This window comes from Macaca fascicularis, chromosome 12, assembly GCF_037993035.2.
Source record: "Macaca fascicularis isolate 582-1 chromosome 12, T2T-MFA8v1.1".
Lineage (NCBI taxonomy): Eukaryota > Metazoa > Chordata > Mammalia > Primates > Cercopithecidae > Macaca > Macaca fascicularis.
The window spans coordinates 82,410,246-82,482,334 of NC_088386.1; the positions used below are offsets into that span (position 1 = coordinate 82,410,246).

General features: G+C 35.4%; 1 protein-coding gene across 1 annotated transcript; it reads right to left on the reverse strand.

Annotated features, from left to right (window-relative positions):
• Nucleotides 1-8,369: 8,369 nt before the first annotated feature.
• ZSWIM2 (zinc finger SWIM-type containing 2) lies at nt 8,370-30,803 on the reverse strand. Its single transcript, XM_005573678.3, has 9 exons — nt 30,597-30,803; nt 29,344-29,420; nt 26,338-26,378; nt 19,257-19,467; nt 17,822-18,070; nt 14,493-14,577; nt 13,350-13,462; nt 10,490-10,643; nt 8,370-9,564 (listed from the first exon to the last, which is right to left on the reverse strand). Exons 1-9 carry the CDS (start codon nt 30,759-30,761, stop codon nt 8,758-8,760), a joined length of 1,902 nt encoding a protein of 633 aa, XP_005573735.3. The 5' UTR covers nt 30,762-30,803; the 3' UTR covers nt 8,370-8,757.
• Between the last annotated feature and the right edge of the window lie 41,286 nt (nt 30,804-72,089).

Consider the following 72,089-nt stretch of genomic DNA (forward strand, 5'->3'; position numbering starts at 1 on the left):
TTAAGAAAGACACCAATAATGACATTTTAATTTTAGAGAAATTGGTCAACTTCTTCAAAGAACACATAAAAGTAGAACTTGTTTCACAGTAGTCACTTTTTTTAAAAAAAAAAAGGAAATTGCATCAGCTTTAAATCCTCTGATTGCTTTTGAAAATGTTCCTGCAAATATGTACCTCCAAATATTTCATTTAATGGTTTCTTTGAATAAAATTTATCATATGTGTATGCAACAAACATTATGTTGTAATTAATCGCATTAGTCATGGAGTATTTGCTAAGTATATTATTAATTAGAAGTTGACTATACCTTATACTAAGGACAGTGTTTTGCTTTTATGAACTTCAGAAAACATTCTCTAGCAAAATTATCAAAAAAGATTAGTTTAAAATGGGGTAGTACAATATTCCGTCAATTAAAAAGCTGAAATTCAGATTAGGAGCAATGAAATATGAATTTTTCTGTAGTTTTGACTCCTCACTTTTTGTGTGACCATAGATGAGACACTAAAACACTTTAAACCTCATTTTCATCATAAAGATAACAGAATTATTTCCAAAATTGCTTTCAGCTGTTAAACCCCGTGATTCTGAAGAAGGGCTAAGAGAAATTCAGGGAACACCAGAAACGTATCTTAGTACCCCTGCCTAGATTCTTCCCCTCTCAGGAATGTTACCATATCAGTCATCACACACATCAGCTGTGTCTTAATGACATTTATAAAGTCTCTAAAAGAGACATTCCCACTTCCAGCTATTGTTTTCTCTCTCCTGTCATTCATAATCCCCCTTCTAGGTACATGTATACACCCTGCCTCACCTGCCATTCTCTCTTCAACCCAATCCAATCTGGCCTTTGCCACTTAAACTCTCCTTGTTACAATCACTAATGCCTTCCTATTACTAAAGTGAAGTTGCATTCTTCACTCCCAAATTAGAGCATTTCTCTTTCTCCTTTGCTAGCGTCTTCTCCTAAGTTTTAAATGTTGGAGTCTTCAGAGCTCTGTCTAATGTCCTGTATTTACTCAGTATGCACTCCTTGGTAGGTATCAGCAATTAACATAGCTTTTGTCTACATGCTTGTGACCCATAAATTTATATTTGCACCTAAATCTCTCTTCTGGAGTCCCAACTTATAATTGCTTACCTCAAGGATACAGGCTCCATTATTTTTTTGATGTTCCATCTGTGATATGTAGCTCCCCAGTTACGGTGGCTGGGGAAGAGTGGCTGGATTGTGCAGCAGCTTCTCACCATCTCTGACGGGAAGTAACGTGGTCAGAGCGAGTCCCAGGGCTCTGTGTAACTCCAATAGTGCTGGGAAGTATAGTTTCCCAGACACCCAGAAAGGAACCAGATAGTATTGGTGAGCACAAGTAGTATCTACCACAAAAATTATTGCATATGACTTCTTTCTCTCCCTTTTCCTGTAACCATCACTTCCTAAATGTTTCTTTAGTATGTCTAATTTTCTCTGTCTCTACCTGTGGCAGATGAGAGATGCACTGCCCAGATCTTCAGAAAGCCTTCAAGAAAGGGCTTTTTGCCTCAGCTGCTGAGAATGCTTTCAGCAGACAGCCTGCAGCTGTCTGCTTTTTTGAGGGTCTGCCTCAGCTGCATGGCCTCAGCTTGGGCACTAGCTAGCTGAAGTGCACAACCTTCTTGAGATGGCCTACACCCCACGATTTATTTGTGGCAGAGTATGACTGGTGCTTTCCAACCCTCCCCCCTCTGTCAAATCTTGTTTTCTTTCTTCAGGGAAGGCATTAGGGTGAGGAGAAATGAAAAAAAACCCCACATTTTAAATACAGATAAGATCAGGCCCCTTTGCACATGTGTTAATGTTTAATACAGAGCCTGCATAACAAATTCTATTTAAGCATCTGTTTTTGGAAGAAACAACCTATGCAAGTTGATAACAAGAAGGGTCTGAGAAAGTGGCTGATAAGATAGGGTTTAGGAGCCAGACCACTTTCAGCACACTGAGATGGGGACCCTGTCTCTGGTAAGTGGAATATAGACATCTCTGGGCATAAGGTGGGTGGATGCTCTGTTATTAAAACTCTCTAGATTACTGAGTCATGAAGGTATGCTATTGGGGGTGGGGAGGGTACACACTACCTGGTGTGAAGTATCAGATCTTCAAGAAGCAACGGGGAAATAGTTACCAAAATGATAACAAGAACAGATGGCTATTGCTAAGCTCATTACAACCTAAGAAAAAAATAATGAAAAATGATGAGCAATTGAACAGCAAGCATGAAATCCAATGCACCTTTATGATAGCTTACAAAAACCTCTTGTGCTGCAAGAAGGCAGAGAAGCTGAGGACCAGGAGTGAATGGTGTCGTAGAGCTCCAGATAAGGTTAAATGCCCCACTGAGGCAGGTCAGTTATGACAATATCAAGGCATGGCTGGGAAAAATGGGATCCTGACACTTGAGAAGAGAACATCTAGTTGTGAATGTCCCTAGAAATTTTGAACCCCAGAGTCTTCTGAACTTCAAAAATGCAGAAGTGGGCCATCCCTTCTTCATAAGGGCTGCTCACCCACCTTACTTGAAGGTAATGAAGAGCCCTCGCCCTCACAAAACAACAGGTGCCTCCTGTTATGGCCACTAGGCATTAACACTAGGGTTAACTCATAGCATAACCCAGCCAAAAAATGTGCTAGTTCTAATAGGGCTTAGTACCTTAAAGAAGCTGCAAGACCTTGCCATTGTGTATTGCCAGGTACTGGAGGAGAACCTGTGGGTTTGACTCCTGAGAGTACTTAATCAAGCAGAACCGAAAATAAAATTGGGCAGGGAAGAGTTTATTGATATGGGAGCATTCTTGTGAAGCAGGATTTAATGGTTTGGTAAGGACTTCAGGTGATGGTACATACAAGATGGCTTCTGGAAGCACGAAAAAAGCAACGACCAATGCTATGTGAAGTTCAAATATAGACAATATTTGCAGACAGTAGATAAAAGGATTAAAAAGCACATGGAAGTGGGCATGCCGGAGTAAACACACTTTATAAAGCCAGGAGCCCCACCTGATGGTAATGTTCTATGGGAAGGCCTATAAAAGACACCAATTACCAAGGTCATAAACAATGTGCTGGTATGGGGCTTTGACATCAGTAAAAGTTCGGCGGTGGCTCTCTCCTATAACCCAGGTTTGATGGTAGGAGAGGCTCTTACTACTAAGTCCACTGATAGCAGTGGGTCGAACACCTAATAAAGGCCAGGTGGTACCACTTAACTGCAAATCTAAGTGAATGCAAGTATTGTAATAAGTGGCAGGGTCAGAGTAGCAGCCAGGAGGCCTGACCCACAGAGATGGAAATAGTTTATTAAACAAATTGTCACTAGGGGCAAAACAGATGGGACTACAACAAAGGTACTCTAGCTTGTGCTGTCAGAAGAAATCAAGGATGAATGACCAGGAGACCAAAGGCAGCTGCACTGGTTAAGAGTCATAATCTAGTGCCAAGTTGTTGGACCTGAGGTAATTTTCAGACCCAGAACCCACTGGCTGAGGAGGCTAAGACTCCAGCAGGAAGGAAATTGAAATACTATAGCAATATACTTAAAAATGCATTTCCCACTTCTTCCACAAAAGTCATTTACTTGGATAATTTTTTGAATAATTGGCCATCCAGATTTGCCTAGAACTGAGGGGTATCTCGGAACGTGAGACTCTTGTTTTAAAATTAGAAATCTCCCAAGCAAACTGAGTTGAGTTAGTCACCCTACTGCCATGCATTAAAAGGGGGACAGCCAAACATTTAAGGTTTGTTGGACAGTCAGAAATGACAGTCATACTCAAGACTTGAAGCATCATTATGCCCCCCCATATAGAGACCAGATAGTAAATGGAGTCCTGGGAAACATCTGGCTTTTTTGGGCCCACTGTTTCTTCAGATCTCTTAAGTGGTTATTTCCCTGGTGCCTGAAAGTATAATTGAGAATAACATACTAAATAATTGCTACAAGCCTCACATTGGGTTCTTGGCCTGCGGCATAAAGATAATCATAGAAGAGGGGGAAGTATAAGTCTTTAAAATTGTTACACAAATTCAGCAAATATAATAAATCAAAACCAGTATCACATCCCTAAGTGGATGGTGAAAATTAGTGCCACTCTCTTAAGAATCTAGAAGATGCAGAGTTGTTGGTCCGTATTAAATCTCCATCAATTCACCCATATGGCCCTTGCAAAAACTGGAAGGATTCTGGAAAGTGAAAGCAGACTACTGCAAACTCAATGAAATTGTAATCCCAATTGCAGCAGCCATGCTGGATGTGATATTTTGCTACAGGAGATCATTATGTTCTCAGGTACATGATGTAAATCCATTAATATGGTGAATATATTCTATTCTGCTAAGGTCAGAAAGGGCTCCTGTTCACATAGAATAGGCAATATTACATATTTGCAGTTTTGACCTAGGACTATGTCAACTCTCCTGTCCTCCAAATTATTTGAACATCTTGCAGAAGAGTACATTGATTTACTGCATCAATGCTGTTATGTTAATTGGGCCAGATGGGCAAGCAGTTGTTATCATAATCCTCCTTAAGACACAAGTGCTCTACAGAATGGAAGATAAACCCTACAAAGATTCAGGGGCCTTCACATTATTAAAATTATAGGGTTCCTATGAACGGGGACATGCCAGGATGTTCATTCTCAAATAAAAGACAACTGATCACATCTTTTAGTTCTCACCACAAAAAAAAAAAAAAGTTCAACATCTCCGAGTTATATGGGTGGCATATTGCATTATTCTACACATGGGATTACTGCTGTGGCCCATATGCTGGATAATACCAATGGCTGTCAGATTTGGGGGGACCCAGAACAGGAAAACCTTGGCTGGGCTGCAAGTCTAGACAGTGGTATAAGCAGTTCTACTGTCTGGGCCATGCAACCTGGTAGACTCTATGGTATTAGAGGTATTGGTGGTAGGTAAAGATGACCTTTGGAGCTTCTGGAAAGCCCAATATGGGGAATCACATGTATGTACCTGAAGTTTTGGAACAAGGCCATGCAATATACCTTTGAAAAACAACTCATGGCATGCCCTGGTGGAGATGGGGCACCTGACCGTGGGATACCAATTGATTGATGTTCTACAAATGCCCGTCAGCAACTGGGGTCTGTCATAGATCCATTGCCTCACAGAGCTGGCAGCAATCCATCATAACACAGAATTGGTAAGTCCAGATGTGAGCATGAACAATATCAGAAGTTAAGATGCTTGAGCAGAGAGCCCAGACTCCCATGTAATCCACCAGTGTTGGACACTGCCCCTTCTTTGGCTCATATCTACAACAAGCTTACACAGAAGGAAAAGACTTGGGCTTGGTTCCTGGATGGGTCATCTGGGTATGTGGGTGCAATCTGAAAATGGATGGCAACTGCCATTGGTCAGATTTAGTCCCCAAATCTGCCTAACTCCAATGATGCTGGAAAGTGTAGTTTCTCAAATGCCTGGAAAGGAGCCAGACATTTTTGGTGAGCACAAGTAACACCTAACACAAAAAGCATTTTTAGACTTGCTTTTCTTCTTTTCCTTACCGATCACCTTCTAAATGTTTCTTTAATTTGTCGAATATTCTCTATCTCTCCTTATGGTAGATGGGAGACGCATTGCCCAGACTGACCTTAAAAGACAGTGGCAGGAAAAAATTTTTCCAATGGACAGCTTTTGGCAGTGCCTTCTCCCATATGTTCATCCACACGGCTTTACCCTAGACTTACTTGCCTACAATATTTCAATTTCTCCTCTTCTAGGCTCTAAACCAGCCTGTCATATTATTCACAACTGCCCAGAAGTAGGTTTTATGCTGATCTCAGTCCATTTCCTCTTCCTCACAAATAAGATAAATTTTATTCTTAGAAATCAGACAGATTTTGTGCAATTTATTTTGCCTAATTAAAAAACTGAAAAATTATTTAACTTCTCCTTGTTGAGTCACCTAATTTACAACCCCAACTCTGAGCAAAGCTTGCTTATGTGGTCAAGGAATCATTACTGTATTAGCTAATTTCTACTCTCCTTTTATAATCATGAATATTTGGTATATTGTATATTACTGCAACAATAAAATTAAAATTAAAATTGCTAAATATTCATTAACCACTTTGACTAGTGCAAGAATAGTATCCATATTATATCTTTCTCATAACTAAAACATGAATTTTATGGCATTATCTCAACTAGCATTCCAACTTTTTTACTGTTGATAGTCCTATATCTATTTTTTTTCTAAAAGATTGTCTATCTTTTTTGAAGGGTTCTTTTAAAAAGAAGAGTGAAAAATAAGCAATGGGGAAAGGATTCCCTATCTAATAAGTGGGGCTGGGAGAACTAGAGAGCAATATGCAAAAATTGAAGGTGGACCCTTTCCTTACACCTTCTACAAAAGTTAACTCAAGATGGATTAAATACTTAAACATAAAACCTAAAACCATAAAAACCCTAGAAGAAACCCTAGGCAATACCATTCAGGACATAGGCATGGGCAGCGATTTAATAATGAAAACACTGAAAGCAACTGCAACAAAAGCAAAAATTGACAAATGGGATGTAATTAAACTAAAGAGCTTCTGCACAGCAAAAGCGACTATCATCAGAGTGAACAGACAACCTATAGAATGGGAGAAAATTTTTGCAATCTATCTATCTAATAAACGTCTAATATCTAGAGTCTACAAGGAACTTAAACAAATTTACAAGAAAAAAACAATCCCATTAAAAAGTCGGCAAAGGACACAGACACTTCTCAAAAGAAGACATTCATGTGGCTGACACATATGAAAGAAAGCTCAACATCACTGATCATTAGAGAAATGCAAATCATAACTACGATGAGACACCATCTCATGCCAGTCAGAATGATGATTATTAAAAGGTCAGGAAACAACAGATGCTGGCGAGGTTGTGGAGAAAAGGAAATGCTTTTACACTGTTGGTAAGAGTGTAAATTAGTTCAACCATTGTGGAAGATATTGTGGCGATTCCTCAAAGATCTAGAAGCAAAAATACCATTTGACTCAGCAATTCCATTACTGGGTATATATGCAAAGGAATATAAATAATTCTATTTTAAAGATACATGCACATGAATGTTCACTGTGCACTATTCACAACCGCAATTGGTTGATTTCAGAATCAACTCAAATGCCCATCAATGATAGACTGGATAAAGAAAATGTGGTACATATACATCATAGAATACTATGCAGCCATAAAAAGGAATGAGATCATGTCCTTTGCAGGGACACGAATGAAGCCAGAAGCCATTATCCTCAGGAAATTAACACAGGAACAGAAAACCAAACACTGCATGTTCTCATTCATAAGTGAGAGCTGAATGATGAGAACACATGGACACCTGGTGGGGAACAACACACAGTGGGGCCTGTCTTGGGGGCAGAGGGAAGAAGAGCATCAGAAAGAATAGCTAATGGATGCTGGGCTTAATACCTAGGTGATGGGTTGATCTGTGCAGCAAACCACCACAGCACGTATTTACCTATGTAACAAACCTGCACATCCTGCACATGTACCCTGGTACTTAAAATATAAGTTCATGAAAAAAAATTATAAAATAAATAAGAAAGGTGAAATATCTATGGGAACATAAATAATATTTTATTAACTGGAAAATTATTTTGCAGTTTCCTTAGCTCTCTCTTTCAAGACAAATAGGCTGATAAAATTCTGAATTGCTGACAAATATATTTGGCCATCCATTTGTATGTCAGAAGCAAGACAAACTTTCATTCAATTTTCAAATGCAGCTCATATTATAATTATCTCTCAGTTACTGTTTCTGAACTACATTTTATTAACTACTTTGTTTATGATTAACCTCAATTTAATCACTTCTTTAAATGCAAACACTCTTTTCAGAGAATTTTGCTTGATATCTTCAAGATTTGTTTCATAGACCTATGTATTCCATTATTACCATGATAAAAATTATCATGTGATATTTTTTCCTTGTGACAGATAATACAAATCAATATAGCATCAATAATTTTAAAAACATTTGAAAAGAAACTGAGCCATATAATTTAAAATAAAAATCTAAGGGTTATATTTTTTCAAATAAACATTTTGAAACAATGGTTACTTTGAAAATAGAGCAGATTTAAAATTACAGATCCTTCAATAATAGTGATTGTATTAAGAAATTTGGAAGTACTTATATAAGTTTCTTGAAAATAAAACAGTAAGACCATTATAAATGTGACATAGCTGATAGTATTTCATTTTATTTTCATTTCATGTATAAGAAAACTCCTTTATGGAGTTTTTTAAGTATTTTTTTTTTATCAGTTTGTGGTAATTACTAGTGCAAGAAAAATGCAAAAAATACAGAAGTACCAGGAAGTAATCCCTGCATGTTATGTGCTACCATAAAAATATTTGAAAACAGTGACTCAAAGTAGGAAAAATCTATTTCCTTAATTTAAGTAAAACATTTCTAACATTAGAATAAAATAAAGGCTCTAAAAATTATTCATTATTTATAACATCCTGAATATGCTCATGAAGATACCTAATGCTATAAGTCGTATAAGTAATAGAATCATTTCCTTTAAGTGTAGTGAGCTGTTTATAGGTAAGTAGGCAAATTCCAAGAGATAATTTTATATACATTTGTCAAGACTATATGTGCTTTTTATGTTCTATATAAAACAGCTTTTATGCTCAACATTCAAATATTTTCTAATAGTAAATAAAAATACTTTTTCACAATTGAACTCCTTCTATTATTAAAGATAGCTCAGTACCTTTTGTATTTACAGAGTGAGACACAGGCTGTCTTGACAGATGACTACATTTTCGTGTAATTTCTCCCATACAGTTATTATACCTTTTAGACAAACTAAGTTTAGCTGTGCTCCAATTGACAATAAGATTGAAATCCTCTGAAAGTAAAGTTGATCTCTTATTGTCCTCTCTTATTTTAGTGCCAGGAGTCTTCTTTAGGTTGTGGTTATTACATGTACAGCCTTTGGTCATCCGGCTTTGACTAGTGTGGTATTTTCCACTGATGCATGGACTTTCCATTGCAGTGGGACATACGATATTCTTATGAACAATAGGGGGAAGAAATGTTTGAGATGGTATTTTCCCAAATGATAACATGGGTAAATCTTGAAGGTATCTGGGAAAATGTTGGCTAATTTTATATTCATAGGTTACTTTTCTTGAATTTGAATTATCTAATTGGATAGAGCATAGATTGTCTATTGGTATATTCTCACAGGCATCTTTTGGGCTTTGAGGTGTATTCAATTTATCAAAATTACACTGAGGTATTCTAGGTAAAATTCCAAGTCTATTTTGTTTTAAGACTAATCCAGTACCAGGAATAAAAAGATCTGGTTCTTTCTGCTTTGATAGATGAATGATGTCTCTGTTTGAAACAGATTGATGTGCTCGTCCATTCACTGCCGAATTTTTCCAAGTTAAAGGGTTATATATAACTTGTCCATCAATAGGGCACGAATTGCACTTGTGGAATAACCAATTGTCAATACATTTCCTGTGAAACTTTAAAAAAAGATAAGCTAATCAGAACTATACTAATCTTGTTTATAATATTATTCAAGTAAATTTCCCCCAGTTTCAGAATTGTATGATTAAAAATATTTAGCAAAATTGAAAAATAATTATTTATCAAGTTTCATGAAAATATTTTGAAGAAGTTCACTTTTATATATAACTGATGTAGGGACTGATTTCCATTTTCTATATTAAAATGCAAAGACTTTTATCAATAGCACTCATAATTTTGTTAAAAATTCTCTAAAGCTATTAATTTCACTGCTAATTATTTCTAATGAAAATTATTTTAAAAGTCATAACCAACTGGGGTTGAAAATGGATCTGATAACAGTAAAATATAAAATAAATTAAATTTTTGGAAAAAAACAATTAGCCATTTTAAGTGAGGATGACTCTAAAGCTTTATTACTGAAGCTTTGTTTATTTACTGAAGCAACTTTATTTCAGAAAAACAGTTGGTTATCAACCACTATATAGTTGCTTATCAATTATATAGTGATCAAGTAGTAGTATGCTGATTCCAGTGAGTTCATATGAAATAATAATTGTCAACTTAGGCATTTCTGTTTCATCTTAAGACTCATAAAAATACATAGCAAAATATTAGTATTCTATAACCTTTTTCTTTCTACAGATAACTAAAGTAGATAAAGGAATCTAACTTAAAGTACCATTTTATCTTTCCTAGATAGTATATACAGAAATGAGTACTAATCAGTATAAACACATCCTCAGGGAGAAAGCTGCCTTCGCAATAGTCTCTGTGGCAGTTCTTTCTATATGTGCTGTGCAATGTGAACACCTCTGTACAGAGTACAACTCAAAAGTAAAAGGACAGACTTAAATTGTCACTTCATTTGTGAAAATTGACCCTACAGGGAAAGTAAAACTAAAATGATGTGACTTTTACCTTGTGAGTACATGGTAGCAATCTTGTATGTTGACCAAGATGAAATGCCTTCAAACAAAGTAGACACTGGTAGCCTGGAGCAAGAAGCTTACTATTCTTAGTAATCAGTTGGAGAGGCAGTGATCTTACAACGTGTTTTGGTGTGTAAACTTGGCTGCATGAGAAGAAGAAGAGACATGAGTGTTTACATGTTATGATAGATCAGGAAGCAATCAATAGCACAGGTAAGTAGTCTCTATATAAATAATGCAATGAACCCTAGGTTTTCTTGAACTAAAGATAATCAATCTCATATATTATAAAGTTAAAAAATCTATTTTATTGATCCTGAACAATATGGATCCAACTTCATAAAGAACAAAGATTTTGGCCAGGCGCAGTGGCTCACACCTGTAATCCCAGCACTTTGGGAGACTGAGGTGGGTGCATTACCTGAGGTCAGGAGTTTGAGACCAGCCTGGCCAACATGGTGAAACCCCATCTCTAATAAAAATACAGAAAAATTAGCTAGGCATGGTGGTGGGTGCCTGTAATCCCAGCTACTCAAGAGGCTGTGGCAGGAGTATCCCTTAGACCCAGGAGGTGGAGGTTGCAGTGAGCCGAGATCACACCACTGTACTCCAGCCTGGATGACATAGTGAGACTTCACCTCAAAAAAAAAAAAAAAAAAAAAGTTTTAAGTAGTCATATCAAATAAAAATGCTAACCCAAAATTTTTGAGTTTGAGTTGCACTTTAAGGTCAATAAAATCAGACCATATACTCAAATTATAATATTTTAGTCTGAGTCAACACTTAGGCAACTGTTTAGAAAAATACAACCCAATTCACTCTGTCTTCTGGTAGGAAGTGAAGTGTATAGTAAGCCACATTAAATATTCCAGGCTACTATAATAAATTGGTAGATCATAAGAGATAAGGAAATTTGTTTTCGTTTGGGGTATATTCTTATCACTTCAATATTGTTAGACTATGTTAATTTAACTCTAAAAGTACCAACTCCATTTTTTGTACCAAAAATACTGACTGACATAACTAAGATGATATACTATGAATTAACTGCTATTTGATGCCATTGCAACTGGTAAAACAGATACAACAAATCTTTAAGAGAAAAAAAAGTTTGGTTAAAAGGTCAGATATGTTCCTATCATTCAAAAGTCGTTCAGAACAAAGTTCAAATATACTCTTCAGAAAAGTTTGTACTTCTCATTACTCTGCAGATATATCCCCATCATATTACAGAACTTGCTCTTACCAGGGTCATCTAATTTCAATGAAAATGTATATTTTTAGTACTCTTTTAAGCTTGTTACCTACTGTTTCTTATCCTGAAATTCTCTTTATTTATTCCATTTTCTCTGCCTAAAATGTCCTTCTTCCCCTAATGTTCTCCTTCTGAACTCCCTGTCCCCCAATATCTCCTAAGTCCAACCATTAGTTATACAACTTAGCATTCTAACAGGATGAAGTATGATACCTGTGCAGGGAAAATGGAGTTGCAAAGCCTTTGTGTAGGCTCATTTGATGCCCCACAAGAGCTCTAGTCTCCAATGTGTGTGCAGTACCCATGGGCATGGGCTATATATCAATTGAAGTTTGGATAGAAACTTACATATACGTGTGTATGTGCACGTGTGTGGGGGTATGGGTGTATTATATGTATGTGTGTGTGTGTATATATACATACATATATATATATATATTTAGTGAGCACAAGCACATTTTTTGTTTAGTTGATTCACTGAAAGTATTTTTAGTTTCTATTTAATCCCATTCTTTAAAAGTTGTCTCTTTTCTATGTGTTTCATAATGTACACAATCTCTTAATATTATGACAGGCTACATTTTCTTTTTTTCTTTTTTTCTTTCTTTTTTTGAGATACAGTCTCACTCTGTTGCCTAGGTTGGAGTACAGTGTTGCCATTTCGTCTCACTGCAACCTCTGGCTCCCAGGTTCAAGCAATTCTCCTGCCTCAGCCTCCCGAGTAGCTGGGATTACAGGTATGTGCTACAACTCCCCACTAATTTTTTTTTTTTGTATTTTTTTAGTAGAGACATGGTTTCACCATGTTGTCCAGGGTGGTCTTGAACTCCTGACCTCAGGTGATCCATCTGCTTTGGTCTACCAAAGTGCTAGGATTACAGGCTTGAGCCACGGTGCCCAGCCTAAATTTTCTGTAATTGAACAGGACTACTGCAAAAGGTCTGGAGACCTCTCCACTAATAATGTTCTGAATCAATGTTCTGAAATAAAACCAATCTGCTCAGCACTCTTCTTCCAACAAGGTGAAGTAGAGGGTAGAAAGAGGGAGAATGAAGCAAAAAAATTGGCCTCTTCCCCCAGAGGCCAATTATTTCAAAGGAAAATTTCAAATATATTTGAATCTGCTTTTATTTAAACATAACTGACATCAGTTTCAATTTTACATTTACATCGATCATTATTTGATTACTGAGGAAACCACTGTATCCCTAGTATCTAGTATAGTTTCTGGTCAAATTAAAAATAATAGATAACATTATTTGAATATTTATTGTATGTATTAACTCATTTCATACTCACAAAATTCCTACAAGGTTGGTTTTAACAATTACTCCCATTTTAAAGATGAGGAAAATGTGGCAGATAGAAGTGAAGTAACTAGTCACATAGACAATGTGTGGTTGAACTATGATTGGATTCAGGCAGTCTGACTCTACAGCCTTGCTCTTCAACTGGATGGTACAATGCCACCTAGTATCTAAATGCTTAATAATAATTAAATAATAAATAAGAGAATAAATACAACTTATTCAAATTGAAAAGTTATTCAAAGATTCGGTCATACAAGAAATATAAATTTTACTGGGAACCTCACTCTTGCTTTTCTTGAAAATGTGACATCTTTTCTTCTATCTCATTTTTAGTATCTATGTATTTTACAGCTTCATCTGTTCTTTTTTCTAGTGATCTCCATTTTTGGTTTCTTTTCTGTAATAGGTGAAAAGTAGATGTTACTTTGCAAAGTCATGGATATTTTCATTTTGTGGATAAAAATTAGTAGGTTGCATATCAATAATGTGAATAATACACAATTTTTTTTGTTTGTTTTTGAGACGGAGTCTTACTCTGTCGCCCAGGCTGGAGTGCAGTGGCACATTCTCGGCTCACTGCAAGCTCTAACCCTGGGTTCATGCCATTCTCCTGCCTCAGCCTCCCGAGTAGCTGGGACTACAGGCGCCCACCACCACGCCTGGCTAATTTTTTGTATTTTTAGTAGAGAACGGGGTTTCACTGTGTTAGCCAGGATGGTCTCTATCTCCTGACCTCATGATCCGCCCACCTTGGCCTCCCAAAGTGCTGGGATTACAGGTGTGAGCCACCGCGCCCGGCCAATACACAATATTTTAAAGCATATATATTATTTTTCAACATGTTAAAGTATTTACAAATTGTTAGTGAGTCTCATATGCTATTATTGCACAGCTACTATAATGGCATTACTTTTTAAGGTAAAAAATAACAATAATTGTGCATGTTTTATTTTATCTTGTCTGGTAAGCAGAAAGTAGTAGTATTATTCAACATCAGGAGATACTTTTAAAGTGTATGATTTAAATTATCCTGGTAAAATTCCATGTTTCATTATTGTTTATGTAAGAAAATTTAAGAGAAAATCATAAATGTTTTGACTTTTCATTATAAGACATTTGTAATGTTGACAGCTTTTTAAAAACTAATATTCAGGTTTGATGGCTATATTTTCTGTTCCGAAAATTTATTCATAATGTCATCAGATGTTTCTTATCATGTTAGATTTTATAAATTACCAGTGTAAGAACTGGTTGCTTTGTGTAGCCTTATGAAAAAGAGCTCTCCTAAAAATATAGCTTTAGGTTTGTATTAAAAACCAATCAGCTCTGTTCCACAGTGTTATGTTATTCTTCTTATTCTTAGACTGACTTAGCTCTACAACAGGACAAATAGAAACACCATATTAGATTCAAGATGGATACTGTACCTCACGAAATGTAAACGTGTGGGAAAGATGGCAGCAGCTATCAAAACATTCCTGGCATAAGTGATATTCTATGCACTCGGTACACCTAAAAATACAAAACATCAAAACATGCAAGAAAAAACATCCTATTATTGTGATGGTTTTGGGTGAAAAATTCAGACCAAAACTTCCTGGGAACAATTCAAACACGACAAGGATCATCTCAAGTCACAATGTGTATTAGTTTCCTGTTGCTGCTGTAAAAATTTGCTACGAACTTAGCTTAAACTGCACAAATGTATTATCTTATTCTTCCATAGGATAGAAGTCTGAGATGAGTTTCAGTGTGCTAAAACCAACGGGTTGGCAGGGCTGTGTTACTTTTAGGGGGCTCTAGGGGAGAATCTATTTCCTTGCTCTTTCCATCTTCTAGAGCAGGGGTCCCCAACCCCAGGCGCTGACGTGGTCTGTGGCCTGTTTGGAACCGGGACATACAGCAGGAGGTGAACTGTGGGAGAGCAAATCTCCACCTTCTGTCAGATCAGCGGTGGCATCAGATTCTCATAGGAGTGTGAAGCCTATTGTGAACTGCGCACATGAGAGATCTAGGTTGTGTGCTCCTTATGAAAATCTAGTACCTGATGGTCTGAGGTGGAACAGTCTCATCCTGAAACCAACCCCCAATAACCCCTGTGGAAAAATTGTCTTCCACAAAACTGGTCGCTGGTGCCAAAATGTTTGAGGACTGCTGTTCTAGAGGCTGCCTACATTTATTAGCTTGTGATCATTTCAAAACAAAGTAGCATCTCTCTGCCTTTCTTCCACAATCACATTTCCCTCTGACTTTCTTGCCTCCCTCTTCTACTTTTAAGAACCTATATGATTACACAAGGCTTATTCAAGCAATCCAGGATAACCTCTTTATTTCAAGGTCAGTGATTAGAAACCTTAATTTCCTCTGCAACCTTAATTCTTCTATGACATACAAGTTCTGGGCATAAGGATGTGGACGTTTTAGGAAGTCTATTATTTTGTACACCACATGCCCCTTCCATGATGCCTTCTCAGACTACCTTAGCTTTCATTTACCTCTTTCTCTACATTCTTATAGGATCTACAGTCTATTAGATATTCTGTCATTTGATTATCCAGTGCTGCTTTCCAGTTGTTTTGTGAGTGCCAGAGTTAGAGTTGGCAGCATACTTCTTGAAAATAAAAATTATATTCTTTTTTTCCCACAAAATGGAAAAAGGTAAACATAAAAGATCTCAGTAAAAACTATTGACAAGTCAAAAAAAACCACTTTCCATAAAAGCCCAATCTAAAAGTTATATTGTTTATAAAATTGTGTCACAAGCAGAGGATTTTAAATTACTTGCAACAAACTGAAAATATTCTGAGCAGTAATCAAGTAAACTTATTATTCAAGTTATCAAATATTTAGAAGATTATTGCCATGAAAAATTTAAGAAAATATGTCCCTCAGACATCTTAAAAGAAGCAAATGCTAATTTATTCATTATTACTCTTTGTACATACAGGGAAGATTTTAATAATTAACAGCAATGGGTTGAAGAAATGGTGCCATTTATTCAATGCATCAAAGTATGCTGGGCTTAAAAAAAAGTTAAGCATCTCTGTATTTTAACATATATCTAGTAATTTTGGAATTAACCTCTTAAAAGATGAAGTAGTTAAATTCTGAAATTCTAATGAAAAAGGAATGAAGAAACTTTCTAGTTAATCTTGTCTCCTACTCAATGTGTTCCTAAAAGAAATGGAAATAGTTTTTCAGACTGATGACTGAAATGTCAGTACTTGAGGGAATGGAAGATGGATGGAGTCACAAACATTGAAAATGTATTCTTTAATTTGTAAAAGAGAATGGAGACAGAGATGAGTAATTGTTAGCAAGATCCCTAGAGGAGAAGCTATGAGACAAGAAAAGACTCTCAAAGGAGAGTGTAGGGTCACTAGTGGGCAGGCGGCAGGATAGTGGGTCATGTGTTTACTTAGTAGGAAGAATAATGCCCAAGGACAGAAAAAGCAGTCAGAAAGCTCTGAGTGACAGGAGTGTACTGTCATCAACAACATACCTAAAAGCAAGATTTATACTAAAGTTGTATGTAAACCATTTGGGGAACATTGTAAGCACTGAGAATTTTATACTGTGGCCCTCACATGTCCTTGTTCCCCCACATATCCCAGCCCCCTCTTTCACATGTGACCTTAGCCCCTCCCTCACTGGTGCTATCCACCCCTCTTGAGAAAATTTAAATTGCCCATATGACAGCTGCTAATACCAAAGATCAAGTCCTTCCTTTTCCTGGAATCCTCTTTAAACAACATTCCTGAACCTAGCTAAATACCTCTTGCTAAAAGTTTGTAAACATTCTGTACTTCCTCCCCAAGTCTCAGAAGTCCTCCCTAGGAGCCTTCTGAGGCCATCCATTTTCCAGCAAACACTTTTGTGAATAATTAACTTTCTTCTGTGTAACACATACAGAAAACAAAACTAAATTCAAAGCAAATAGGTATAATTTGCTGTTGGATGTGATAATGTTTTATGGCTTTATGAATTTTAATATATATATAATTTAAATTGGGCTCATAATGTAATTCAAGAAGGCTGAAAAATAAACTGATACATTTCAAAAAAATGTAACAAAGATTGAAATAATGTTTTCTTATTAATGTACTGTTAACTTAAAATTTTAATTAAGAAAATACAATTTCCTAGGCATAGCAATTAATTTATGTTTTATCATGAGAATTGTGGGAAAGTTTGGGGGTTACTCATAGTGAAAATTGTTTGCTCTAATAATTACTATGTTTTTGTAGTTGTTGTTGAAGTATAAGATATGAAAGAAAGCAAAATCTGTACTCATTGCAATTTGGAGTAGGGAGGACTGGATTAAATATTCAGTCAATCTAGTCAATGTCCCTCTGGCCCAATCTTTGGAATTTTTGGAACTGACCTCAAAGGTAGTTCAAATAAAGTTATAGAGGGTGAGAGATCCAGCAAGGCTCTGAGCTTGGAAACTCATCTAAGCTAAAGCCACCTATCCTGTGTCCAGAGCTTCTAGAATGGGGTGCTACTTCAGACCCAATCTAGACCAGAGCTCAAAACAATACCCTTGCACAGGAGAAGAAAATAAAATGATTGGAGTTCCTGAGATACTGGACCGAGACAGAGGTCAGTCTGTAAGTCCTAAATAAGCAGTTGTCACACAAGTCAAACAGTATATGCAGGAAGAGGGAGGCTGTAGAATGGGTGCTCTAATGCTCAAAGTTTCCTGATGTAAAAAAATAAAAAGAACACATGCTTATAGTTTACAGAGAACACTTACTTATAACACTTCCCCTCAATTGGAAATTGTTTGCAGTTATTACAGGGAATTCCAAGGTGTTTGTCCAGTCTCTCTTTCTCTGCTGTAGTTACAAGTTTGCTAGAGTTTTTGAACTCCTCCAAAATAAGTTTTAATGGTGCAAACTCTTTCCTGCACAGAGGACATTTCAACATGGAAGTGTTTGACGTACTCTGATAATTAGCTAAGATTTTCATGCATTTTATATGAATACTATTGCCACAGCCAAACCTATGAGAGATAAAAATTCAAGTTTATCATTTGTATAGAGCAGTTTTACATATCCGTTGTATATATATATTACATATATATTTATATAAGTAAAATTTCCTGTGCTACCATCTTTATTCCACATAAAAATAGATTCTGAACTGATTTTCAGCTATAGCTTGATTACATACACACACACACTCACTCACTCTAGTAATCTATCATCTTTAATACATCAGAATTCCAAACTTAAATTTTCCTTCTTTGCAATGAAATGGTGAAAGATTTTGCAACATTAAAATATTTTCATTTGTAAAGTGAGAATGAATATAGGCTTAACACAAAGGAAAATAATAATAATTATTTTAATAAAATGCTTCACTGAGAGCAGGGGTGCCACCATACTTTTCCAGAAGTCACATAATACATGGTAGTACCAAAGAAATAGCTGCTGAGAGAAATACTATTTTGGAAAGTAGTTAATTTTACAATATGCAATGGAAGCAGACATATGAACAACTACAGTGTGTACAAAAGTTTTGTTAAATTATCAGAAGAAAAAAGAATGATCAGGAGAAAAAGATAGCAATGGCAAATGGCTGTCCAAAGTTTTCAAGTTCAACCTTATAGTGCTGTGAAGAAAAGTATGAACATTAGACTCTCAGTAAACATTTGTACATATGTGAAAATTGAATTATTTAGGTTTAAAGATAGAATTTTGAAAAACTGAAAATAATTTTTGTAATTTCAAAGTAAAATAATCTTTACTTCCAGAGAAGTCTTTATAACTATAATAAGCCATAACATTTATTCATATGTATAAAATAAAAACACAAAAATTACTCTACTCCTATTACTTAAGGTGGGAGGAGGAATAATTGTGGAATTATGCTTCAATTTTTACCCTTACAGTGTAGTTCAGAAAGATTTAGAGTAAGAGCATATATTTAGCTCACAACATATATGCACACACATATATATGTTGTTTCCTAACATATATAATATATATTATATATAAATGTACTATATATATGAATATATAATATGTGTGTGTGTGTGTTAGGAAACAAAGGAATTTAATTAAGTATAAATTAGCGGTAGGTAAAGTTGTCTATTTTTTCCCTATCATGTCTCCTAAGGTAATAAATCACAAATATGTTTTAGAATTTTTAATTAGTTTTAAGAATCCAAAGAAAAAATACATCACCTGCAAAAGGTGACAGGAAGCTTTTTCTCTAAAAGTAGCTCTTGACAAATAGAGCAGATATCCTCGGAATCAATTTCCTTCTGTTTAATGTACCCATCTTCTTCAACATGTTCATTGTGGTCATTTGTTCCTGGTTGGGGAGTTTGAACTCGATGTATCCCCCGAAGCAAGTCACTTATCTCTCTTTCTCCAAGACCCAATTGTAAAGCAGCTAGTGAAAAATTCCAAAGTATTAAAATTCAGTCACAAAATTGGAGCTACAGAGAGGTAACAACTTATGCTGAAAGTTAGAATTTTCTTTCAAATATCAGAGTTTTGACTGAATTATCACACTGACATTGACCACTGCTTTACATTTTTTTCAGAGCCAAAATGTCAGAAGAGAGTCATATGAAAAAATATAAATTTTTTTTTTCTTGTTACTAAAAAAGAGTCAATGCAAACAGTGCACTTGAATATGATAGTGTTCATCCTTGGATTGGTGTTACAATCATGTCTTATACTTTGAGCTGTTCACTTGTCCATAACAAATATTTTATGAACATATAAGAATATTAAAATAAATGGGACATGAATACATAAGGAGGAAACTGATATCTGAGTAGCTACTGTAATTATTTGTTAGATGAATAAGTGAATTAAAAAATAATGGAAGAGCAAGACTTAACTAATTGTGCCTATTTTCTGTTTCTGTTTTGTGTACCTACAAAAGAGTGTCTCATTAGCCTCGTCCTCAACAGATTGATCAGCGGTTCTCAGGACAATCTATTAGTTCCTATATTGCCTGCACCATTAGCAGGTGCATTTTTTGAATTCTGAATTTTCTCCATTCTGTAATCTTTAAGGGAATGATGTTCTAAGTGCCTATAGTTTTGATCAGGGAATCCTAGATTCTTTATTCCTTGGCCCATCTCTTTGCTGCTTCCCCCTTCCCTCTCCTACTCCTGAACATGTCATAATTTAAATGCTAGTTGTTATCGGTCCCCTGCCTTCTATTCATTTTATATATCTTTTTACTATATATGAATTAAAAATTATTTCCAAGATAACAAAATGCTCTGCTTTTCTGGAAAGACCCCCCAACTAAACACTAAAAACACTGAAAACATCACAGTTACATTTCAATACAGAAATCGCGGCCCCCTGTCTGAGGTGGAATGGCAAGTGGAATGTGGGAGGGCATCATACATTAGTTAACCATTACTTTGGGGAAGAAGGACTATTTGTCACAGAGACACAGCAACATCTGCTCTCTAAAAAAGGAGAGAAAAATAAATAACAAAATATTGTGCTTTGGGGAATAAAGATGCATTGGGTCAGCAGAAATACTGAAGAATAAAATTTCATAAAAGAAGCTGGCAACAAATTGTTCTGTGTGGTAAAATGTGAACTGGAAAATAAAAGGAAGAAACAAACTCTTTAAAGTGAATTTGGAAAAATTAATGCATAAGATTATACATGAATATTTTGAAAGAGAAGAGCAAGGCAGCTAATCTGAACTGACATCACAATGTGTTGTATAAGTAATAAATGTAATAATATATGAGATGCTCTAAATAATAGACATTGTTAAACAAAGAGCAAAAGAAGTATTATCTAATAACTGAGATAACTGGGTGGCAATATGAAGAAAATTAACTCAAACCAAATACCAACCTCCAACTTATACCAAAACAACTACACACTGATGCTATTATATAATGAAGAACAAAAATAATAAAAAGAGCAGAAAAAAAACCCCAAAGAACTATTGATACTATGGAAGAAAGACAATTTTTAAAGGGTCGAAACAATAAACATGAAAAGAACAGATGATCCGATTTAATAACACAAAAATTCATATGTATAACAAAATTGAATAAAGTCATAGAGAAAAATGTATAGATTAGAAAAGCATTTGAAAAAAGTAATGCTTATAATAATTATGTTTGCAGTTTTATCCTAATAAATAGCCAAAATACAATTCACATAAAACACAAATAGTAAACAAGGCAGTGGAAGATGTTCAATTTTATTTGCATCAAAGGCAAATGAGTTGAAATAAGAATAAAGCACAGACACTAAATAAAACTGACTGAATAAACACTATAATAAATGTTATGATTTGTTTGCTTTATGTTATTTCTTACCCTAGAACTTAAAGTATAATAAAAAAGGTATTTGAAGACATTTTAGATCTTTCAAAAGGAATGTTAAATAAATATACCAGAGAATAGAAACTCTTTTCTTATTTAATTTGTCAGACATGGATAGATAACTATGAACCTTGTATCTGGTCTTTTTCCTCCTTTGTGTGGCTGTCTTTCTTTCCAAAATTATAGAAATATTACTAACATGGAAAAATATTTCTATGTGTCTTTATTTTCATATTTCTTAAATATGCTGTTAATATCTTTCTTTGTATGCTTAAGTACTACAGTTAAAATGTGCCAATACAGGAATCCAAAAAACAAAACTTAAAGAAATTGACATATTGCTGAAATCATGTAAATCAGCAAAAGTATTCTGACAACATATTTGGCAGTACATATGGGGAAGACATAAAAATAGTAACACTTCTACTCCAAAACACAATAAGACTTTAGGCTAAGGAAATAGTTGAAAATAACAAAAAGCTTCATATACAAAGAATATAACAAGTAGTTAGAAATAAATGCCTAATAGTGGAAGAATGTTAAATTGATTATAATATACCATATTTAGTGAAATATTAGCTAGCCTTTGATGACTTTTAATGAAAGTCATTATATAGCAGAGATTATATAGCATTGAAAATATAAAGTAGCCGGGCGCAGTGGCTCACGCCTGTAACTCTAGCACTTTGGGAGGCCGAGGAGGGCGGATCACGAGGTCAGGAGATCGAGACCATCCTGGCTAACACGGTGAAACCCCGTTTCTACTAAGAAAAAAAAATACAAAAAAATTAGCCAGGTGTGGTGGCGGGCGCCTGTAGTACCAGCTACTCAGAAGGCTGAGGCAGGAGAATGGCATGAACCCGGGAGGTGGAGCTTGAAGTGAGCCGAGATCTTGCCACTGCACTCCAGCCTGGGCGACAGAGCGAGACTCCATCTCAAAAAAAAAAAAGAAAATATAAAGTAACAATGTCTGATAAAAGCAGAACACATAATTCTGACAGAATATTAGGCTGTTTTATGATATATATAAAATCATAAACGGAAAATAGAAAATAAAAAGTTTACATCTTTCTGGTGAGAATTTAGAAAAATGTCCTTTAATGAGATTTTAATTTTATTCATAAATATTTAATTCCAAAAAGAACAGATAGTATTCACTAGTTATTGTATTTAAAAGGAACTATCAGGTGGTAAATCTAGCTTTTGTTGGGAAAATGTTTGTGAAAAAAAGTTCAGTGTTCAAAAATTAACATTTTTCATAATAAAATTCCCATATAATCATTTTTTGTCGGTCTTTGAAAAGAAAAGAGAGTCTCAGGTTTCTTATATGCAACACTGGAATGTAGATAATTGCTTCCAGATTCCTTTTGGAAAAGAATCTCTGAATGATGTTCAAAACATTCCTCTTCCATTACAAGTAACATTCCCTCTACACTTACTTAAATACTACACATAATCCTAAGGAGTAGTTATTTATAGTTTTGTTTATTTTTCATATATGTTTATTCTAGCTTTAATTTAAATGATAAATTCTAAGATCACTAAGACTTACTTTGAATATTATTACACTCTCTAGTATTATTTTGTACACATGGGATTTTCTCAATGTTTACTAATTAAAATTTCTTTTAAATATAAAAGATATAAAAATATTTATTTCAGAAGGAAATATAAATTCTCAAATTATATAGGATTAATTTTAAACATTAAAAAATTCCCTACTGTAGACTGAATGGTTGCTGTCTTCAATAAGTGCAAAGAATAATAATACGATGTAAAATATTAAATTGATCAATACAAAATTGCTGTGTTTGCAGATGAAAGACATTCATATACTAGCAATACATATTTTTCAATTTAGAAAAAGCACCCAGCAGAGCTCCTGGCTAATATGTGGTACAATAAATATTTGTTGAATTTAATTGGGTAGAACTACACTGTTGAATATTGTAGCCATTAGCCATAGGTAGCTCTTGTGTACTTGAAATTTGACGAGTGTGACTGACAAAACAAATTTTACATTTTGTTAAATTAAAAATTTAGTTTTTAACTTAAAGCTGATAATCTATAGTTACAGAAAAATGTATAAGTATGTAACAATTTGGATATGTGAATCTATTTTTCATCTGAAAAGTTTGACAAAGTCTATATACAGATCAAATATTTCCATTGAAAATATAGTGTCAGCATTGAGATTTACTGTAAGTATAACAAATATGCTAGATTTTGAAGACTTAGTATAAAAAAAGTAAAATAGCTGATAACTTTTATATTGATTACATGTTGACACAATAGTATTTTGATGTACTGGGTTAAGTTAAAATACATATTAAAATTACTTCCCTGTTTCTTTTTACTTCTTATAATATGGCTACTAGAAAATTACATATGTTCTAGATCCTTGAGGAATCGCCATACTGTTTTCCATAATGGTTGAACTAATTTACAATCCCACCAACAGTGTAAAAGTGTTCCTATTTCTCCACATCCTCTCCAGCACCTGTTGTTTCCTGACTTTTTAATGATCGCCATTCGAACTGGTGTGAGATGGTATCTCATTGTGGTTTTGATTTGCATTTCTCTGATGGCCAGTGATGATGAGCATTTTTTCATGTGTCTGTTGGCTGTATGAATGTCTTCTTTTGAGAAATGTCTGTTCATATCCTTTGCCCACTTTTTGATGGGGTTGTTTGTTTTTTTCTTGTAAATTTGTTTGAGTTCTTTGTAGGTTCTGGATATTAGCCCTTTGTCAGATGAGTAGATTGCAAGATCTAGAACTAGATGTACCATATGACCCAGCCATCCCATTACTGGGTATATACCCAAAGGATTATAAATCATGCTGCTATAAAGACACATGCACTCGTATGTTTATTGCAGCACTATTCACAATAGCAAAGACTTGGAATCAACCCAAATGTCCATCAGTGACAGATTGGATTAAGAAAATGTGGCACATATACACCATGGAATACTATGCAGCCATCAAAAAGGATGAGTTTGCGTCCTTTGTAGGGACATGGATGCAGCTGGAAACCATCATTCTTAGCAATCTATCACAAGAACAGAAAACCAAACACCGCATGTTCTCACTCATAGGTGGGAACTGAACAATGAGATCACTTGGACTCAGGAAGGGGAACATCTCACACAGGGGCCTGTCCTGGGGAGGGGGGAGGGGGGAGGGATTGCATTGGGAGTTATACCTGATGTAAATGACAAGTTGATGGGTGCAGCACACCAACATGGCACAAGTATACATATGTAACAAACCTGCATGTTATGCACATGTACCCTACAACTTAAAGTATAATAATAAATAAATTTAAAAAATAAAAAAAAAGAAAATACAAAAAAAAAAAAAAAAAAAAAGAAAATTACATATGTATGTTACATCTCTATTGGACAGCCTCAGTATCGAAGCTTGTGAAAATGATATGGAAGAATAGTGTAGAGAATAAGACTTTGGAGAAAGAGTCAACATTTAACTTCAGTGAATACAATGGAGAAGTCAAAAAGAAAACAATATATATAAAATCATACAACCTAGTCATCATGCATGAAGGGACTGTGAGAGAGGATTAAGAAGAGGCTGACATTTTAGAAAGAATCTGTCTATCTGGCGGGTGAAAGACAAAGTGCAAAGTGCAGGCACTGGAAACAAGGAGGCTACTTAGAACGGTACTAAGGGCTGAGGAAAGTGGAACAAATGTAAGAATGAGTATGGAGAAATAGAAACACTTGAGAAATATGTAGGATGTAAAACAAGCAGGATTTGTGGTATGGGTAGATATATGGCAGAAGAGAATGAGAGAGAAAAAATCAGAGAGAATATCAAGGTTTATAGCTTTGAAGAGAAAATAAAAAGGAAAGCCACTATGTGAGGTAGGGAATCTAAGAGCGGAGCACAGATGGAGAAGTCAGTATTTAAGATGCCCATGGGACCTCCAAATTGAGCTGCCCCAGAAGGCAACTGGAAATATTGGTCTGCTGGTAAGATTGGGAATCACCGTACAGAGTTAACAGTTGGAGGCATGGAAAATGGGGGACATTTCTAAAAAAATATGTAGAGTGAAAAAAGAGAAAAATCCCTGTAAAACACTAATGGTAATTTATTATCTGGGATAATTTTAAAAATATGTCTACTGTGATTGTAATTCTATAATAGCTAGGGGGAAATAAACTTGCCTAAATAAAACAAATTCTTTTTGAATAGAAAAAAAAATAAAAAACTAATTATCACTTTATGCATTAATATCAGAAACATTTATTAATACTTTTAAAAATGCAGTTCTTAGATGGGTCTAGTATAGATCAAACAATTCCTTAACTGCAATTAACCCTTTCACAATGACAGTATCTTTATTATAAAATGTACAAATTTAGGTGACCTGTATTGCAATTATTTTTCTTTCTCTCTTATTTTTGAGAACTCTGGAATTTAAACTTACATAAATATATAACTGACTCTAAACTCAATTTAAGAACTCACTTAAAAACTACATTTTACTCTGCTTTTGTTTTGCAAAAAAATTTCATTCAGCAAACATTTTTGAGTAAAACAATGTGCCATACCAACAGTCTATTTCTGGGATCTAAAAAAATCACATTTGCTGTTTTTCTCACAATTTAAAAATTTTAGACACAGAAACCACTGTAACCTTTTCTTAGAATACATAAATGTTTTTCTACTTAATAACTGGCCATTGTTTCATACCTGTTTTTATTAAGTGCCTACGAGTTTGAAAATGACATATAAAGTTACATTTTTTTAAGATGAAAAATGTTCCAAGTGTCTTAAGTTTAAGAAGCTGAGCTACTGATAGTTACCAGATTCCCTAGAAAAATAACCATCTAAATTTAGAAAATGTTAAATAAAAAAATTCTTATTTTTTTAACTTTAAATTAGTAAAATAAAAACAAAAAACCCAAACCCCAAAACTTACATTCATGGTTCCTTGGAAGCTTGAATTTTTTCAACAAGACCCTAACATTCACAAGTAGAAAAAAAATCGAGACATTTATTTTTGACATAAACTCAAAAGACATTTAAAAATATTTAGAATAGAAATTAAATTATGAGATTTATATTATGGGAAGTGTTATGAATAAACTTAAAACTCATCAATTTTCTCTTATAATAGTTGCTAAGCTTATGTTTTAAAATAAGCATATGTGAAAAAAGTATGATTAATGAAAACAAATGACAGCTGGTGTCAAGAGATTTGTCAGACAGACTCCACGTATTTCTTATGACATACAATTATTCACAGGGAGAGGATAAAGAGGGGATTTAGGTATTTATGGTACTGCCTTTAAATTTCTCTGGAAATGGAATAATTTTCTGGATAGTGTACCAAATGGCTGTTTTCCTACATACACCTCTTTAACACATGATAGAAAAAAATACTTAAAAATTTTACCAATTAAAATGGAATGCAACTTTTTTTAAAAAGTGGGAAATACCTATTAAATTATTATTCAATGATACTAAATATACTTTAGTATATGAAACACTGATTATATTTCCATTTACTTAATGGTTACAATATTGTACAACATGAATTATATAATAAAAGAGAATACCCTTCCCCTGACATAAAATGAAAATAGAAAAAAACCCTATTTTAAATATAATCATAATACCAAATTGTAAGTTGTGAAAGGACCATATTTTATCTTTATGTCAACTAGAGTAAATAACTTGTGTTACTAGATGCTTAATAAAAACTGATCAAAATAAAAGAGCAAAAAAATAAGTAAAAACATTAGAAATAATTATATAATGTTTTTTACTTGTAAAGAAAAGCACTAGAAATGTGAAAGTCATAATCTTTTCTTAATTTTTTATTTTTTCATGTTAACTATCAAATAAATTAAAATAATATTAATAATGTATTAGTATGAGTATAGGTAAGCAAAACAAAAGGAGTTGATTTGTATTTAAAGGATTTTGTTTTTCATTTCTAGAGGTTAATTACCCTACAAATAGATTCTGACACTAGAGGAAAAATTTCAGATTTAATAGACATAATCTTCAATGGAGTTCTACTTCTATCTTCAAAGATTTATAGTTAAAGTCAACGAAATTAGACACTAGGGAAATGACATCCTATTCAATAAATGGTGCTGGAAAAATTGGCTAGCCATATGCAGAAGAAGGAAAGTGGACTCATAGCTTGCACCATATACAAAAATTAACTCAAGATGGATTAAAGACCTAAATGTGAGACTGTAAACTACAAAAAACTTGGAAAATTGAAGAAAAACTAGGAAACTCTTCCAGACATTGGCCTGGGCAAAGAATTTATGATCAATTCTTCATAAGCAAACACAACAAAAAGAAAAATAGTTTGATGGACTTAAACTATAACGCCTCTGCACAGCAAATGAAACAATCAACAGAGTAAACAGACAACCTAAAGAATGGTAAGAAACATTTACAAACTATGTATTTGACAAAGGGCTAACATCCTGAATTTATAAGAACTGAAATAACTCAACAAGATAAAACCTAATAACCTCATTAAAAAGTGGGCAAAGGACATGAATAGACATTTTTCAAAAGAAGATATACAAGTGGCCAACAAACATATAATAAAATGCTCAACATCACTAATCATCAGAGAAATGGAAATTATAACCACAATGAGATAGCATCTTATACATGTCATAATGACTATTATTAAAAAGTCCAAAACCAACAAATGTCGATAAGGACCTGGAGAAAGGGGAATGCTTATATACTGTTGCTAGGAATGTAAATTAGTTCAACCTTTATGAAAAATAGTATGGAGATTCCTCAAAAAGCTAAAAATAGAACTACCATGACTCAGCAATCCTATTCCTGAGTATATGTCTACAGGGCAAGAAATAATTATATCAAAAAGATGCCTGAACTCATATGTTTATCACAGCACTATTCACAACAGCAAAGATGTGGAATCAACCTAAGTATCCATAATGGTGGGCTGGATACATAAAAAGTGATATATAAATATACCACATTAATAAAATGTGTGTGTGTGTGTATATATATATGTAGTGTGTGTGTGTGTGTGTCTATATATATAATATAATACAACTCAGCCATAAAAATTAATGAAATCATGTCTTTTGTAGCCACATGGATGGGACTGGAGGCCATTATCCTAAGTTAAATAATTCAGAAATAGAAAGTCAAATACTGTATGTTCTCAGTTGTAAGTGAAAGATAAACAATGGGTCACATGGACATATAGAGTGAAATAAGACATCAGAGACTATAAAAACTGGGAGGGTGGGAAGGGAGTAGAGGCTGAAAAATCACTTATTCGGTACAATGTTCAGTATTGGGGTGATTAGTACACTAAAAGTCCAGACTTCACCACTATGAAATATATGCATGTAAGAAACCTGAACTTGTACCCCCTAAATACATAAAAATAAATGAAAAATTTAAAAGTGATTCATAGTCAAATGTTAATTGAAAAGGAAAATATTTTGAAACTTGACTGCCATAGGCCAATATGGAAAAGGTGAATACTTTCAACCTATGTATACATGTAGAAAATGGAACATTTGATATTCAAGAAAATGTGATTTTGGAAACACAATTTGTTGAAGCACAGCAATATCCCAAATGAACCACATAATTATCATCAGTGATAAGATCAGGATATCCCCCCCTGTTTTATAGTTAGATTTCACATTTGTACATGAGAATCTAAAATTGATTTTTTTCTATTTAAAAGCATTAACATTATAAATTGTTTCCCAATTTAAACGTTATTCAGTTTTCAGAATAAAATGAAATACTGAAAATTTTATTGGTAAGCTATGACCATTTTAACTTTATATTCCCCAAGCACCAAATTTATTTAATTTTGTTGTTATTCAAAGCATGAAAAAGGCAAAATATGTAACACACCAATATGCTCCTTTGTGGAAGATCTTCATGAAAAATCACTTACCAGCAGATATGCTTACAAAGTTCCTCTCCTTTCAGAAATGTGGAACAGTTACAAACATGAGGATTTCCTAGAAAAACCTTTAAAAGAAAAATGCGTACTTAAAAAGATTAGTAAAATTTGAGAGAGCAAAACTGAGTTAATAAAAGAGATTTGAAGAGGTAATTTAGTTTAGGTGATTCAAAAAGGTTGAATAGATTCTATCGGAGAATCTTAACTCTTGATACCAGTCTCTAGGCTGATTTTTCATTTCATTATTTGTCTTTGTTAGCAAATTAACAAATTAAGATAGTTTTAAAGTGACCTGCCGTTAAGCAGGTGAAAATAAATCTAATTTCCAAAGTCAAAAGAGAAAAAAAGCAAAAATCAACCCATAAATTCCTTACTGTAAGAAAATTCTCCTTTGGGGTGGAGCTAAGCACTTTTGTAAGGCAGCTCATTTTGGATTTTTGTTTGGTGCATTTGAGTCGGTGAATTTATTTATTCAAGAGGACAAAATTTATTCACCAAGCCTAGTTTGGCTAAAACAATCAAATACAGTTAAGTATTGAAGCAACAAAGTAACAAATATGCTTTAAATAAGCACAGACTAGTAAATTGCATTCAACTCTCTAACTGCACGGCATTAACGTAAAATTTTATAAGTCAACTCCTAGGAGGTAGTGCAATGGCTGACTTTTGAGTGGTTAAGGGTGGAATATGCAAATATGAAACATCTGTGATCTTTCAGCAAACTTGAATTTTTATTCATTAATACCTTTCCAAGGTATTGCCATTTAAACCATCCTTTAATAGAGCCTTCATATGATTTCAGAGTGAGCAAAGAGTAAAGGGAAACCTATTTATTTATTTAGAAAATATTTACAGTATGCTAGCAGATTGTAGAATTTTCATTTCGTTTGATTTACATGACTAAAGACCACTAACAACGGATCCAAGAACACATGTAATGCAAACCAGATATTCATATAAAGCCTCTGACATTTTCAAGCCTAAAGATCAAGAGCCATTATCTTTTACAAGAGTTGCAGTTTGAAGTCTTAACCTCCAAAAAAGAAACTTCCAATAAATACTATTTCCTTCTGTAATTTGCACGTCTTTTAGGGTCTGGAACACTCGCGGGGAGACGCTTTCGGGGGTGAGGCAGCAAGTATCCTCAGGGATTGTGATGGTGGCTATGCACATTGGGTAGGCCAGGAGGGGAACACGGTGGGCGGGGATGGTGGCGAAGTAGGGGCGGTAGAGGCGGTAGTTACTCGGAAATCCATGTATTCCGGCTCCTCCTCCCTCAGCAGGAAGCCAGTGGGGCCCATCTCTCGTAGGAGGTATATGCTGCTACTCAGTGCCTGGTCTTGGTGCCAGCTGAGCCTCTCGCTCAAGTGTCTTCGCCTTTCAGAGGCCTTATAGCCTCGACGAAGCATCCTGGCTAGGTGCGGGCGGAGGCGGCCCCTCTGCTGGGCTCCCTAAGGTGCCAGCCGGTCTCCAAGACAACAGCGTGCAGGCTGGTTGCCTTGGTGACGGTGGTTGGGCTCCGCGCTGTCCCGGCGTGCCTTGCGCGGAAGAAGAGCGAGCGACAAAGGTGCGGGATGGCGTGGATTTTGCAACTCGCCCCAGCCTGCACTGCATTTTGAAGCGACGCCCTTGACTGAGGCGTGTTTTTAATAATCATCTGGCCGACTTGGAAGCTGGCGGCCGAAGGCATAGTTGTCCGTTTTCTTGGGTTCCTTCTGCTTCCTCGGGGCAGAGATGGTGAAATCTACGTATTAGGACAGTTTCTAACCCAATTGCAGTCTGGGCTCTGGATGCTAAAATTATCCTGTGATGATTCATCATCTTTAACAAAAAGCCAAGGTTACGGAGCCCAGAGTGATTTTTGACGTTCAACAATATTCCACAAACGTTTTCTGATTGCTCACTATGTGCATAGATTGACCGAGTCTCTGGGGGTAGATGTAGAAGACAGGAGTTCTAAACCCTAGGAAGTGCATCATCCGTAGTGGGCCGGCTGTAGCCCCAACTACTTGGGAGGAAGCTAGATCCTTTAGCCATTTCTGTCTCTCTCTCTCTCTCTCTCTTTCACCCCCCTTCTCTCTGTCTCTCCCTTCTCTCTCTCTCTCTCTCTTTCTGTGTGTGTGTGTGCGTGTGTGTGTGTGTGTATGTGTGTTGTAGGGGAAATGGTCTTCCAAGTGAGGGAACATTTTTTAATTGCATATTTGGGTAGGGGTGGGTGTTGGGGATGGTACAGCCAGAATGGTGGATGGTGGTACATCCTGAATGGTGGCACAGAATCCGTTGACTGTGGGTACATGAAACTTACAAATCTGTATACTAAGGAATAAGAGTTTCAAGGTATGCAGTATTTGTACCTCTAATAATTTAAATTGTCTCTGAGCTTTGTTTACCACGTTTTGGGGGAAAACTGTAATAAAGCATGTGTCAACATTTTGAGTCATAATTACTGAAAAAAGAAGCCATATTACTAGAATCTCTATAGGAAATTAAAAGTGGGAGATAGCACTACTTGGAGGCCCAGTAACCTTTGCCTTTGTGGCCAAAGACAGAGGATATTTGTCCTATTTTATCATGGGCAGAAATCATAACTAGATTACGTAAACAGCAGGAACGTTCTCAGAAAATGGCAAAGGCAAAAGATGAAAGAAGATGATGGTAATGGCAGCTTTTACATGTGAGACAACTGGCTAAACATCATCCAACCCTTAAAATCTTAGGTCTGAGATCTAAGGTTTTAATTTACTAAATTTTATTTTTAATCTCCTATTCTGACTAATAACAACTCACATTCATACTACCATACTCCCAACTTTAGAATCAATTTAATGGTACTAGATGTTAAAGCAATACATTATAACATTAGAAAAAAAACTCACATATCAAGAGCAAAAGAAATTATAAATTGGATTAAATTATTTTACATATTGATATGTATAATTTTAAAAACTCAATAAATTAATGACAATCCATATTTTGCTATATAATATGATGAGTTGGGCTTCAGAGTGAAGACATTTTATTCAACCATCAATTTTTTTCTCTCTCCTTATATATGTGTGTGTACTTATAAAATAAAGTTATTATAGAATTTTTAAAAACAAACAGCAAAAATTGTTAAAGCTGGTGTGTTTTAGTTATAGCTAGATGGTGATACTTGTTTACTTGCTCCGTGTATAAGTGATAAACATTTTTGAAGGGTCATATGTTTAAGACACAATAGTCATTATATCAATGGAATATAGGTTCATAAATTCCATTTTGGGAGATGGTAAAAATAACAGTGTTTATACCTTCATAGAAGTTAAAAAGTGAAAGCACAGATTGCTAGACAGAACTTCAGTCTATTTGTAAGACATTTGTTTTGACATCTGTCAGTTACGACTTTAAAAACATTTTTATAGTCAGGTGACTATCCCATATGTTTGCTTCATCTCTTAAGAGTGTGCGATAGGTGTAATATTTTGAAAATATTAAAATGGAGAATTAAATATCCTCCTTAAGGTGTATTTTGTGGCATATTGCCCCAGGTGAGAAGGAGGTGGTTACTGCAAAAAACAAAGCAGTGGGCCAGGCGTGGTGACTCACACCTGTAATCTCAGCACTTTGGGAGGTCAAGGCTGGGGAATTGCTTGAGCTCAGGAGTTTGAGACCAGTCTGGGCAATATGGCAAAACCCTGTCTCTACAAAAAAAATACAAAAATTAGCTGGGCTTAGTGATGTATGGCTGTAGTCCCAGCTACTTGGGAGGCTGAGGTATGCAGATCCCTTGAGCCTGAGAGGTGGAGGTTGCAGTGAGCAGAGACTGTGCCGCTGCACTCCAGCCTGGGTGACAGAGTAAGACCCTGTCTCAAAAAAAAAAATAAATAAATAAAAATAAAAAATTTAAAAAAATGATGCTTGAGTTTCATGGATTGATAAACCTGAGTTTCTTGGATTAATTTTTAGCCTCTTTAGCAATACAATTGGCATGAAAGGCAGGTATTAAAAAGTTATAATGGCTCCTGTTAAGACAGAAAAAGCTGAACCTAGAGTATTAGACCTTGGAATTATATGGAAAAGAATGCTCTATAAGGTAGGAAGAACAGTGACAGAAAGCAGTAGAAGTCAGCTTGCCCGTCTCCAAATGGGCATGTGTGTGTTGGGTTGAGGGTAGAATATACGGAGTAATGGATTGAAACATTGAGATGAGTTTAAGATGACTGAATACCTGGGGCAAGTGTGTGTGTATAGCATACTTCTGTAATGGTGTTAGAGAATTTCAGGCTGCTAGGAAACTTCAGCTTTTTGCCATGTCTAACACGTGGCAAACAATATTCAGAGGTGCTGTGGAAGACAGGTAAATGATCTGGTTCTCAAGGATTACAAACATGAAATGGATACAAGAGTTTGTGTTTATTTCTAGAGATTAGGCACAAAAGAAAGGCAGAATACTGGTATCTGACAAAGAAGATACAGAATTAATTGACTTCAAGACTGGAAGCAAATAGAACTAAGGATTCCAGAGGGAGGCACCAGCACAACCACCTTAAAAAAAGTAAAAACTTGCAACTCAGTGTTCACTAATGGAACAATTCCGACTGCCCATACTGCAGAAGTGACCAGCAAGAGTCTAGGGGACACTACGTGAATTTAAGGTCGTCATCTTTTGTTATCGGACATGCGTTTACAGAGCTTTTATTTCCTCATACACTCATACAACCTTTTGAGATGAAATAGGGAATGAGTGGAAATCTAAAAATCTAGGCATTTTATCCTTAATAGTGTTAATGTTAAGCTAACATTCCACTTAGCTTGACTAAACTTTAGACAGATTTTTTCCTGAGTGTAGATTCTTGACCTCCCTTTTCTTAGAGTGTTTACTTCAGAAAACTTGGAATTATAAATTATTTCTCTACCCCTTTAAGATATAAATATTCTTGCAGCCTCTTGCAGATATGACAACCAGTCATGTCTTTCTCAAGGACCTGGGAGGCATTCTTTGAAATAGAATCATCAATAAAAATAGTGTTGTTGTATCCTAGTCTTTGCAGCAGCACAGAAGCCTAATTTAGATAAGTGCCAATTAGCAAATACAGGTGGCCTAATCACATTGGCCAACCTTCACCCTAAAGTCCTCCAGTACTTTTCCACTAGTTTACCTCTGGGTGCAGCAAACCACCATGGCACATGTACACCTATATAACAAAACTGCACGTTCTGCATATGTGCCCCAGAACTTAAAGTATAATAATAAAAATAAAAACAAAAACTGCCACCTTTTGTTTCAGTTGTCACGTTTAATCTCACTCCCATATTGCAGTAGACTTTAATAAAGTCTTCCTTACTTGTTTAACTCCATCCAGTGCAGTTTTTCTTTGACAGTGAACACCATTTCTCTAAAAGACTATTTGGTAATTAAATCAGGCGAAATTATATTTTGCTAAGTTTTTTTCTTGTGAACAAAGAGAGTGAAGTCTATCAAAAGTGACTGGACCATTTATAGAGAAAATATTTTTAAACTTTTTGCACATATAAGTGTAATATGAATAAATATATAACCCACTATGAGTGTGATTGGGACTTTAAGATGCCAGACTAAGTAGATAATGTTAGTTTCTCCCCTATTGACTAGCCTAAAAAAAAAAAATCAGGTTTCAACCTCTGATAATGAAGAGAACTGAAGAGGGCTGAGGTAGGCAGAATTTTCAGAATCACCGCAGTGACCCCAACAACCCTTACCCTTGTATAAGTTCTTCCTCTGTGAATATGTAGTGTTATGTGGCAAAAGAGATTTTGCAGATATAATTGTGGTTAGTAACCAGTTGACTTTGAGTTAATTAAAAGGGAGATACATTTGGTTGGTCTAATCTGATCTCATGAACTCTTTAAAGGCAGTTTTCTCTGGCTGGTGACAGAAGGAGAAGTCAGAATGGAAGCACATTTTTTTGGGCTAGCTTTGAAGATGGAGGGGGCCATGTGACAAGGAATTATGTGGCCTCTGGAAGAAGAAAGTGGCCTCTGGCTGACCACCAGTAAGGAACTGGGGTCCTTAGACCTTGAGCAGCAAAGGACTGGATTTTTGGCAGCAACTTGAATGGGCTTGAAAGCAGATTCTTCTACAGAGCTTCCAGAGAAGAGCACAGTCTGGATAACACATTGATTTCAACCTCGTGAGACAGTGAGCAGAGCGCCTAGCTGAGACTGCCTGTACTTCTGACCTATATATCTGTAAACTGGTAAATGGATATTGTTTTAAGTCACTAAATTTGTGATAATTTCTTTTGCAGCAATAGAAAAAGAATATGGGGTCATTGGCAAATCAATAATTTCAACAACCTACTAGAATAACAAATATGGATAGAAGAATGCTAACTGATGAAATGGGGAGTAATTGATGGCAAAAACATGGAACAGTTTACATCTCATCTGCCAGCACTGGGTTGGACAATAGAATCACTTTAGCTAGTTTTACTTACAAAGGAATTTACTATAGGATATATGTTAGGCTGTAGGCTGACTAGAAGGGCCCAGTATCAAGCTTTAATTCCACCCTAAAATGAGGTATTCAGGAAACTTGTACACTTATACCATGAGATTTTTCCAGTGGAAATTCCTCTGAGTCATTAAAAAAGCTGGGGACTGAACATTGTACCTTTATTTTCATTGTTGCAGTGAAAACAAAGGACTTCATAACTGTGATTGCTAGTTGGGCTGTGTGGTCTCAAGAACTTTATTATTGCCTTTTAAGGCCTGGCAGAATACAGTCAGGTATTTATAATCTGAAAGCTAAAAAAAAAAAATCTGAGTCGGGCGCTGTGGCTCACGCCTGTAATCCCAGCACTTTGGGAGGCTGAGGCGGGCAGATCATGAGGTCAGGAGATCAAGACCATCCTGGCTAACACGGTGAAATCCCGTCTCTACTAAAAATACAAAAAAATTAGCCGGGCATGGTGGCGGGTGCCTGTAGTCCCAGTTGCTCGGGAGGCTGAGGCAGGAGAATGGCATGAACCCAGGAGGCGGAGCTTGCAGTGAACCCAGATCGTGCCACTGAACTCCAGCCTGGGCGACAGAGCGAGACTCCGTCTCAAAATAAATAAATAAATAAAACTAAATAAAAATCTGTGGAATATGGAAAGGTGGTAGAAAAAAATTGGAGAGTTACCAAAATGGGTAAGGGGGCAGGAGAATTAAAACAATTTGACAAACCAAAAGACCAAGATATTAAAAAGACAATCAGAATAAGAAGGTTTTTTTGGTTGTTGTTGTTCTAGAAATGATTTTTCAATAAAGAAACTCAACAGAGATTTTGAAAGATAAAGCTAATTATCCAGATGTAGAGCAAAAAAAAAAAAGATGAAAAATATTAAAAGAAAGAAAGAGGGCTAAGCTAAAATGTACAAATTTAGACCATTATGATTTTCAAAAGGCTGAGTGAAGGGAAGGAAATTATGAAAGATGACAACAGAAAAAAAGTCCTAGGATAACTGGGAGAACTATATCTTCAAATATAAAAGGCTTATCAAATGCTGAGCAGTACAAATGAATAATGATTCATACCTAGATATGTGGCTGAGAAATTTTGAAATGTTGAAAATAAAGAGAAAAACCTAGCCATTTACAAAATGAAAAAAAGATACAAATGGGCAAGAACAAGATAAGAATTAGAGTTTTTATTTGCATCAGGGATCCTAAATGACTTGGAAAAGTTCTAAGGGAAAATGATACTGACACTAGAATTTTATGTCTATGTTATCAAACAAATGTAAGGACAAAATCAAGTCATTTTCAGAAGTGTAAGATTCGGAAAGCTTATCCCCCATTCATGAATAATGAATAAAGTACAGGGATATATGTGAGAAAAACCAGGAATGTATAATTTTATGTTTAAATGGTTCTTATCATCACCAGCTCTCCTTTTTATATCAGAGCTTCTCCATTCTCTTTATTTAGCAGATTCATTTCTTGGTTGATTTGAATGACTTCTTGAATAATTTTTTGCAGAGAAAGCATGAGTAGTATACTTTTTGTCTTGAATAACCTAAAATGTCTTAAAATTGCTTTCACATATAAATGAGAATTTGGCTGGTTATGCAATACTTGGATTAAAATCTTTCTCCTACAACAGTAAAGATATTGCTATATTTTTGCAAGTGAACCATAATATATAGGGTATAAATCTGACACCGGCCAAATTTTTTAACCTTTATGTATTGGTAGCGTGTTTCTTCCTGGAAGATTTTAAATTCTTCATTTTTAAGACTTCAACCAAGATAATTTCATAAGCTGTCTTTCACTGATTTTTTCTGATATGTCATCAACCGAATGTTTTAGTCTATGATGTTATTGATTATTGCTTTTGTTCTATTGCTGCAGATTCTTTTTAAGGAACCCAAATTATCTGTACTTTGTTCCTATTTTATTTGCTTGTTTTTAGTTAGTCTTGTCTATTATTTTATTCTTCCTCATGTTTTTTCCCAATCTTCTGCACTCTGGGAGAGCTTTTCATGTTTTTCTTCTTTATCCTGATGCATTGAAAATTATGTCATTTGCATATTTATTTTAGAACACTTTAAAAATTATTGTTCTTTTGCTATCTTTGCCTGCCGCTCATGCAGTTTAAAAAAATCTCAGCTGCTTGTTTAACTGCAGATAGTTATTACATAACCTTTTTAACTTTTTTATAGAGGCTTTGTTTTAGCTAATTTTACTAATCATATAAAACAGAGATGTTATTAATTATTAATAACATCTTTTTTAAAAGCACATGCTTTCTCTACCTCTTGAGTGGTATGCCTTTTTGTTATTGTTACAGAATTTTTCCTAGTTGCATTTTTCTTTTTATTCAATTTTAATAGGGTTAATTCTTTCTGAGTTTGGTATTTGCCCCTAAAAGAGGACAGATGGAGTCTTCTTGTTTTGCCTCAGTTTCTACTTGGGATTATTAGAATCCTCTTGTAGCATTTTAGACATGTGGAATTGTTCATAGTTCAGTGATCTGGGAATAGGAAGAAGCTAGGGCTGTGGTCAGTACCACTTGGGGAACTTGTCTCTGTGAGGTTTCTTCTTGTGTTTTATGAAACAATTTTTTCAGTGGCTTTACCGACTGTGGTCCAAGCTCCTTTCTAAATCTGTCGCCCACGGCATCAAAAAGAGGTCTGATGTTAAAGGGCAAAACTCCTTACTAATGACACTAGTATTTTATTTTGTGTGGCTTTCTTGATCTTTAGGTTCTTGAAGTCACCTTGCTGTCCCTGTTGCTACTACATTTCACATAGTCAGTGTTCAAGTCATTGTTTTTTGTAGAGAAGCTCCTTGATTACTAGCACAGTCTCCATCAGGGGTGTCCAATCCTTTGGCTTTCCTGGGCCACAGTTGAAGAGGAAGCATTGTCTTGGGCCACACATGAAATACACTAACACTAATGATAGCTGATGAGCTAAAAATATTGCAATAAAACCTGATGTTTTAAGAAAGTTTATGAATTTGTGTTGGGTCTCATTCAAAGCCCACCTTGGCTGCATGTGGCCCATAGGCCATGGGTTGGACAAGCTTGGATGGTGTATCTTCCTGGTTCCTCTTGCACAATTCTCTTCAAATAATAAATAATGCAGATCAGTGTTCCGGGTTTTCTTCTATACTTTGCATATAGTTCATCTTTATGTCATAAAGAAGTCAAGTAGGGTCAGATGGTTTGGTTTTAGTTGCCAACTGGATTCTGGGAACCACTTTTTTTTGTTTTTTGTTTTTTGTTTTTTTTTAAATTGAGACAGGGGTCTCACTCTGTCACCCAGGCTAGAGTGCAGTGGCACCATCTTGGCTCACTGCAACCTCTGACTCTTGGACTCAAGAGATCCTCCCACCATAGCCTCCTGAGTAGCTGGGACCACAGGTCCATATCACCACACCTGGCTAATATTTTGTATTTCTTAGGTGGAGATGGGATTTTGCCATGTTACCCAGGCTAGTCTGGAACTCCTGAGCTCAAATGACCTCCCAACCTTGACCTCCCAAAGTGCTGGGATTACAGGCATGAGCCACTGCACCTGGCTTGGGCACTACATTTTATGAGGGGTTCTTAGAACACTTAAAAGGGCATGCTTTTTAAAAAGGCACACATATGAAAGAATACAATTTTGATCTATGTCATTCAAGAGGGCTTGATGTTTTGGAGACACAGACTTTGGCTCATTATGAAAAGGAACTTTCGAACAATTTCAGCTTTCCAAAAATGAACTGGCTCTCTTACACTGCTTGGAGATTCCTATCACAGAAAACATTTCATGGCATTCTGAATGCCCGTATTCAGGGATACTGTGGAAGGTTTTCTTGCCCAGATGGGAAAGTGTCCTATAATATCCTATCTAAAAGACATTTCAGCTTTAAGAGTCTATGATTATTTTGTTTTAAATTATATGACAAAGCTTTAAATGTTGTTTTAAAGCTTAAACTAGTTACCGCTCATTGTTTACTTGCCATAGAAACTGTGTCTAATTTGAGATTTATACAAGTTTCTGTAGTATTCATGAATCTTTTCGATAAATATAATATATGGCAATGTTGTCTTAGTTATCATACTAAAAGAAAATCAACGTGAACGCATTTTGAGAGTTTTCTAAACATATACACAACTTCCAAAATTCAATGTGTAAGTATCTTATTCATTGGAGAATCTTTCTTGTGGAACTCATGGGCCTTAATATCACCAGTGTAAATATTTGATATTAGGGTCTATGCAAATAAAAAACAATATTAAATAAAATTGTGTATTTTTTTGTCTTAATTTTTTAGTCATTATCTTGGAAAATATATCCAGTCTATTTCTTCTCTTTACCATCCAGATGGTGGTTTTTCTGATGTTATATTGGCATTATTCTCAACTGCAAAACAGGAGTGAGTAGCTGGTCTATAGTTAGAATATATTATTAAATATTGCCTTTGTAACAAATGACAGCACCTGCAATTCTCAGAGAACAGCCAAAAGAATATGATTATAAATAGAAAAATATGACATTCCTTAAGCAAAAGGAATGGCAGTGTGTGTATGAGTGGTGTGTGTGTGTGTGTGTGTGTGTGTGTGTGTGTGTTCAGAGTCAGCAAGAATACATTGTACTTTGACATGGGAGAAATGTGGTTTTTTTTGAAAAACTAAGTTCAACTTCTAATTTAGATGCTGGTGGGACATATGCAGGTTTATTATATGGGTATATTGCATGACAGTAAGGTTTGGAGTAGAAATAATTCTGTCATCCAGGCAGAGAACGTAGTACTTAATAGGTAGGTTTTCAGCCCTCCCCACTTACTCTGTCTCCTCCCTCTAGTATTCTCCAGTTTCTATTGTTCTCATCTTTAAATATCTATAAGTACCCAATGTTCAGCTTCCACTAATAAGTGAGAACATGTGGTCTTTGGTTTTCTGTTCCTGTGCTAATTTGCTTAGGGTGATGGCCTCAAGGTGCATCCATGTTGCTGCAAAGGATATAATTTGATTCTTTTTCATGTCTGCATGGTATTCCACTGTGTATATATACTACATTTTCTTTGTCCAATCCACCATTGATGGGCACCTAGGTTGATTCCATGTATTTCCTATTGTGAATAGTGCTGCAGTGAACATATAACTGTGTGTGTCTTTTTTGTAGAATAATTTATTTTTCTTTGCATATATACCCAGTAATGGGATTGCTGGGTCAAATGGTAGTTTTGTTTTTAGTTCTCTGAGAAGTCTCCTTGGGAGAAATCTTAAAGAGACGTGATGCCCCAGAGCAAATATCCATGTGAATATTATTCCATCTTTTGATTTCCAAAAGTTATTTCCTGAGCTCCAATGATGTGGTTCTACATTGGTCTTTGCAATGTTGGCATAAGTAAGACAGAAAAAAGAAAGAGGACTCAACCGCGCACCTATGCTTATCTCTCAGTAACTCTTTCATTCTAGAATCTCTGGTGCATAGGAGATAGTATGCATCATTTTACCTCTATTTACAGCTACTTGGACAAGAGTGGACCCTATATTTAATGAGAGTTCACAGACTAGCCTGACCTCAGTGGCCTAGCTCATGAAGATGATCTAGGCTTCCTTTGTTAGAAATGGAACTAAGATTTGAGAAGGGTTGTTTTCTTTTCTGGTGGGGAGTGTTGTCATGGGAGTATAGTAACAAGCAGCATGTGAAGTGCTGCATGGTCACACTAATGAAAAAGCAATAAAGTAAAGCTTTTTGGACTCCTGCTGCCAAAGTCACCAGAGCTACCATGAATGTATAACACTCTCTAGTCCTAATCTCACTGAAGTTTATTTCTATTATAGTCCCTCCTCCCAGATTATTGTGTGATTTCTCAGTTATTTACTACAATTAACCTGCTTGTTTGAACTAGTTTAAGTGAGTCTCTGTTTTTTTGTGATCAAATGAGTAACGAAAATGAGTCTCTGCATTAACTTAATGGTTGCAGAGATGTAAAAGAAAGAATGGGTTTAAGGTATAGAATCAAAATGCCTTAGAAATCCATAAGATATGGATGATAGGGATAAGGAAGAGTCAGAGATGACTCCCAACCCTTGCGCATAGGTAACACAGAAGACAGAACAGGGATTGGAAGAAACATATTGAAGTCCAGGTTAGACATGTTAAGATTGTGGTGCCTGTGGGTTTTTTTTGTTTGTTTGTTTTTGTTTTTGTTTCTTTTTTGAGACAGGGTCTTGCTCTGTCTCCAGGCTGGAGTGCAGTGGTGTGATCTCGGCTCACTGCAACCTCCGCCTCCCAGGCTCAAGCGATTCCTCTGCCTCAGCTTCTGGCGTAGCTGGGACTACAGGCTCGCACCACCATGACTGGCTAATATTTTTTGTATTTTAGTAGAGACGGGGTTTCAACATGTTGGCCAGAATGGTCTCAATCTCCTGACCTCGTGATCAGTCCGCCTTGGCCTCCCAAAGTGCTGGGATTATAGGCATGAGCCACTGTGCCTAGCCAACTGTGAGATTTTTTAATGGAGATGCATATTAAAAAGTTGGATATGTAAGTGTGGACTCAACTTCATGCACTACTCTTTTCTTTTCTAGGAAAGAAGGTTTAGTTGATATAAAAATCTTATATTCAATTAGTTATAATTAAAGATTTTGACAATTGAAGGTTTAACTGGTAAATTGACATACACTGCATCAAACTAATATAACATCATGCTATTAATGAGGTTTCATTCCTTTAAAATAACCTGGTTTTGGAGGCACAAATTTTGAAGAATTAGCCATGAATTTATGATGTCTCTAAGGTAATTTAGGTGTGGAAGTGCACAGCTAGTCTCTCTAAATATCGTCTTTGGTTCTATTGCATTGGAACACTTATAAACCGGTATCTTTAGTGTATTTTGGCTTTCTTCTCAGTGACACAAGTGATAAAAAGATCTATTAGCTAAATAAACACATAAGGTTGCTTCTTGGTAAATTAAACACATGAATCTAAATAAATATATTTTCCAAAACCCCACTGAAGCTATAGTAAAGGAATATTGTGAAAGATGTGAACCCACAAGTCAAAAATAATCAGAGTGGAGACAACAGCAACATAATTTTGGAAAATGAAATGATGGATAAGTGGTAGGCATTATAGCAAACTTGTGAAAGCTCTATACTAAACTTATGTTGCAAAAGGTAAGAACCAGTTCAGTTTACTTTGAAGAATTTTAAAAGAGCCAAGGATTTATGTGATTAGCTACCTCTGGCAGTTGGAGGGTCCAGTGGGATGTATTTTATAAAAAGGAAAACTGATTGAAAGCTGCTTAGGAAGGAGTTATATTCCCAGTTCTCCTTTCTCAGTCTGAAAATTTTAGGTAGTTGCCTCCATCCAAGTAAATCAGCAGAGATTTGTTATCTGGAGGAGGTCAAACAAAAGGGCATTGAGGGATATCAAGCATAGTTAGTGATATCTTACCAAAAAAGTGGTATTAAGTTAACATGCATACTGGAGGCTGAATCCCAGCCCCTCCTTATTCTACCCTATAACTAGATTACTGGTTATCAGAAATTTGCCTTCCAAGATGAAAATAGTAAGAGTCTTCTCTAGAGGATCTGATGAAAAATGTAAATATTAATTAGAGGGGCTCCCTGATTCCTTGGTCCGGCCAGATTACCTGCAATGATGTTTACAGTCAGAAAGCCCCACCTGCCCACTCAGTGTTTCAACCTGGGGTTTTTCATCACCCACTCTAAAATATGAGCTGACAATCGAGGCTTAGAAATCTAAGGGTGACCTTTAACATGAAAGATGCAGATCAAACAGCTAAAAGTAAAAAACTATAGGAAGAAACAGAGATTCTGCAAAGAGAAAATCATAAAATTTGAATAATCTTTTTAGAGAAATGTCTATAGAAACAAATGAACAGAATGCTATAATAAAGATATATTAAGATAATAAAAAAGAGATATTAGTAATTTAAGTTATTACAAAGAAAACTCAAGATGATTGTAAGAGCTGAGAAAATTCACCCCCAAATAATCAAACAACAACAACAGCAAAAAGACAACAAAAACTAATTCACCATCACCACAAAAAACAGAGTAAGAATTCGAGTGAGGAAATATTGGAAGAGAGCACAACAGTTTCACTACCCAATTAATAGAAATTCCAGAAAGAGACCAGATAAAAGAAATAGGAAGAAAATGTTAAAAATAATTTTACAACATTTCCTGGAATTGATTCGAGAGCTCCTCAAGTATAACACATTTGCTGAGTGCAGATGTATAGGCTGGGCATGGAACGGCTCCAAGGAAGCAGTCTGTATGCATAAGTGAAGTCATGCAGTTCACACCTACAGGTGGTGGCTCTGTGTCCTCAGTACCAAAACCAATGGATATGAAATTTCATAATTCTGGGGAATGAAAGAAGATCCTACACTGTGGGGTGGGTGTGTGTGTGTGTGTGTGTGTGTGTGTGTGTGTGTGTGTGAGAGAGAGAGAGAGAGAGAGAGAGAGAGAGAGAGAGACAGAGAAAGGAAGATAGAGAGGGAGAGAATGAGAGAGATGAAAGAAGCGGGAGGGGGAGAGAGAGAGGTGGGAAGGAGAGGGAGGGAGTGAGGAAGGGAAGGGGAGAAAGAGAGAGAAACTAAAGGATCTAGAATCAGAATTGACTTTTACTTCTCATCAACAGCAATGAAACCATGAGACAAAGAGTAATGCCTTCAAAATTCTAAGGTAAAGTAATTTCTAACTTAGAGTTCTATGCCTAGCCAAGTACTATACTTATTACCTAGGTAACAAAATTATCTGTACACCAAACCCTCATGACATGCAGTTTACCTATATAACAAACATGTATATGTACCCTTGAAACTGAAATAAAGGTTTTTAAAAAGCAAAAGCATAATAAAATAAAAGCTTACATGTTTGAAAATGTTTCTTATCTGCATAATGATAAGTTTGGGGAAGAGGAAATGGGATGTAGAGAAGAGGCGACCATTTTTGTCTCAACAAACACTGATTATTTTAGCTACATTTAAAAAACCAACTTTGATTGAAATAAAAATGAAGAAAAAACTACTGATTACTTTTAAAAACCAAATTTTTATAGAATTTAGTGAGATATTATTTGAAAACCAACAGCATCTGCTTTCAATCATTTCAGGTAATTTTTCACTAAATTGGAACCTAGGCCATCTTGCCTTTTGGCATATTTATGATATGTGTATCATCTGAGTCTGTGTGTATTTGTGTGTTATTTATTCTACAGCTTAAGGGTGAAAAGCTTAAAAATAGATTTCTTGGAAGCATTGGGATCCTATTTGCATTCCACTAGGTGTCAGCATAGTACCGTGAACCTGAATGCTGTTGGGTTAGCAATCATTAAATCATTGCTTGTTCATAAACATGTTTTTATTTATCATTCCAAAAATGATGATGTGGAACTTAGATTTAATAATGTAATCATCTTCTGCATTGCAATCATTATTCTCTACTCAAATGTTCCTTTTTCCCGTACCTATTCAGATTAGTATGAGCTGCTTAAATTAGTTAACCTTTGGTGCTAATCTACATCAAGGGAATAGAAAAAGAAAACAATTGCTGACAGAAATGACAGCAACGAATGTGTTTCCTGCATCTGAACTTTGGGTTTTCAGTCAGTGTTTTTTTTTTTTTTTTTTTAGTATGTTAAGAGAGACATTTGACTGACTGGGAAGATCAAAAGTATAACATTTCCACCATCTGTTATCTAGTTTATAAATATGCTTTAAAGGATATGAGCAATAATTGACTAGTTTAGTGCCATGGCGACTGATAAGTGTTCTTGTTAAGAGGACGTGTTGGGTAATTATTGTTAGATATTTTTAACTTACTTATTCCCCCTCTGACTAATCACTGTAGCATCATTGGCTTTGGCTTTGTGTTGACTTGACCTTGACTCATCTCAACATCAGCTATACATATACCTTTATGTATATACGTGGATTTATATATACACACACACATAAAAACATCTACAAATACAAGGAGCATGTCTATCCTCTGTTTATTATAATTAGAAAAGTGGCTGAAACATAGGTATGCAATAAATATTTGTTAGACAAATGAATTATTTAAAGACACAATTCGATAATATACATGTGTAAGAGATTTAATTATTAAGACTTGGTCACTTATGGATGCAGATAATTAGGAAATGAGAAAGTCCCTTGGGGTTTCTAATTTAGAAGTCTTGGTGGTGGCATTCACAACTATGTGGGACTCCAGGAAGAGTTGTAAGTTCAGCAGAATAGATAATGAGTTCAGATTCTGCCATTTTGACGCACTGGAGTGGACAGCAAACTGAAGCTGTCTGATAGGCATTGGCTATAAAGCACATACATTTTGTAAAAATATTTGAGCTGGAGATACAATAATTATCATGATGTAGAATGGGTCAGAGAGTAGATAAGTTTACCCAGGCAGGGTTTGTTCAATGAGGAGAGAAAAAGGCCAAGGGCAGAAACCTTGCAGAATAACATTTTAGGAGTATTGTACAATGAAAGGGAATCCTGAAAAACAAGCTGGAAAGGAAAGAATAAATTGTTAAGCATAAAAAGTAGTGAATTTTGGCTGTGTGCAGTGGCTCATTCCTATAATCCCAGCACTTTGGGAGGCTGAGGCAGGCAGATCATGAGGTCAAGACATCGAGACCATCCTGGCCAACATGGTGAAACCCCGTCTCTACTAAAAATAAAAAAATTAGCTGAGCGTGTTGGCACACGCCTGTAGTCCCAGCTACTCGGGAGGCTGAGGCAGGAGAATCACTCGAACCCAGGATGCGGAGGTTGCAGTGAACCGAGATTACGCCACTGCACTCCAGCCTGGCGACACAGCGAGACTCCGTCTCAAAAAACAAACAAACAAACAAAAACACACACACACACACACAAAAACCAAAACTCAAACAACAACAACAACAAAGTAGTGAATTTCAAGAAAAATAGAATGGTTACTAGGGTCAAATGCTGCAAAATAGTCCAGCTATATAAGCAATAAAAGCCATGTATTTATGAATTAGGAAATTGTTGGTGATTCTGACATGAGCTGGTTCTGTGGAGTTATGAGAAGAGATTACTGTTTACAGTATGAGTGAGGATGACATAGGACATGAAAGAGTGAAGATAGTGAATATAGACTGTAGACTCTATTTCGATGGAATATGACTATTCAAAGAAAGAGAATAAAGAACTTGGCAGTTCAAAGTTTGCTAACGCCAGCTGCCTCAAGGTTGAGATTTTATGGAATACTTAATCAGCAGTCTTCAAACTGAGATATGTAAACTTTTTGAGGTCCACAAAGACTTAACCAAGTACATCAGCTTGAAATAATTTAGAGATTAATGTCTGGATCCTCCACTCCTTCATACACTCTTTGCTGATATTAATTGGCCTTAGAGCTTTAGTTAAAATATCACACTTGTTTTCTTTTCCTAGTTTCCTTTTGCAACTACACTTCTCTTGCCTGTCAAACAAAATCACATATTATCTAATCTGATGTTGATCATCCCAAGGTATAAAATCATGGAGACCTCAAACAAAAGAAAAATTTGTATTGATGATGAGAAAGTGAATTTCCTCAATTCAGAAACAAAATTTTTTGAATGTCAGGGAGTTTCTAATTCTTTGCTTTCAAAACAATTGAAGGAACTGATATATCATTAAAATATAATTTTTGATAATACATCCCTGTGTGACTTTTATATACATATAACATGAAAAGATTTCAATCGTTGATTTACATTGCTAATACCAAAACTTCCATTTCCATCTCTCCTATCCCGCATTGTTACACGAAAAATTTTTCTCATATTTATAAAAACAACCAAATTAGGAACTAAATTTATGCTGAACACTGTCCTTCATCATAAGTAATATTTAGTCATTGCACATAAACTAATTAGAAATGAAACAAAAAAAGAAAAATAATCTCACAGGGTACAAAGAAAAGTGTTGGGAAAGAGAAGAGCATTGGTACTCAGAACTGAAGGAGGATTGAATAGAATAGGAATGAGAACATATGAGAGGTAAGGTCAGTAAGGGGCTTGAATTCTGTGCTGGGCTGGGTAGACAGGGCTATAATGGAATCAATGATTCTAGGTTTGAGAGTTCCCAGTAGAGGTGAACTGAAGTCTCAGGTGATGTTCAACGAGGCCAACTATCTGTGAGTCTAGTTTTCCCTCAGGATTCGTGATTTTAGAAAGGCACTCAGGACAATGACTGTGATGGGATGAATCCTGAAGAGAACACTCTCACCAGATGGTGGGAGGAGATTCAATGTATCTGAGAAAACTCATCTCTTGAGGATTAAGAGCTTGACTGCTTTCTTCAATAAAGTATTTTCAAAGCTTAGAACTCTGCCTGGCACAGGGCACTCAGATATTTTCTGTTAAATGAATTAGCAATGATTGGCAACAGCTAAGACTCCTGAGTCTTCACTTGGTGGAACTAGAGTGGCCTTTTAACAGAGCCTATTTGCATTTATACATTATGTGTTCACGCTATATAGAGAGGAACAAAAATAGGCCGAAATACATATTTATGTTCATATAATTCAGTTTGAAAGTTCTCTTTCAAATAAATCTCACATGTTTTTCATTAGCTGAAATAAGAGATAGAAGTGTTACATGTAATCCCCCCAAAGAAAATAAATCATAACTCAAATTATAATTTATTAATGAAAATAAATTATATATACTAGCATTAAATTATTTGCTATGGCAATATACATAAAGAAAAAAAGTGGGTGACAGCAGACAAAAAAAGGCTAAAAGTGTCACTTAAACTTGGTGTCATGAGGTGATATTGTCAGAGACTTATTTTTAATAGGCCAGAATGATCATGTAAAATTAAACAAGCAACAATCTTAAACTGACATTCCTGGAAACATGGGAATGATTTCGAAGTTAAAAACGGTTTTTAGAAAACAGTCTTAATGATATTTTCTGCCAATTAAAATGGCTATAATTGACAGCTGTTGTAGTCAAGAATTGTTTAGTTGTAATGTATAGAAATCCTATTTTAATTAGTTTTAACCAAAGGCGGGGATTTATTGGTTCCCAAAAACTGCATCCAGGAAGCCCAGGGTACACCTAGCTTTAGCATAGCTGGATGCAGGGGGTTAAATGATATCATTAAGACAATCCTCTTTCTTTTTTTCTTGGTCTTGTTTTCTTTTGTGTTGCATTTATTCCTATGCAGACTTTCCCTACTAAAAGAGCCTCAAGAGTCCAAGCTTGTATGGTACCTGAAACTCTGAGGGAAAACACATTTTTTCCTGATAACTTTAACCAAAACAGCTGGGAGGGCTTCTGTGGGCTTGGTGTGGGCTATATATCTAGCATGAAGGATTTCTGATGGTCAGCACAATGTAGTTCTCTGAGTGACCAGAGCTGGTCTCTTTGTGTCCCTGGGGAAAAGGTCGGTGTCTTCACCTGTTGGTGCTGCTAAAACAAAATACCACAGACTGGGTAACTGATAAACAATAGAAATTTGTTTCTCTTGTTTCTGGAAGCCAGGAAGTCCAAGATCAAGTTTCCAGCAGGTTTGGTGTATGGTGAGGGCTACCCTCTCTGCTTCCAAGGTGGTGGCTTGTTGCTCCATCCTTTAGAGTTGAGGAATGCTGTCCTCACATGGCAGAAGGGAGGGAAAGGCAAGAAAGTGCCCCCTTTAACCTTAAACCTTAAACCCTTTTATAAGGGTGCTAAGCTCATTCTTGAAGCCAGAGCCTTCATGACTTAATCACCTCCCAGAGGACACACCTCTTAATACTGTTGCATTGGGGATTAAGTTTCAACATGAATTTTGGAGGGGACACCATCATTCAAACCATAGGAGTTGGTGATGGAGGCATCCCTATCTGAACCACTTGGATTAAAAATCCCACCCCCGCCCACCTCCCCCAAATAGATTGTCTCTGTAGAAGAATTCCAAAGGAAGGTAAGCAGTTCAGGGAATGTAAGTAGCTCTTCTCCTTAAGATCAATTGGGATTTGAAGTTTCTTCCATTTTGTTGTTTCTCTGTTCCTTAATGCTGAAGCTATCTCATTGGCAGCAGCCCATAAGAAAGGTGAAGGAGGAAGTAGAGGAAAGAAAAAGAGGAAGGTAACTTCCATTTAAGTTTAAGTTTAAGATCTGGAAGTTGTTCACATTAGTTCTTTTCATATCATATAACCATGCCTGATGGCAGAAGAAGCCAGGAAAAATAGAGTTCTGTTACTAAAAGGAGGAAGGTCAGGATGTATAATAGGACAAGTAGTTGTCTCTGTACCATTTCCTTCTTTTAACTTTCAGATATACAAACATTCAAAGATTAAATTTAAAAATTACTTTTACAGGAGGACATAGCTAAAAATGTGTCTTAATATGGGAAAATGGAAAATGAAATTTCTGTTCCACATTTAAAGAATCAGTGTAAATGGTTAGTATATTTTAAAGTCCTTCACATATGGCTGTACAATTGAGAGATGCTTTAATTTTTGACATTATTATGTGCATTTCAGAAAGAATATTAACATATATTTTTACTTTTGAAAGAACAGATATTGATACTCTCAAAATAATTACAAATACTTTGGTTTTGTACTTTTGATGTCATTGGCTAGTGTATCAATACTTTTAGAAAACAAAATTAACTATCTTGATTTTACAAAGAACCAAATCGTTCTACTGTAAAAGGGTGGACTAAAAATTCAGGTCTACTAGAATTGCAAGATTTTATCTCTTTCTAATGCTAAAAAGTTACTGAACTGGAAAAAGTATAATTTAGTATGTTACTCGCTTGCCAAAAAAATAAAAGATGCCTGGCTTGGATTTTATCCAGGAAGACATCTGTTTGCCTGGAACTAATAATAGCACAATCCTAATGATGTGCCAAACAAGTTATTTTAATAGAATGCTTTGTTTTGGGAGGTTAAGTTTGGTTACTCAGCAAAACTGCTGTGTTTGTAAAGGTATTGTGTTTGAATCTTCAACTAGGGAAGCTTGAGAAAGTTGGTGGGAGATGCTGCACATTTTAAATATAAAGCTAAACTGATAGGGTACGCTTCATCTCTAAATGACTTTTCAAGATTAGAGAATGGATGCAAGGTAGTAGCAAATCACAATTCAAGTTTTAGAATTGATACTGGAGATTCTCCATTGTTTCAAAAGGCAAAGATATTATTCCAATGTCTAGTAACTATTTCTCAAAACGTATTCAAAGTAAAAATTCTACATAGTTCATTTTGGTCCCTTTATTTTTCACCTTTGGCATTTCTCTAAAATTACAAAACATCTAGGTGGAGGGAAGAATAGTTAAATATTTGAATGTTTGGTCTATATGATTAAAAACATCTAGATGTTTAAAATCAGAAATAATTGAATTTTTAATTTTATTTAAACTTGCTATTGTATATACTTAGTGCATTAGTCATTGATGTAACTGATTAGTAACTGTTTTTTGTATTATAAAAAAAAACCATGTGAACTAAATCAAAAGAAATAATGTCATAGGGAAAATAATTTATAAGCCTTTTTGGCCTGTTGAGTAGTTTTAGTGATTGTTCTGTTCATTCTCATTGTGCCAACACTGCTTCCATTTAAGCATTAGGCCAATGGCTGATACTCATTTAAGAAATATGTCTAAAATTTCTTTTAATATGGCCTTAGGTGTTAATTCAGAGGCATCATCTAACCCAAAATGAGAGGCTAAAATGTTTCTTTTAACAAAATTAAACACTAGAGCATAACTATTGTAAGAAAATACTTACTAATTTATATTTTACTTTTTTGAACTAGAATATTCATGATATAGTTGAAGCAGTATAAAGAGGCTAATGCCTTAACATTAAACTAAGGTTTTCTATGTAAGTAATTTCTACACAAATAAATTTTGTAAGATTAACATTTTCTGAAAAATTTTTAAATTGAAATGACTGCTATGCTGTGTTTTATATAATCAATTTGTATTAATTAGCCACCTTCTAAAGGCACATGAGATTCTGAATGATGTATACAGAGAACACAGCCAGAAGGACATTTACCGGCTAAATCTGGCTCCACACGTTGCCACTGACCATGGGAAACAGATTTTGGTGAAAACAAATGCTAAGAATATTTCAGGAACTTTCTGGAACACCTGGACTTTTTTTTTTTTTTTTTTTTTTTTTAATTAACTAGTCTCTACCGAAATGATTTTCTAGGCTTAGGCTACTTTAGGGGTAGGGTCTTTAAAATACAATTTAATTCTATTTCCCCAGATGGAGTTTCAGACTATATTGAGGGTCTTGAGGAGAAATATTAATGTAGGAAGTTGTAATATACACTAGTAGTTGCCTTTGCCAGATAAATCACCCAACTATTTTTTAAAATTTAAATATAATATACATGTAGTAAAAGTAACCCTTTTTGGATGTACAGTTCTATGAATTTTGGGAAATTTTTACAGTTGTATAACTATTATCACAATCAAGATACAGAACTTTTCTATTATTGGAACAATCTCCTTCATGCTTCTGTAATCAATCCACTTCCCAAATCCGGAGTCTCTGGAAACCACTGATCTTATTTCTATCCCTCTAGTTCTGACTTTTTAAAGAATGTCATAGATTGAATCACATAGTGTGTAGCTTTTGAGCCTGGCTTCTTTCACTTAGCATGATGCTTTTGAGATTCATCCATGTTATTACGTGTATCAGTAGTTTCTCTTCTGTCTTCTTTCTTCCTCCCCCTCCTTCTCCTCCCCCACACCCCCTCCACCCCGCTTGTTTGTTCTTTCTTCTTTTCTGGAGACTCACCCCCTCTGAATGCTAAGGGAATCGAAGATGCGTTTGGGCAAACTTAGAAGCAGTCTGAGTCGGCTGGTCGCGGTGGCTCACGCCTGTAATCCCAGCACTTTGGGAGGCTGAGGCGGGCGGATCATGAGGTCAGGAGATCGAGACCATCCTGGCAAACACGGAGAAACCCCATCTCTACTAAAAATACAAAAAGTTAGCCGGGCGTGGTGGCAAGAGCCTGTAATCCCAGCTACTCAGGAGGCTGAGGCAGGAGAATCGTTTGAACCAGGGAGGCGGAGGTTGCAGTGAGCCGAGATCGCGCCACTGCACTCCAGCATGGCGACAAAGCGAGACTCCGTCTCAACAGAACAAAACAAAACAAAAAGAAATGGTCTTAGCCAATCATGGCAATCCTATTTCCCTTAGTCAAGGTGTCCATTTCTCAAAATTCTTTTCCCCTAGGAATCACCATGTGACTGTTCAGACAAAGGAGAAGTAAGGGGAAATCTGCTGCAGAACATTTAGGAAAGATGTCTCTCTCTCATATAAAAAGAAGGACCAAACACAAAATTGTCATACTCCAATCCCACTGGTTTCTCCCTCCCCCTTCCAGATTCCCGCTTCTAGACAAATTATATCTGGAGCTATGGTAGCCATCTTGCAAGTCTAAAGGAAAGGCCAAGAGAGCTGTAGAGTGCCCCAGAACTTTGTCATCATTAGCTCAACAACAAACCTCGAAACTGCTCACCTTCAGATTATTAATTATATGAGATAACTGAAAGTGTTTATTATTTTGGTCACTTTATTATGTTATTTGCAGTAAATGGCTTTCCTTGCTGAGAAAATTGCCATTCAGTCTAGAAGCCAGTTCAGGTTGCAATTGCAGCACACAATTACAGAATTTTTATTACCATAGTTAGAAAACTTGTGCCACTACTTTCTACAGTAACTTCATATTGTACTTGAAATGAGTTGGTACCTAATCATTTTCCTGAGAATTTCCAACCTATCCGTCCACTTGAATGACTGCAGTTCTACCTCTTTGGGATTTGTCTTGGTATTCACTTACTGTACTTGTTCCAATATTTTCTGTACTGGTTTTAGATCTCTGAAAACTATATTATTCACTGATTAAGATATTGCAGTTATCTTCTGTAGTCAAGTTTAGCATGATTTTTATATTATTATCTAGAAAAGAGGAGAGAATTAACTAGAAAATTTAAGGAGTCTAGATCACAATGTGTTAGCAATGCTATCGTTAGAGTCTCACAATAGTTCATAGACAGTTACTCAAATAATACATTTTCTTACGTTAAGTTAGGTATAATATATAACCTTAAATAATAGGATATATCCTTTACTTTGTGGAACTGGGGAAACATGTTAATACCTTTAAAACAAAATAGAGAAGGAATAAAAATAATTTCTTTAGGTAGACCCACATTTTTATTTGGAGTCTATCCAATATATGCTATTATTACTTACTATTAAGTACTTGGCTCCAAGTTATTCCAACCAAGGTCCTTGTAATTTTTCAGCAACTGAACAGGAAATCCTGTGCTTAAAGAATTGTTCTCTTTGGCATTAATGTAGGGATGCGCCTATTGGGAATAGCCTGAGAGAGTAATTGACCCTACAGAAATATTGGAATAAGATAATATAAAACTATAAAAAACTGTAAGATTTTTTAAATGAAATACATTTATGCTAATAATTTAGAGGAAAGAAGATAATTTCAGGTTTAAGTCTGTTTTATATCAAACTCTTTTTCAAGGAGGGCCAGTGTTATTGACTAAAGCAAGTGCCCATATGCAACTAGTTTTTTAATCCAAAAACAAACTAGAAAGATATTTTAAATAAATTATTCTTCTATATTTAAGACATATTATGAAATATTTCTTGAAATATTTCAAGAGAATAAGAAAGAAAGAAATATTTCAAGAGAATAAGAAAGAATAAGAATAAGAAAGAATAAATAAGAATTAGAAAGTAGATTATCTAAAGGATCTTTGAATTTGTCTTGAGCTTGTCTTGATTTATAATTCAGAATCAAAAAGGTCCTTAGAGACATCTATTTTTGTTGTTTCAAGGACTCTGATTTACCCAATGATGTGCATACGTTTTTTTTTCCCGAGTTGGAGGAAAAGAGGTGAAGTTACAGAGAAAGTAGCTACAATTGCCCATAATCTATTCCCATATCTCATCTGTGCTACAGTCCATGGGAGAGTTTTGCACTTGAGAGCCACCATCTGCCATGGGTACATGGAGATAGAGTTTGAGAAACAACAGATCTACTTAAATTACACTATATATTTGAGAAAACCAGTGGTCAGAGAGGTGAAATAAATAACTTGCTTAATATAAAAAAGCTATTCAGAGACCTAGGAAAAAATATCCTCACGTAGAAATAAGTACACTTTGGACCTGTTCCTATATGCGCCATTAACTTGCTTGAAATGGCAGTAGAAAAATGACTCTAACTATGACCAATGACTTACCAAATGTATGTAATTTATAGATTTGGGACACTGTGTCCAACAAACATCCCATTCCCTGTGTGAATTTGCCATGGTCATATCTTCTGTCTCAGAATCCTGACTGCAGCCAACATTATTTTAGTCATTGGAGGAGAGTTAACCAATATTAACCATATAATTTTTGTGCTGCATGACTCAAATAGGATGATGAGCCAATCAGGGAGAAGGATCAGGTGGTTGTAGAGTTTAGAGAGTTTAAGGTGGCAGCCCCAATGAGTGAGAACGATTCAGTGTAGACACAGAAATAAGAAGACATAGTCATATATGGAACACTTACTACATACTATAAGCATCATTTTAAGGACTTTACATCTCTAATGTCCCAACAGCTTTATTAGGAAGCTTCTATTTTGAGCCCCATTTTTCAGATGAGGAAAATAAAACTTATTTAAACTATTAAATAGTTTATCTAAAGTCATTTAGTTAGTAAACAGTAGAACAATATTTTGGACTCAGGTAGTCTGACTCAAGACCCATATTCTTGGGCAGTGAGAGAAGCTGAGATGTGATGAGCAGCCTGATACTAAAAACTTTTCAGTTTTCAGGTCTGGTTTTCTTAAAGGCTATGTTTTCTTCATTTTTTGTGTTCTATGAGATTTACCCTATACCATCTTTTCACATTTTTACATGAGCTAAGTTTGTTCCTTAAACAAAAAGAGCCTGTGCTAAACGTTGGGAAATTAGGTGCTGAGAGTAGAAAACTGCAGAAACAAGCTACTGGAGGTATTTATAGTGTATGAAATACCAGACAGGGTAGCATTTTAGCAAAGACATCTCCAACTGGGTGTAAGAGATATGGATTACAGAAATAATGCAAAGACGGAGAGAGTGGGATTTACAAGTAATGATTATATTGAAATCCTAGAAATTCTGAGAATTTCCATGTGCCAAATTTGGACTCCGAATTTTAACACTGTTCTAGAGTCCCAAGAGCTGGGAGTGGAGTGAAATGTCAGTTTTAGAAGGTTTCCAAAAAAATCTGCACTGTTATTTTACACTTGTAAGATGGTCAAAATATGTTGAGTGTTATACATTCCATGAACTAGATTTTTAATTTACCTGAGTAATTTCATTTGAGAAAAAATGGACAATGGACAAGTTGATACAAATGTCCCAATGACTATTCTTTGAATTCCTTTTTTTTTTTTTTTTTTTTTTTTTTTGAGACAGAGTCTCGTTGTGTCGCCCAGACTGGAGTGCAGTGGCGCAATCTTGGCTCACTGCAAGCTCCGCCTCCCAGGTTCACGCCATCCTCCTGCCTCAGCCTCGGGAGTAGCTGGGACTACAGGCCCCCACCACCACGCCTGGCTAATTTTTTGTATTTTTAGTAGAGATGGGGTTTCACCATGTTAGTCAGGATGGTCTCGATCTCCTGACCTCGTGATTTGCCCACCTTGGTCTCCACAAGTGCTGGAATTACAGACATGATCCACCATGCCTGGCCTCTTTGAATTTCATCGTTGGGTTGCAATTATATCATCAAGCAAAGTGATTGGTGTGCTATGAAACTATAGTACTCTTTTTTAACTATCTAAACTATTAAGTACACAGTATAGTAATAGTTAACTATAAGCACATTGTTGTAGAGTAGATCTCTAGAACTTTTCATATTGCATAACTGAAGCTTTATGCCCATTAAAAAGCACTTCTCCATTTCCCTCTCCTCCAAGTTCCTGAAAAACATCATTCTACTTTCTGCTCTTATGAGTTTGACTACTTTACTTACCTCATAGAAGTGGAGTACTTGCAATATTTGTCCTTCTGTGACTGGCTTATTTCCCTTAGCATAATGTCCTCAAATTTCATCCATGTCGCATCTGACAGATTTTCCTTTTTTAAATGGCTGAAAAATATTTCATTGTATATATATAAACTATATTTTAATAGATTTATATATTTTTAATTGAGAAATAAAAATTACACATATTATCACATGAAACATGTTCTGAAATAGGTATATATTGTGGAATGGCGAAATTGAGCTAATCGATATATGCATTACCTCACATCCTTGTTTTTGTGGTGAGAACACTTAAAATCTAATCTCTTTACAAATTTTAAGAATACGATATGAGGGAACTTCAAAGAGTTTGTGAAGAATGAAATCAAAAGATAAAAATTTAAAAAAAACTTTATTTCTCAATATAAGTTCTATCAAGTTTAAGACACTTTTGTAGCAATGATACCAGACATTTAGTCCATCCCATTAGAACTGAGAGTCCTGGGAATTTAACCATATCAGTGCAGTCTTTTTTACATTAAGTGATGAAAAATGAGTGCATTTTAAAGATTTTTTTAAGACTAGGGGGAAAAAAAAAGCCAAAAAAGCCAAATCAACACTGTAAGGTGAATGACTAATGAGTGGAATGAGCAGGAACATTGTTATGGTAGAGAAGGACTCTCTGGTGAAGATTTCCTGGGCATTCTTTGGTTAAAGCATGGCTAGCTTTCTTGAAACCCTCTCATAATAAGCAGATGTTATCATTTTGTGGCCTTTCAGGAAGTCAACAAGGAAAATGCCTTAAGCATCTCTAAAACTGTTGCTATGATCTTTGCTCTTGAGCAGTCCCCTTGTGCTTTGACTGAAACACTTCCATCTTTTGGTAGCCATTGCTGTGATTGTGCTTTGTCTTCAGGATAATACTGGCAAAGCCATGTTTTGTCTCCTGATACAATTCTTCAAATAAATGCTTCATGATCTTTCTTCTACTTGTTTAAAATTTCCATTGAAAGCTTTGCTTTTCTCTGCAGTTGATCGGGGTGCAATGGTTTTGGCAACCACCAAGTGGAAAGTTTGCTCAACTTTAATTTTTTAGTAAGAATTGTGTAAACTGGGCCAGTTGAAATGTCTATAATGTTGGCTATTTTTTCTGTTGTTAATCATTGGTCTTCTTCAATTATGCCATGAACAAGATTAATTTCCTCCTTGCAAATTGATTTGAATGGTCTGCTACTGCAGGCTTCATTTTCAACATTGTCTGCTCTCTCCTTAGAATGAGTTATCCATTTGTAAACTGCTGATTTCTTTGGGGCAATGTCTCCGTAAACTTTTCATAATGCACCAATGATTTCACCATTCTTCTACCCAGGGTTCACCATAAATTTGATGTTTAATTTTGCTTCAATTTTAGTTGAATTCATGTTGTTCGAATAGGGGCTCCTTTCAAACTGATGTCCTTCCCCATGCCTGAAACTAGGTCCTGTTCAGACATGCCATAACAAGTTAGTATGAGTTTATTTTGGTGCAGGAAAACTTTGAAATCTATGCATAGTTTTCGATAATATATATTTTTTCCATGAATTTTTAAAAGTCCCCTCCTGGCCAGGTGCGGTGGTTCACGCCTGTAATCCTAGCCCTTTGGAAGACGGAGGCGAGCGGATCATGAGATCAGCAGATCGAGACCATCCTGGCTAACACAGTGAAACCCCGTCTCTACTAAAAATACAAAAAATTAGCTGGGCATGGTGGCGGGCACCTGTAGTCCCAGCTACTCGGGAGGTTGAGGCAGGAGAATGGCGTGAACCTGGGAGGTGGAGGTTGCAGTGAGCCAAGATCGTGCCACTGCACTCCAGCCTGAACAGAGCCAGACTCCGTCTCAAAAAAAAAGTCCCCTCCTTTGCTATTATTAAATATAATCACCATGTGGTACACCATATAGATTTCTTGAACTTTTTTTTTCTATCTAACTAAAATTTTGTGCCTTTCGACAAACATCTACTGCCACCCTCAACCCCTGCTACCTACCATTCTGCTTTCTACTTCTATGAGTTCAACTTTTCTAGATTCCATGTCTAAGTGAGATCATGCAGTATTTATCTTTCTGTGCTTGGTTTATTTCTCTAAAGAATATGTCGTTCAAGTTCATCCACATTGTTGCAAATGGCAAAATTTTCTTCTTTTTTAAAGCTGAAAAGTATCCTATTGTGTACTTAGATCACATTTTCTGTATTCATTTGTTGATGAACACTTAGGTTGACTCCATATCTTGGCCATTCTGGATAATATTGCAAGGACCATGGGATTGCAGGTTATCTCTTCAGCGTACTGGTTTCATTTCCTTTGGATATACCCAGGAGTGAAATTTATGGATCTACCATATAGTAGTTCTATTTTAAAATTTTTGAGAAATTTCCATACTGTTCTTTATAATACCTATACTAATTTTTATTGCAACCGACAGTGTGCAAGTATTCCCTTTTCTTTCCAACCTTGCCAAAGACTGTTATCTTTTTCTGGTTTTAGTTTAGTGACAGCTATTCTAACAGCTGTGAGATGATTTATCATGATGGTTTTAATTTGCATTTCTCTGATTACTAGTGATTTTGAACATTTAAAAATATACCTGTGGGCCATTTGTATGTTTTTGTTTTTGTTTTGAGAAATACCTATTTAGGTCCTTTGTCTATTTTTAAATTGGGTTGTTTTCTTACCACTGAGTCTGAGTTATTTATTTTTTATTTTTTATTTTTTTGAGACGGAGTCTCGCTCTGTCACCCAGGCTGGAGTGCAGTGGCCGGATCTCAGCTCACTGCAAGCTCCGCCTCCTGGGTCCACGCCATTCTCCTGCCTCAGCCTCCCGAGTAGCTGGGACTACAGGCGCCTGCCACCTCGCCCGGCTAGTTTTTTTTGTATTTTTTAGTAGAGACGGGGTTTCACCGAGTTAGCCAGGATGGTCTCGATCTCCTGACCTCGTGATCCTCCCGTCTCGGCCTCCCAAAGTGCTGGGATTACAGGCTTGAGCCACCGCGCCCGGCGGATATTGACTTCTTATCAGAGGTATGGTTTGCAAATATTTTCTCCCATTCTGTAAGTTGTCTCAATCTGTTGATTTTTCTCTTGGCTATTCAGAAGCTTTTGGTTTGATATAATCTCATTTGTCTATTTTTGCTTTTGTTGTCTGTTCTTTTGGGTTTATATCCAAAAAATCCTTGCCGAAACCAATTTCATTCAGCTTTTCTCCTGCTTTTCTTTTGGCAAATTTTACAGTTTCAAGTGTTACCCTTAAGTTTTAATCCATATTAAGTCGTTTTTTGTATCTAGTGTGAGATAAGGATCTAATTTCACTCTTTTGCATGTAGATAACCAGTTGTCCCAAAACCATTTATTGAAGAAACAGTCCTTTCTTCACTGTATCTTGGGACCTTAGAGAAAAATCAGTGACCATAAACGTGGATTTATTTCTGGGATCTCTATTCTGTTCTCTTGGTCAATGAGCCTGTTTTCATGTCACTATCATGCTGTTTGATTACTGTAGCTTCATAGTATATTTTGAAGTCAGGCAGTGTGTTGCCTCCAACTTTGTTCTTTTTGCTCAAGATTACTTTGGCCATTCAGGGCCTTTTGTGCTTCAATAAAATTTTAAGTTTTATTTCAATTTCTGTGAAAATGTTATTGTTTTTTTGGTAGGGATTGCATTTAATCTGTAGATCCTATTAAGTAGTGTGGACATTTTAACAATATTAATTCTTCCAACCTATGAACACAGGATATCTTTTTGTTTATTTGTGTCTTCTTCTATCTCTTACATCAATGTTTTAGTTTTCAATATACAAGACTTTTGCCTTCTTGGTTAAATTTATTCCTAATTTTTTATTATATTATATTTTTAGCTATTATAGATGGGATTGTTTTCTTGGTTTCTTTTTTGGATAGTTCATTGTTACTGTTTAGAAATCCTTCTCATTTTTGTATGTTGGTTTTGTATCCTGCAATCTTACTGAATTTGCTTATTAGACATAAAAGTGTTTTTTTTTTTTTTTTTTTTTTTTTTTTTTTTGTGGAGTCTTTAGAGTTTTTTGTACATAAGATCATGTTATCCAGAAACAGGGACAACTTAACATTTTACTTTTCAATGTGGATACCTTTTATTTCTTTCTCTTGCCTAGTTGTTCTGGCTAGGACTTCCAGTACCATGTTGAATAGAAGTGGTAGGTATGGGCATCCTTGTCTTATTCCTGATCTTAGAGGGAAAGTTTCTCTTAGCTGTGGGTTTATCATAGATGGCTTTTATTGGATTGAGATATGTTCCTTCTGCACCTAATTTGTTGAGAGTTTTTATTATAAAATAATGTTATATTTTGTCCAATGCTTTTTCTACATCTATTGAAATGATCATATGATTTTTGTTCTTCATTGTTTAATGTGTGGTGTATCACATTTATAGATTTGCATATGTAGAACTGTCCTTCCATTCCTGGGATAAATCTCATTTTAGCATAGTGAACAATCCTTTTAAAATGCTGTTAAATTCAATTTGCTAGTACTTTGTTAAGGGTTTTGCATCTATGTTCATTACAGTATTGGCCTATAATTTTTATTTCTTCTAGTGTCCTTGTTTTACTTTAGTATCAAAGTAATGCTGGCCTCATAAAAGGAGGTAGAAAGTTTTCCTTCTTCTTCAGTTATTTGAAAGACCTTGAGAGGATTTATATTAGTTTTCTTTTTTTTTTTTTTTTTTTTTTTTTTTGAGACGGAGTTTCACCTTTGTCACCCAGGCTGGAGTGCAATAGCATGATCTCGGCTCACTGCAACCTCTGCCTCCCAGATTCAAACAATTCTCCTGCCTTGGCCTCCTGAGTATCTGGGATTACAGGGTGATGCTACCACACCTGGCTAAGTTTTGCATTTTTAGTAGAGATAGGGTTTCACTATGTTGGCCAGGCTGGCCTCAAATTCATGACCTTAGGTGATCCACCTGCCGTGGTCTCCTGAAGTCCTAGGATTACAGGCATGAGCCACCGCACCTGGCGATATTAGTTCTTTACATATTTGGTAGAATAGAGCTGTGTAGTTATCAGTTCTTTGACTTTTCTTAGATGGCAATCTTTGTATTACTGATTCACTGTCCTTACTTGTTATAGGTCTGCTTCAGATTTTTCTTTTTCTTCATGAGTCATTCTTTGTAGGTTATGTGTGCCTAGGAATTTAACCACTTTTCTTTCTAGGCTATTTAATTTGTTGGCATATAATTATTTATTAAGAATAATTTCTTGTGATCCTTAGTATTTCCATGGTACCAGTTATTCCTCTTTTATTTCTGATTTAGTTTGATTCTTCTATCTTATTTCTTAGTCTCCTAAAGATTTGTCAATTTTGCTCACTTTTTTGAAAAATCAACTCTTTGTTAATTTGTTTCTGTTTCTATTTCATTTCTATTTCCATATATTTGTCAATTTTCCAGTTTTTCTACTGCTATTGATATATAGTTTCATTCCATTGTAGTTGGAAAAATACTTTCATTTGATTTCAATTTTCTTAAATTTGTTAAGACTTGTTTTGTGACCTAACATGACCTAGCAAGTGATCTATCATGGAGAATGTCCCATGTGAACTTGTGAAATATGTGTATTCTGGTGCTGTTGGGTGGAATATGTATATATATATGTGTGTGTGTGTATGTGTGTATATATATGTGTGTGTGTATATATAGATATATATAAATTTAGTGTGCTAGTGTTTGCTTGAGGATTTTTACATCTATGTCTAAAGTAGTATATTGAAGTCTGCTATTATTATGTTGTTGCCTATTTTGCCCTTCAATTCTGTCAATGTTTGCTTCACATATTTAAGTGCTCTGATGTTGAGTGTGGAGAGATAGATAGATAAATTGTTATATCTTCCTGTTATAGTAACAAGTTGAACTTGTCCTTAACTTGTTATTATTATAACATCCTTCTTTGTCTCTTTGTAACATTTTATTAAAGTCAATTTTAATAAGGACATTTTATTAAAGTCAATTTTGTCCAAGTATGGCTGTTCTTGCCCTTTTGGTTACCATTTGCCTGAAACATCTTTTTCCATTCTTTTATTTTCAGCCTATGTGTGTCATTAAATCTAAGGTGAGTCTCTTATAGTCAGCATATAGTTGGATCTTGTCTTTTTTTTAACCACTGTATCTACTCTAGATTTTTTTATTGGTGAGTTTAATCCATGGACACTTAAAGTAATTATTGATATGGAAGAATTTACTACCTCAGTTTTGTTACTTGTTTTCTATCTCATAGTTCTTTTGCCCCTCTTTTCCTCTCTTGCTGTCTTCCTTTGTGTTTCTTTTTTTTTTTTTTTTTTTTTTTTTTTTTGTAGGGACACGCTTTGATTCCTCTCTCATTTCCTTTTGTGTATCTTATATTGGCATTTTCTGTATGGTTACCATGATGCTTACATAAAACATCTTAGAGTTATAACAATCCATTTAAGCTGATAACTTCAGTTCAATTGCATACAAAAACTACATTTTGCCCCCTCTTCATGTTATTAATGTCACAAATTACATCTTTTAACATTGTGTTAATATAGTTGTATTTTCATACTTTTGTCTCTTAACTCTATACCAAAATTAAAAGTGATTTTTGCACTACAATTACATTACTATAGTATTTTGTTTTTGTCTATATATTTACCTTTACCAACAAGCTTTATACTTTTATATAATTGTATAGAAGTTGCTGTTGCTGTTTTGCCTCTTTTATTTCAACTTGAAGGACTCTTTAGCATTTCTGGTAAAGCAGGTCGTACAGTGGTGAACTGTCTCAGTTTTTGCTTATCTGAGAAACTTTGTATTTCTCCTTTATTTTTGAGAAACGTTTCACCTAATGTAGTACTCTTAGTTGGCAGTTTTTTCATTTTAGCACTTTGAATATACCATCAATACCATCACACTATCTTCTCATCTGTAAGATTTCTGTAGAGAAATATGCTGATAGTCTAATAGGAGTTGTCTTGTAAATCACAAGTTGCTGTTCTCTTGCTGCTTTCAAAAGTCTTTCTTTGTCTGAATTTTGACAATTTGATTATAATGTGGCATGGTGTGGATTTCTTTGGATCTTCCTAATTTGGTTAGATTGGGCATCTTAAATTTCGATATTTATTTTCTTCCTCAGATTTCAAAAGTTTTCATCAATTAAAAAAAATAAATCGTATGCTTCTCTTCCTCTCTCTTCTTCTGCAATTTCTGTAGTGCAAATATTGGTCCACTTGATGGTGTTCTAAAGAAGCTTAGGTCGTTTTCACTTCTTTTCTTTTTTTCCTTTTTGTTCCTCTGACTGGGTAATTTCAAATGACTTGTCTTAAATTTAGTTATTCTCTTTTCTTCTTGGTCAAGTGTGCTGTTGAAACTCTCTAGTAAATTTTTTAGTTCACTCACTGCATTCTTCCTCTCCAAAATTTCTGCTAAGTTCTTTTTTTTTTTTTTTTTTTTTTTTTTTTTGAGACGGAGTCTCACTCTGTCGCCCGGGCTGGAGTACAGTGGCCGGATCTCAGCTCACTGCAAGCTCCGCCTCCCGGGTTTACGTCATTCTCCTGCCTCAGCCTCCCGAGTAGCTGGGACTATAGGCGCCCGCCACCTCGCCCGGCTAGTTTTTTTGTATTTTTTTAGTAGAGACGGGGTTTCACTGTGTTAGCCAGGATGGTCTCGATCTCCTGGCCTCGTGATCCGCCCGTCTCGGCCTCCCAAAGTGCTGGGATTACAGGCTTGAGCCACCGCGCCCGGCCAAGTTCTTGTTTTATATTTTCTATTTCTTTATTGAAATTATCTTTTTGTTCATGTATCATCTTTTTCTCAGCTCACTGAGCATCTTTATGAAGGTTATTTTGAGTTATTTGTTGGGAAATTTACATAAATTCATTTCTTTATGGTTGGTTTTTGGAAATTTTTTTGTCTTTGATTGGATTATTTTCCTCTTTTCCTTCATGTTCCTTATAACTTTGTGTTGGTATCTATGCATTTGAAAAGACAGTCAACTCTCCTAGTCTTTATAGATTCACTTTGTAAAAGGAAAAGACATTCACCAATCAGCTTAGTTAGAGATTTTGAGAATTTCTGAAATGTTCTCTACAGATGTATCTTCTCTGAGCATGTTGCTCAGCTTGTTCTTGTTCTCAGTGGCCTGCGGGCATCTAGAAGATATTGGGTCTTATCAATTCCCTGAGTTTTACTAAACAGAAACCAGTGCCTCAGGCATCCCCTTCAAAAGCTGGATCTTTGGATGCATATTCCACTCTTCTCTTTTCCCCCTGAGGGAGAGGCCACTGAGCTATATTGGCTTCTCTCTGCTGAACCATTGGCCCTCCAGAGCAGGAGCACATTGCTCAGCTCATTTTTCTTTTCACTGGTCCCTAGCCATCTAGAGTATACTGAGTGCTGTCCATGCTTTGAGACAAAAGAGACAGAAATCAGTCCTTTAGACAGCTCCCCCAAAAGCCAAAACACCTGACCTGTTCTTTTCTTTGCGCTCTGAGCAACAGACCATAAAGCCATTATTAGCCTCTGCCTGCTTTACTGTGGTCCCTCTGAAGCAACAGCATGCTATTCAGCTCTATTGTTTTTAGTGGCCCCCAGGCAGCTAGAGTATTCTGGGTCCCATCAGCATTCCAAGAAAGATCAGACAGAAACTGATCCACTTGGCAGCTTCCGTTAAAGTCAGAACATTGGGCATATATTTCCATCTTCTCTTTTACTCCTTAGGGAGAAGCCAGGAGCTGAATGTTTCCTCCTGATCATGTGGCACTGTGCCAGGGAAAAGTACTGTGGCAAAAGAGAATAGGATGCTATGAATTTTTCTACTAGCTTTGATGCAATTGGTTTCCTGTTTCCCTGGGGATAAAAAGAGTCTTTTAACTGGTTTCTAGATTTCTCATAAAGGGATTTGGGGTAGGTATTATTGAATTAGTATCTCCATGAGAGGAAGGAGGGTCTGGAGCTTTTTATTCTGACATCTTGCTGATGTTACCTATAACCTTGTTTGTGTGTGATTGAGTTTTTAAAATATTATGTGTAGAAATTAACATTAGTGTTTATTCATTGTAAGTAATTATATATACATTGATAAATTTGGTACTAATTTTACTTCTAATTGTTCTCAAAAGTTAATGTTTATATAAAGCTGCTAGTTTGGACTACTCATAGACTTGATGAATTAGAAAATAGAAAATATTGGTAAAAAGTTTACACATTTAAGGTATTATTATTAATAATGTATCTAATTCTCCAGTCTTAGATTTTAATGGGGAACTCCTGTAAATTTTATCAGCACTTGAATCTGAAACTCAAATCCCTGTTCAGTTATCCACTGGCCTATCACATGTAGTAGTGGAATGATGTATGCCTAAGGGATACATTTGACCAACATACAGTTCTTTCTATGACCATGATTTTTAGCCCAAATCCCAATGTAGTCTTCTTAGTGAGCAGAACTAGAATTCAAAGCAGTCTCAGAAGCACCTCTTATCCTTTATCCCAAGGTGCAGAATAGAATTATTCTAAATTTCCCACTCTATGTTTCTTTTCTACTGGAGTTTCCCCACTAGCTTCAAGATACAAAAAACCCACAGGAAGTAGAGACACAATTTACTTACCACAAACTCAATGCAATGCTGAAAGGATGACTAACTGTATGTCATTTAGTTTGTCCCAGACTAGAGGTTGCAAAATGGTGGCTCATGAGCCAAGTTCAGCTAATAGATCTGTTTGTCTGTCTAGCCCAGTGTTTGTAAAAAATAATTTTGAATATGTTGTCAAAATCTTAAAATTGGGTTGTTTTACATAGAAATCTGGATTCTAGATTTCTCCTGGAAAATTAAAGATCCAAAAGAATGGACTCAATTTCCTTAAGGTAATAATAAGTTGAAATTGAATACAGCTGCCTTCTTTTTGTGGGAAATACTTTCTTCATTTTGTTGAATTGCCCCTGTCCACTATATTCATTTACATTGTCTTTCCTGTGTGGGTGGCCTTTTGGTTTTGTGACCCTGACATAACACAGCAGCATAGTTCTTTCTCTTGGGATAGTTTGAATAAAAGGATCTGCGTTTAAGGGTGGGGATGGGGAAAGGGCAAGAAGATTTGAATGGGTGACTATCAATAATTCTGACTAATGGAATCTCCTAAGATACTGAATTAATTCAGTTGGGAATAAACCTATTGCAGCTTAAATGTAGATAATCCATATATTTGATGAAAAAAAATTTATAAAAGTTTACAGTAATCCTTGACCTTTTTAACACTTAATAGAGTTGAGAACCAATTTCCAATAATTATAGTGAGTAAATTCTTTTGGTGAAGGGCATTGCAAGAGAGTAATTTACTGCCTGTTATGGTTTTCTTGTTAGTTTCTTCAGTTTAACTCAGTATGGTTTCATTGTCTGGAAGGACTGAAATTTGCAGAAGTGATTTTCTAGTGCCATAGTAAAAAAGATTAGCAGTGACAGTTTTCTAAAATATATGTTTCCTACCAGAAGCAGCCTTCTCAGCCCATTTCCTTTAATGATATCTGGTGAGGATCTGATAAGCTTTATTCTACTTGACAGAGGTCAAAGGGCACTGTCTTCCCCTTCAATCCAGCAGCCAACAACAAAACCAGGCATATGTTATCACCATCACACAGGAAGCTGTGGGCTTGCTTGTGTTAAACAGAGCACAAATACAGGAAAAGTGTCAGCCAGGTTAAAAGCTGGTAGAGCTGTGCTAGGAGAATATTATGCTAATAACATTACAGACAGAACTGAAGATACATGATTAAATTTCAGCATAGAGTACTCAGAAATCCTTAAACATTGAAAAAATATAAACAGTGGCTGTGGCCATATTATTTTCCTTTATTTGAAACGATGAACCCATTTTTTAAAATAGGAAAATAACAGTTAAATTAAAGTTATGTCTGGAAATAGCACAATTTCTCAAAACATGCAATTAAAAAGTTCTTAATAATTTTAAAATTGTTCCCCTCTGCTTTGTATGATAAAAATTCCTAATTATATTATCTTTTTTCAAAAGAAAAGACAATCTATTTTGTGTTAATGTTTTGTCATAAATACAAATTTGTGCCTTTTAAAAACTAAAGAACTCATTTCACTGAGGAAGGGATGTGTGTCTGGTTTTAAGGTGTTAACCTGGGTCAAGGTGGATATATTCTAGAGATATATACCAATAGAGTTTTATGTTCCATACTGGACTTCTTAAAAAAAAGATCTGAAAAGTTTTGTATAATGTTTTCTAAATTCTTTCCATTAAAAATTTTAAAAACTATGAATTACAAAAACTTCTAAAGAGAAAATAAACAAAAATAATACTATATAGAACTCTGCATTAACACAGTGACTGAACATTTTAATTCATTTTATATCTATATTTTTCAACATATTTTCAAGATTTCAGTCCATTGCATGTGTGTGTATACACACATGTATACATATACACATATATACACATGCACAAACATATAGATACACAGATACATTTATAACTTTGAATATCACCTTCTTTTAACAAATTAATATTATATCAAACATTTTCATGTTTTTTGTATTTGTCATAGTCTTCATTTTTAATAGCTGTATCTGGTTTCATTGATTGAACAAGCCATAATGTATTTATTCAGTGAGCAATTGTAGGGGGTGTACAAATATTTTTCTTTACTGGGACACTTACATTTCCTGAGTACCTTAGGGAGAGTGCCTTTCTATATCTTGTATCTTCTAATGGCCATGATCAGGAAGGGCCTTGCCATGTGAATAAAATATTGGACATAGTGGACCTATTGTAATGCATGTGCCCTTAGTATAAAGTAATTAAATAGTAAAATGTAAAGTTGCTGCTTCTAGGGGATAGTTAATGGTGCTGCATAGGAAGTATTGTGGTTCTGTTCAAAAACATGACTCAGTTCCAGTTTGGATTCAAGAGTGTAATCTGTTGAAGAGACTTAAAATAGATATTGTCCAGTTAGAACAGAATTTTGTAGGTTTCTTGCCAAAGTAAAGACAGAGAAAACTCATGTTTGAGATAATACCAGGGTTAATAAGTAAAAATAGTACAAAAACTCTGTCTTAATGAGTGCTTTCTTGTTTGGGTATGTTACATACCCTACTTGGGATATATATGATATGTGTATGCCCATTTGTATTGGGAACACTATGCTGATTTTGCACTTTTGCTTTTAGGACCAAAGAAACATTCTACTAGTGATACATTGGTTATTTTATCTGAATGTCACTCATGAGGAACCAAACACAAAAGTCCTAATGCACAGTACACCTTTGTCAGAGAGTGCTTGTCATCATCCCCAGGAATATTACTGTGTCTTTTCAGACAATAAAGAAAGAAAACATTATTACTTTACTGTCTCTCCACCTTCACCTCTCCCTCCCTCCCTTCCTTTTTTTTTTTTTTTTTTTCTTCTTCTTATTTTTGGTTTCTTTTCTCCCTTGCCCCACCTACATCTCTTTCTTGGTTTAAAGGAGAGGACTCAAAAACCAGACTTTTTTTAAAAACAGATACATTTTAGCTATTGAGTATCTTGTGCTACAGAGGATAATATGAAATAAAATATTATTTTGCTCTTCATAGGAATAATGATGTTTTAAATAATTCTATTATGACTCTAAATTTCTGTTGACGTTGTCAGTTTTTTACCATTGGAAAATTATATTTTTTCTAATTGTAGCATTGAATAAATATGTGTAATGTTTTTTCACAGAGAATTTTTCTTGAAAAACCATAATATAAAGAAAAGAGAAGCCTACTGCCCCAAAATAAACTCTGCCTGTTTTTATTTAGGAAAAGCATACACTGAAATATCAAAAGGAAGACAGAATACGATTTAGCTAGTTTAGTTTTGTGTTGGGCTGATGCTGGACATGACAACAAAGAATCTTTCTCTGCTGCATCCAGATGTTACGAGGCAATTAAACTTGGGTTTAACTGACCCAGGAGAATCAATTGGCTGCTAGAGCAGCCCTGCTTCTGGCTTTGTGGAGATCAAGGAAAGCCCTTTCAGCATGTCTGAGAGCCAGATCAGGGTGTCTCAGGCAAGCTGGGGAGCACGTTGGCAAAATCTCTGGGATTGTGCAATCTCCCTGGTTTTTCCCGTCTTTTTCCTCTCAAGATCATATGCCTAAATTGGGCCATGCAGCTGTGTGAGGGTGGAGTGCTTACACTTAGAGCTCTTAGGTCTGAGGGTGCGGGGTCAATGGTACATTATTTCCTCCTCTCACCATCACCCTGAGAAACTTCAGAAGTAATCCCTTGAGGTTTGTTCGTAACCCGATTTTTCACCCTAAATGTTAACATAGGGCTTGCCTTTTCTTGATATTACACATATGTAGCTAGTAGCTCTTAGACCGTTTGAAAAATGTTTCACTTGCTTTCAGAAGTCTAATGGTAAATACCAGTGACAAATGACAAATGGTATATCCATAGGTTTATTTCAAAGAAGAAACTTCAGTTTAGTTGTCAGTTTAAAGAAGTCTACGTTTCTGTAATACTATTTTAAAGTTTTACAGATACTTTATTAATCAGAGTATTGAATATAGAAAATGCAAAAAACTCATATAATTCTGTTTAAAAACACATTTTGAAATAGTCCCAGCTATATTCACCACTGGGTCTCTTTGAATTATAGAACAGATGTTTCAACATCCTTAAGTAAGAACTTGATTCTTAGAGCAAAGTTAATGTTGCAAGAGCAAGGAACAATTTGTTAGAGTACTTATCATCGTCCTCAGGAACATTATTCTGTGCCCTCTTGGACCCAAAGACGTTACATTTTGTTGTTACTGAGTCTGCTTGATTCCTCCTCCTCTTATTTTCCTCCTCCTTTTCCTTATCTTCTTTCTCTGCCTCCTCCTCTTCATCTTCTTTCTCCTTCCTATCCTTCACTCCCCCATCCTCCCTTAAAGAAGATACTTGATACTTAGATTTTAAAACTTTACATACAATGATGCTATTGATTTCCAAAGTATCTTACTAGGAATAGAATACAACAATAAAAATAATAAAAAATGTAACAGATTATTCATGATACAGTATTTATGAAACTATTGTAGTCAATATGATTTAATCTAATAGAATTCTATTTTTGTAACTACAAAAACCAAACTTTAGATATTCTTCTTTGAATTCATGTTCCACTAACATACTTTTGTCACCGATGAATGGAAAAAATAATTGCTACAATTGTGTTTTCAGAGTGGTACGTAGACATTTATTTCATTAGTGATAATGTCTTCTCATTAGAAACTCAGGGTTTTGTATGTAATCTAAGGTAACTTTTCATTTTCTATGAACCAGTTCAAGTCAAACCACAAGGGAAGACTATAAAATGGAAGATTAATCCAAACAAATTTACCTCTTGACTTTTTAAGAACATAACAAATACTTGTGTGTGTGTGTGTGTGTGTGTGTGTGTGTAATACAATTAACCAAGCACATTTGCCTTTATTTGTTCATTAAGTCTTTAGCAAGCATTCTTTAAACAAATATTTATTGACCACTTTAATTCACTTTGAGGCACAGAGATGCTTCAAAGAACTGACTTTTTCAACTATTTTGAAAAAGTTCTTTTAGTCCTCACGACTCTCTGAGATATATAAAGCCTTTCTGTAACCGTGACTAATATTAGAGTTCCAAGTGAATGAAAATTAGTGGAATAACAGCTGAAGCTGTACTTTCAAGTTTCTCTTAAATTGATCGTATTCTTCATATTCTAAAGGCAGTTACGAAGTAGTTAAGGTAGTTGCTATTGTTATTATTACTGAAAAGAAAAAGATAAGAGGAGACAAGGAAAGTAGTAATCTAGCATTCTATGAGTATCTTAGAGGTTAGGTATTTTACAGATGCTTCATTCAATTTTTCCCACAGCTCTGAGAGTTATATACAATTTTCATGTTACAGATGAGAAATTGAAGCTGATTATGGTTGTACGTAACTTATCTAAGTCACAGAGTTGGAACTAGAGAATGAATCTCACATTTTCTGATTATAAATCCTTTTTTTATGATACATATTTTCCTTTTGGGATCTCTTCATATACAAATACAAACATGAAAGAAAGGGAAATGATAGAGAACAGAAGCTAAGTAAAAGTTAACCGTGAATTAAGGTTTTCTCAAGTTTAATCACACGGAGACATTCTGTACTGCTGTCTTAAAAACAAGCTACTAAGGGCATACATTAGTAAAAGAGTCTTGAATTTCGCCATTTATTGTCGAC

Excerpts from the sequence above, each read along its gene's own strand:
- ZSWIM2 (XM_005573678.3), bottom strand. The coding sequence starts at position 30,761 with ATGCTTCGTCGAGGCTATAAGGCCTCTGAAAGGCGAAGACACTTGAGC. Across the intron at positions 14,578-17,821 it reads ATTGAGGGGAAGTGTTATAA|GTGTACCGAGTGCATAGAAT; the intron begins GTAAGTGTTCTC and ends TTGTATTTTTAG. Across the intron at positions 9,565-10,489 it reads TGCTACCATGTACTCACAAG|TTTCACAGGAAATGTATTGA; the intron begins GTAAAAGTCACA and ends CTTTTTTTAAAG.